This window comes from Spinacia oleracea, chromosome 3 (assembly GCF_020520425.1).
Source record: "Spinacia oleracea cultivar Varoflay chromosome 3, BTI_SOV_V1, whole genome shotgun sequence".
NCBI classification, from domain to species: domain Eukaryota; kingdom Viridiplantae; phylum Streptophyta; class Magnoliopsida; order Caryophyllales; family Amaranthaceae; genus Spinacia; species Spinacia oleracea.
Window position 1 is genome coordinate 64,584,689 of NC_079489.1, and position 72,089 is coordinate 64,656,777.

Sequence of the window (72,089 nt, forward strand, 5' to 3'; positions counted from 1 at the left end):
AATTATTTTGGACGGGCTTGATCCTCCCTTGAATTTCTAGATAGGCAAGTGTGATAGCATTTCCACACTCTAAATGACCATCGACCGACGGAACAAACTCAACAAGACTCATAGAAAGATGGGTGGTCATGCCCCCTAGCAAGATGGGGTGGTCGGAAGATTGCTTCCTGACAGCCTGGAAGTGTAGTTCCATGTGGTGTGCCACATTGATCTTATAAGAATTCATTCCACGGTATACCAAACTACCTATGATCATGATCTCGGTACTACGGACATTAGTGGGCTCAAATCTCACTTCTTGATGCAAAATGGGAATGAAAATATGGTGTTGAGTACCAATTCATGTACTATAATATAAAATGGTATTAACAATTTATAGTGCAGTACCAAATTCATTTACTATCTTGTAAAATGGTATTGGAAATTTAACGTAAAGTACTATCTTGTAAAATGGTATTGGAAATAGCTTATGACTTATGATAGTCAATTATCTCGTGTAAAAAAACATAAAAATAATCACATTTGTTAATTCAAATGTCATATATTTACCATTCATATTCCAATTTTAGATTGTTTGATTGGTTTATGTTTAATTTTTAATGAATAATTTCATACTCTTCTTTGTTAATTTGATTGAACAATGTAAGTTGTTTATTTGTAAAATTTGTTAAGTATTTAGCAACAAATTGTTAATTAATTAGCGCCAAGTTGTTCATACTCTTCAACTCGTTTATGTTTCAAATCGCAGAGGATGAATTTTGAAATTTGAATTAAGATCAAAGTCGATCGTTGATTATTGTGAATGATCGATTTAAGGCGAGAAATGATTGAGCTAAAAGGGGAGAATGGTATTGAAAATTTGGAGTTGACTACCAAATTCATTTAAGTATCTGTAAAATAGTTTTGAGTACTTGGAGTTGAGTACCAAATGTATTTGGTAACTCATAAAATGGTATTTGAAACTTCCTACAATTTTCCAAATTTATTTCGGTAACAAACATCACATTTTGGTACTCCCAAGTCAACGTGGTTGCATTTTCTCTCGAGTACCAAATATTGTAATTTGGTACTCACAAGTCAACGTGGGGAAATTAGAAATTTGGATTCGAGTACCAAATTCATTTACTATCATGTAAAAAGGTACTGTGAATTTGGAATTGAGTACCAAATAACTTAGGACTATGATATCCAATGAGTTTGTGTCAAAAATATAAATGCTAAATTATGGTCTTATAAGATATGAATTCAAAACACAAGCTTAGTATCTAATTATAGACACCACATTTATGCCTTCCCAAAAGGCTTACGACGATAATGCCAATAGATTTGAGAGAATGATCTCTAAGTGCAACCCACTGATTTCAAAGAACATAATTCAATTTATTTTCAAACTTTTGTTCAAACTCGAGCATAAATTGCAAGTCAAACACAATTCCAATTTCAAAACATTCCATATTTAAATTTCCAATTCCAGTTCCTAATTCAAACCAATATTTGAGTCCAATATCCAATCCAAACTTCCAATTCATAGTTATGATATTCCAATCCTCGAGTCCAAATCCTGTTTTCAGACCCCAATTCAAGTTCAAATATATTTCCAAACCTCAGTTACAAAATTCGATACCAAAATTGAAATCCGAATAATGTTTCCAGTCAAAATCATGCATTAACTTGCAAATACGAACACCGACCCCAAATCTACCCCTAGTTTGGAAACCCGAGCAAAAAGAAATCCCAAGAAGGATTGTTGATCATTGAAATGAATGATTGAGCCAAAACGGAGGAGCAAGGGAGATGGATTGTTGATCATTGCAAGGAACAATTGAGCCAAAAGGGGGTGGGGAATGGTATTGGAAATTTGGATTTGAGTACCAAATTCATTTACTATCTTGTAAAAACGGTATTGAAAATTTGGAGACCAGTACCAAATTTATGTACTATCTTATAAAATGGTATTCAAAATTTATAGTTGAGTACCAAATTCATCTACTAACTTGTAAAATGGTATTGAAATTTTGGAGTTGAGTACCAAATCATTTGTCACTTATGATAGTCAATTATCTTGTGTCAAAAACATAATAGATAATCATATGACTCATAAAAGTCACAATGAGTAAATATGATGTTCTAAAAATCTAAATTAATTATTTATAAGCAAACAAATTGTGATATTACTCCAATAAATATGATCTTAAAATATTATTGTAAGGAAAATTTCAATTCATTTGAACGAGCCAATTGGGGTGAGCAACGACTGAGCCAAAAGGAAGAATGATATTGAAAATTTTGAGTTGATACCTATAGACACCTACTTTTGTCCCCATTCCCGAAAGGGAAGGTTCGATGATGAGAACATAAATCTCCACTTGGCAACGCATCTCCTATAAAATAACGAATCTCAATCACCCTTTCATTTCAGCCAAAGCAACTATTTATATAAACCTGCTAAGAATAGTAACTACCGTAAAAGGTAGTTGTTAAAAGTGGCAAAGTCATAAAAGATAGAAACCTGTCAGAATTAGGTGTTGCACTCCAACATAAATCCTAAAAAAGATAGAATTTTCATTCCTGGTATTATTCGAAAATAAGAGTTACGTATTAATTAAATTCCTAACGAACCTAGAGTTCGTAACGGGTCCAGACGCATTCCGTCATAAGTTAATACGCACTAAAAGACTCGGATAAATCTCAAATGCTCCGCATTCTAAGAGTCCAAATCTGACAAAGAGCTCGGCCCAGATCCCATTTTCAACGCTTGGATCTGGGCGCCGAAATCTTCGGCGCCCAGCCCTGGGCGCTGAAAATGCCTGGGGCCGTTTTATCTCCGGATTCTTTTTGGATTCGTATCTTAAAATCTATCTTTCCACACACCCTTTTCCTATAAATACAGCCTAAAATCGACGTGAAAAGAGACACAATTCCATAACCTGAGTATTGACTCTAGCCTTAAGCCTAAGCCTCACGCTGCGAAATTGATCCGGCGTTCTGTCGCAATTGACCCAAAAGTCGAACAGAACGCGTCCTGCCCCTTGTAGCTTGATGAATTAAGCCTAAATACTGGAACATTGCTTAGAAACCCTAGATTCGTTAAATAAAAGGAGAAATAGCAAAGCCAAGTGGTTAGTTTTCTGAGAACCACAACGCACCTCTCAAGGGTGCGTTGTAATGTGTCCCTCGTATGATTTAATCGCTTTCATCACCCTTTTATAAAATTGTCAAACTATTAATTTGATTGATCTATCACGCCTAATAAGATAATACCTTGGACAATTTAATTATCATGCTAGGTACCTTAAATCAATCTAAATAAGATAATCACGGGCGATTTAGTGTTATGTGTTGCATATTGCTAAAATCAATTCAGAATAGTTTAATAGTTTAACGCATGTCCCTTCAATTATTTATGCTGAGCTAGTAAGGATAACCTGCCTCTGGAGTATTATCGATGAGCACTCCTCTCGGTAGCTACAGTCCCCCGAATTCTCAATCTCTGCCCTGCGGGTGTACGTTGAGCGATCCCCACACCAGGGATCACAAGGGAACCTATGGCCGTCGTGGTCGATCATAATTGCACTCCATTTATGTCACGATAACCGGGTTTTGTCAGTTTTTCTCATTGCCGTTAAAAACTGAATGACGACTCCTATATTACTAGTCGATTGGGTGTAAACTCACAGGAAATCCAATTACACTTGATCTGACAACGTCACCCCCACGAGGGACGAGGTCACGCATTATCCTCGTGCTTTTTCGACCCCCCTCACAGTGGCGACTCCGCTGGGGATGTTAATGAAATACTCGTGCTCGTAGGTATTCAAAATAGCCGAAGGGTGAAACGATCCTACCCCGCGTTTATTTCCTTATCAAGTTGGGACGACCTGAAAATCAGCATATTAATGTGAACGGACAGAACCACATAACGAATCATGGCTCCCTTGGCATGTTTCATCTCGGGAGTTGGAAATAAGGATACCCATCGCCACCCGGGGGGTGCATACGCTTCGAATGTTGTCCACTCGGCACTTTCGCTAGTAGTACACCTATCCCAAACCCAATCGCTCGCCCACTGGGTCCCTCTCATTGGTGCATGCCCCCTTGGCTTACATGTGATTGGCCTCTTGGGACGAAATTCGCTCGTGAATGCACTACCTCGATCGGGGCATGTGTTGGATCGACGATAGAAGAGGTACCAAGCCGGCGCAAATATTACCCATAGAAGCCTATCATAAACTACGTGACATATTATTTTGCTTCATGTTGAAATGTCAGTTACGTGTAGCGAATTATGTGATTGTGTGTGACAAATAATACTAGAAAACCAACGACCCTAAAAATTGCCCAAACATTCATAAACACCCATTGGCTGAAGAGTTATACCAAAATACGTGTTCCGCAGCCCCGGGCGATCGCCACAAAAATAAGCGACGCCCACGACAGCCGGTGACGGATTCCACAACGCTGCACGACGCGTAAAGGACGTCATTAGGCAAACACGCAAAATTAAATCGTATGTACGAAAAAAGTATAGACGAACAGAATACGAGTACCAGTCAGGGACGCATTTTCAGCGCCCCTGGCTGGGCGCCAATCATTTTCAACGCCCCTGCTGGGCGCTGAAGTTGCTGCCTGGGCTTTTGGTCAGGCACAGCAGCCTCGGTACCCGCGCATAAAGTATACGTAGCAATAAAAAAAAATCGTAACAAATTTGCTACGAGGACGTATGAAAAAAGGCACTCGATTTTAAGAACGACTTATAAAATAAATAACTCTTTGTGTCGTTGTTAGGCTTCCTATAACGACTATGTTCGGCACTAAAACCGAGTATGCCGATTAAAATAACCTTGAATGTCACACAGGCAAAAAAAATTCGAAAATATAAAAGAGTTCAAAGTGAACACACAATAGTCCAAATACACTAGTCCGACTTAAGGGTAGTCATAAAGTGTCTAAAAGGCCAGCTCATGAAATAAACTATTGTGTCTCCTACTCCATAATGTTGATACAGGGACCCTGAATACCTACCCGTGATAGCCATCAAGGATCGCAATGGAAGTAGCATATCCTGAACATCTACTCCTAGAGGTCGCACAAACCCAAGAGATGCATGCTCTGGGACACGACCCTCTACGTTCTAAAAGGCCACTCGCCTCAAAGAACTGCACAATGCCAAAAGCCTCCCCCAACGCACATGCTTTCGGGCTGTTGTTTGGGTTAGAAAAGAAAAGAACAAGGAACAAAACGGAAATCATGGCATTGGCCCTTCAAGATGAATTATTTGATCCCACTAAACCGATCGCTCCATCACCCCTAAAGGTCGACCAAACCCAACAAGGGTGGCGCAAGACCTTCACATGGACTAATGCTCGTGGAATGAAGTTCAAGATATCTGCGGGAGAGGGCCCAATGTGTGAAGAATTCGAGTCTGAATCCGAGTCCGAATCCGAGTCTGAACCTAATAAAATTGTAATCCCTCCCAAAACTAGTTTAGACCCGGAAATATCCACGCCGGGAGATCTTTTTGATGTAATGCTTCACGACTTTAATAAGATAAACAAAACTTTTGAGTATATGCCGCTTAAAAATCCGAGTAGTAATGCAGAATGCCTTGCCACTAATGAGCACGAAAAAGAGCCAGAAGATGAATATACCGAATTAATAAAAGCTGTAAATGAACAAGAACTCAAAACCCCTATAATCGAGGACACGGAATCGGTAAATATTGGAATAGAAGAAAATCCTAAATTCATTAAAATTGGCCTCACCTTAACTCCCACTGAAAAAACCGATCTAATCTCCACTTTACGGGAATTCGAGGGTGTCTTTTCTTGGTCCTACAAAGACATGCCCGGAATAGATCGAGAAATCGCTGAGCATAGGATTCCGCTGGATCCCAAAATGATGCCAGTAAAACAAAAGCTACGACGGCTTAAGCCGGAGATAACCTTGAAAATAAAAGAAGAAGTCACTAAACAATTAGACGCGGGCTTCATAAAGGTCTCCAACTACCCAGAATGGGTGGCCAATATTGTCCCCGTAGCTAAAAAAGATGGACGAGTGCGAATGTGCGTAGATTTTCGAGATCTCAACAAAGCCAGTCCCAAGGATGACTTCCCTCTACCTCACATTGACATATTGGTAGACAACACAACGGAACATGCGCTTCTCTCCTTTATGGATGGGTACGCAGGATATAACCAAATACTTATGGCAGAAGAAGACATGGAAAAAACAACCTTCATTACCCCTTGGGGTACATATTGCTACACTGTTAATCCTTTTGGTTTGAAAAACGCGGGGGCCACCTATCAAAGAACAGCCACCACGTTACTTCATGACATGATGCACAAAGAAATCAAGGTCTAGGTAGACGACATGATCGTCAAATCTAAAGACCGGCACGGTCACCTCCCGGCACTTAGGAAATTCTTCACCCGAATCCTAAAATATAACATGAGACTAAATCCACAAAAATTTGTGTTCGGGGTAACCTCCGGAAAATTACTAGGATATGTGGTTAGTACACGGGGGATCGAGATTGACCCATCCAAGATTAAAGCCATTACCGAAATGCCCCCACCAAAAACTGAAAAACAGGTAAGGGGCTTCCTAGGAAAGCTGCAATACATTAGTAGGTTCATTTCCAAGCTTACTATGACTTGCGAGCCAATATTTAAAAAATTAAGAAAAGAAGAAAAAGCCGAATGGGATGAACAATGCCAAACTGCCTTCGATAAAATCAAAGAATACCTAAGCAAACCACCCGTCCTTTCCCCTCCTTTGCCCGGAATTCCTTTACGTCTATACCTAACCGTCACGGATACTGCAGCGGGAGCTATGCTCTTACAGTGTGTACATGGATCCGAGCGAGCCATCTACTACTTGAGCAAGAAGTTCATACAGTACAAGACGAGATAACATAACTTGAGAAAACTTGCCTCACCCTCGTTTGGGCGTCCAAAAAACTCAGACATTACCTATTAGCCCACACCGTTCATATAGTGTCACAACTAGACCCCTTAAAATACATGTTCGAAAAGCCCGCGCTAAACGGTCGCTTATCCAGATGGCTAGTCATGCTCTCAGAATTCGATCTAAAATTCATGCCAGAAAAAACAATCAAAGGAAGAGCGGTAGCCGAATTTCTGGCCGAACATGCTACGAATGAGGAAACCACGGAAGCTTACCTCCTCCCTGACGAGGAACTTCTGATGATACGAGACGACTATTGGACACTATACTTCGACGGTGCATCCAATCAAAAGGGATGCGGTGTCGGAGTTCTCCTAGTCAGTTTCGAAGGGGCCCATATACCCATTTCCGTCAAACTTGACTTCGAGGCCACAAACAACGCCGCCGAGTACGAAGCCTGCATAGTCGGGCTAGAGGCCGCGGTTAGCCTCGGAGTCAAAGATTTACAATTCTTCGGGGATTCTTCCCTAATAATCAACCACATATCCAAAAGATGGAAAGTCCGAAGCACTAGTCTCTCAAAATATCAAGCCCACTTAGACCAAATAGTTGAGCAATTCGAAAAAATCGAGTATACATACTTACCAAGAGACGACAACCAATTCGCGGATGCACTAGAAAAATTAGCTTCGATGCTCAACATCCCGAGTGAGTGGGACGGAATGACCCTTCGGGTCGAACGAAGAAAAGAACCGGCTTATTGTTGTGCCATAGACTCCGAACCTGAAAATACTGAAGAAGAACCATGGTATACGGACATCTTTCGTTATAAAACAAGTGGGGAATTCCCCCCAAACACCTCCCCGCGAGCACAAAAGGCCCTACGCCTCCTCGCGTCACAATATAGCATAATCTTGGGAGAATTGTACAAATACACGCCGAATAAAACCAAGTTACTTTGTGTTCACCAAAACCAAGCCCAAAGACTAATGGAAGAATACCATTATGGTGTGTGTGGACCTCATATGAACGGCAAAATGCTATCCCGAAAAATATCCCGCTCAGGATACTATTGGACCACCATGGAAACCGATTGCCATCACTTTGTGAAAACCTGCCCAAAACGCCAAATTTTCGGTAACCTTAACCACTTACCTCCCTCAGAACTATACACATTCACTTCCCCATGGCCCTTTTCTACCTGGGGTACAGACATAATTGGCAAAGTTACACCCACAGGTGTAGGGGGACACGAGTACGTTTTAGTCGCAATTGATTACTTCACTAAATGGGTAGAGGCAGTCTCCTACGCGAAATTAACGGCCAAGCATGTAGCTCGCTTTCTCGGTAAACATATTCTGTCGATATAGGGTTCCACATGAAATCATAAGCGACCAAGGTTCCCACTTTAGGGCCGAAGTCCAAAACCTACTCGAAAAATATCATGTCAAACATCATAAATCCTCTCCCTACAGGCCGCAAATGAACGGCGCGGTAGAGGCGGCCAATAAAAACATTAAAGTCATAATTGAAAAAATGGCCGAAAATTATAGAGACTGGCCCAACAAATTACACTTTGCATTTTGGGGTTATCGAACCTCAATCTGCACCTCCATTGGGGTAACACCTTACTCCTTGGTATACGGAATGGAAGCAGTCCAACCAATCGAGTTGGAAATTCCCTCCCTCCGGATCGTCCTAGAAAGCAAGCTACCCGAGGCCGATTGGGTTCAAGCTAGGTACGACGAGCTCGTCCTTTTAGACGAACAGAGGTTGAGAGCTTTACATCACGTGCAAGTGTATCAAAAGCGTATCGCAAGGCAATTCAATAAAAGAGTCAAACCTCGAAATATCAAAGAAGGTGATTTCGTGTTAAAAGAGGTCCGTGCACCTACCACGGACCCCCGAGGAAAATTCAGGCCTAATTGGACCGGACCATACTTTGTAAAAACCATCCTACCAGGCGGTGCAGTCCAACTGGCTGACATAGATGGAGCGGAATTCGCTAACCTCGCGAATTTAGACCAATTGAAAAAGTATTACATTTAATAAAGTTCAGTCTGGAGTTAAGGCATTTAATAATACACATTAAACTCATAAGCAAGCATTCTGCACACTACTCTAACAAAACGGCATAAGACTCACTAAAATAAAAAAAAACGAAAAAGCTCGCAAGAATTTAGTTTCAACGCCCAAGGCTGGGCGCTGTTATTTTTCACGCCCAGACCTGGGCGCCGTTCTTTCCAACGCCCATGCCTGGGCGTCATTCTCTTCTGCCACCAGTCCTCCCGCTTCTGCAAGTGTTCGTACTTCTTTCTCGAATTATCAAAAGAATTATGAACACTTAGGGGGGTAGCAGACGTGTAATAAACACCCTTTTCAAAAAAAATATATATAATTAGAACTACGCACGACCTGATTCTGACGAAGATACGTAGGCAATCCTTATTAAGGATTCGGTCCGATCAAAAAAGAATAATAAAGTCATGGAACACATCGAGAAGAAAGACACTACAAGGGCACTACACCCCGACCCATGCACGAGTAAGGCTAAAAGTCCAAATAGAACAAAAAAAAGGTAGCCACAGGAGTCTATGAAGGTGCAAGCCCAACAAAGGAGTATGGCACGAGTTGACAAGGACGAAAATCCAAAATGTAGACATGAGAAAATATACATATGTAATACCCCCCAAGTAGTCGGCTAGTCTAGTACATGTGCACTCTTGTAAGAACTCACTCTTTTTAATACAATATATGGAATCCTTTCTTTTTCAAAAATTGTCGTTGGTTTGAAAGTTTAGTACCGTCATAATGCTACGTGTTGAGACCTCATTTGATAAAGGCAACCTAGCAAGCCCAATGAAGGCGCAAACATTCTTGCACCAAAGATTCGCAAAAAATATAATAAATCAATGTACATGCGAAATACAAGAATGAATAAAATACAAAGGTGGAGGCAAGCCTAAGACTCGTCCTCGACTTCACCCCTCCAAGCCTCATCGGTCCATCCCGTCCACCCCCCATGGTGCGAGGATCCCCAGGCTGAAACTCCCCAATGCTGAGGCTGCGGCTGCAACTCGGGGCTAGACTCACGAGCCACTGACATGGAACGCCGCCCACGCTCCCGCTCAGGTCGTTCCCCAGAAGTACTCGTCCCCACGTCAGAACGGCGATGCCGTAGGGGCGAGTACCGTTTCCGTTCCCTCTCCTCAGGGCCGCGTCCCCCGAACCCCGACGGCCCCGCGTCATCGGCCCCGGCTCGCCCTGTCTCCCTCTGTAGAAACAAAAAGAAAAGTAAGTGACAGAAATGTGACAACCAAAGGAAATATACATCTCAAAAAGCAGGTGCATTACCTGAGTAGAGTGGGGGCTCCTGCAAGAAAGTACGGACCGGGCCCGAACCAACGCGGACTTCAGCCGGTTGATCACCCCCACCATCGCATTGGTCGTACGGGCTGGGACCTGAAATGGGAATGTCAGTAAACAAAAGAAAACAAAAAGGGAATAAGAAAGATGCATAAATGAAAGGTTCATACCGCCTGTACTCCCTCAGGAGCGGAGCATGGAAAACCCGGCCCTCCGGGATAATCTCCACAAACTCGGATCCACCCTCCCCAATATATGAGATCCGAGCATCGGGAGGCACCCACCCCCCTAACGCAGGATCAGGATGCTCCTGCACGAAACACGATAACATGAATATATGGGTACGAGCATGGGAATGCAGCAAGAAATAAAAATAAAAAGAGCGACTTACAGCGCCAGGCTCCGGGAGACGAAGAGAATCCAGGATGAACTGATGATAGCTAGCTCCCGCTATCACTAACTCAATCGTCGGGACGCCCTCCCTTAAATGAACCCTCTAGGCCTCGCCTATCGAACGGGTGGCCAACATGGTCGCAGGCGGAGGATGAGGCACTGAGAAGACTCCAACGGTCTGCATGCATACCCGCTCCCCCAGATACCAGACGGGGTCACGGCGACCAATGAATAAAACCCGCATCTGGCTCAGGGCATAACTATCCCTGACCGAAGCGTAGGCACCCCTGAAAGAGATCCATGGGGTCCAGAACACCTATTTAGGAATACAAACAAAAACAAATCTCGCACACAAAAAAAACAAATATATATAATAAGAAACGAGATAAGGAAAAGGTGCTTTACATGCTCGGGGTTCCAGTCCCGAATGAGATCCCACACGGTATCAGGCGGCGGACGCGCCGTCAGCTTCTTCTTCCAGCCCCAACGACGACCAGCAGAGCCAGCCAAGGTAAGTGCTCAAAGGCCCAAAGCTATAAAAAAAAAAGAGAATGGGCAGTAAAGCAAAATGTACATTAAAAAGCCCAATAAGGCAAGAAAGCAAAAGAAGGAGCGAGGCACATACCTCAATCAAGCGCGGCACCCCCGCCAAGGCAATGACGAAATGATGTCTATGGGGATCCGAGTCTCGCACCTCCAAGCTCATCTGGCCTACGAGCATCGCATAGCCCAAGTCGCCCCAGCGGTATGCGCCTAGCGAAGACACGTGCTCCACCAGGTCTATCCACCTCGGGTCAAAGGTGTCAGTAGGACCCGACAGAAAAGTAGAAGTGATGAAGTGGAGGTAAAACAACCGGGCCTGTCTCAAAGGCGACTCCTCCACCCCATGCTCCAGGCCCCACATCAAATCAGCATAGGGTATCCCACGGGCCTGGTACGAAGGCAATCTCTGACCCAGCCACGAGCCCATGAGCCTGGTACCCTCAACAACGGTCGGCAGCGGGCCACCAGACCTCAGTCGAACGGGAATCCCCGTAAAGGTCAAGCCCGTCAAAGCGGTGTAGTCCTTGGGAGTAATCGTCATCTCGTCCCAAGGAAAATGGAAGGTATTGGTAGTGTCCCACCACCACCTCATAAATGACCGTAAGAAAGATAGGGAGATGTTGAGTCACAGTATCTCCCAAAAAGTCTCAACTACCGGGAACAGCGAACTCCCCCTCACCAAAGCCTGGGCGTCCGAACTCAGATAGCCAAAAACGGTCTCGCTCATCGCCGCACCGTAACCATGGACTGAAGTATCCCTCCTCGCGTGAAGACGGGTAGTCACGTGGTGCTCGTAATGTAAGTCCCGACCGTCGTAATACACAGGACCCACCCATAGGGGTCCCGCACCGGTAGACTGACGTGTCATACCGCGCTCCGCGTGGTCGCCAGAGGACGACGACGACTCGCAAGACATGCTGGTCAACGACACAACAATAAGGCATTATACCTTTAACAAGATGGCCCTCACCATCTCCAAAAGAGTGCATTCCGCTCATAAAATGGAGTCATACAATTTTGTTCCCTAAAAACATGGTACTAAGTTCAAATTGAGCAAATACCTCCCTAAACAAAATTAACTCCAACAAAATCAAAATTCTTTCATAATTTGTCGCTCATGAATTATGAAGAACGCAAGCAGTATACCAAGAACACCTACATTGCAAGAAAACACTAGAATCGTAGGTGCACTTGGGGGCTAGTATAAATATGTCCAAATTCAACAAAAACCAACATACTTGCGAAAATTGACATGCACAAACTAATTAACATGCCATATAGAACATTTTCAACTATCTAATTGAAAGAAAGGGGCACGAAATCAAAAACCCGCAAATCAATTTCAAGTTCAAGAACACTCAGCAAAAAAATACTCAAATTTGACAAAAAGCTTAAAAATACTGAAAATTACTTACATTGGGAGGATTAGGAAGTGATTTGGAGTAGAATTCATGAAGAAAAATGAAGGAAACGAGTGAGAAATGAGTAAGTTGAGAAGGAAGTTCGAACGAAAATGGCGAAAGAATGGGGGAAGAAGGAGACGGGTCGCGTCTTTTAAAGACCAGCCTCCCCTTGCATTTTCAACGCCCAACTCTGGGCGTTAGAAATTCTCGCGCCCAGTGTTGGGCGCTGAAAATGCTTCCCCAGACAACGAATGTTCGCTGTCGGGCATGCGCGAGTTTCCTTTTGTGAGATTATTCGTTGTCTTAATATTCCTTTCCCGCGGAAAAACAACGGTATTGCAAAAATCTCATTATTTATTAACGAGAGACATACACAGTGTGGACCCACTTATAGGACACAATCAATTGGGAAATATTGCGACCCACCAACAGGTTGTAATCATAAAAGCCTTTTATTAAAAAACATACATAGGCAAAATGAAAAGAAAATAAAATCTTCAAAATAAAAACAGGCTCGCCATCTTCAGCCGGCGGGGTCTACGTCACAAACCGCGTAGGTCCTTATTTTCAAAAAAAACATCAAAACAGATTCGTCCACTTCTATCGGACGGGGAGTCCACCCCCAGCGGACAGGCTCGCCCACCTTCAGCGGGCGGGGTCTGCGCCGCTAAGCGCGCAGGTCCTTAGTCGCTGCAGCGATAACTTTTCCTGGTTTCCCTTTTCCAAAAATCAAAGGATGGTTTCCCTTTTCCAAAAATCAAAGGATGGTTTCCCTTTTCCAAAAATCAAAGGATGGTTTCCCTTTACAAAAATCAAAGGATCGGTTTTCCGTTTTTTCCAAAAAAGCGATGTGCTGGATTTTTCTTCGTTTTACGTCCTATAAAAACAAGGGGGTTTTCTCGTTCAGCTAACCCAGAAAATGAGAATCTTTAAAACATTTTACCTCGTGATTGGGCTTGGCCAGGCCTAGTTACGCTTTATAGCTTTGATTTCGAAAACATCTTTAGACACTTCCAATGACAAAGTGAGGAAGTTTCTATACTATTAGTTAACAAATTCCAATGACGCGTGAGGAATGTGTTAACACTTCAAGTGATGACCCTTAAGTCAAATTTTATCACTCGGGGGCTTGTGAGACCCTCGCAAAACAGGTCACCCACACCATGGCTTGTATGACGCACTCCGTCTAGTACTTTGACCATCGTCTCATCTCGAGACTCAGTCAAAGTGGGGGCTAACTGTAGACACCTACTTTTGTCCCCATTCCCGAAAGGGAAGGTTCGATGATGAGAACATAAATCTCCACTTGGCAATGCATCTCCTATAAAATAACGAATCTTAATCACCCTTTCATTTCAGCCAAATCTACTATTTATAGAAACCTGCTAAGAATAGTAACTACCGTAAAAGGTAGTTGTTAAAAGTGGCAAAGTCATAAAAGATAGAAACCTGTCATAATTAGGTGTTGCACTCCAACATATATCCTAAAAGAGATAGAATTTGCATTCCTGGTATTATTCGAAAATAAGAGTTACGTATTAATTAAATTCCTATCGAACCTAGAGTTCGTAACGGGCCCAGACGCATTCCGTCATAACTTAATACGCACTAAAAGACTCGGATAAATCTCAAAAGCTCCGTATTCTAAGAGTCCAAATATGACAAAGAGCTCGGCCCAGATCCCATTTTCAACGCTTGGATCTGGGCGCCGAAATCTTCGGCGCCCAGCCTTGGGCGCTGAAAATGCCTGGGGCCGTTTTATCTCCGGATTCTTTTTGGATTCGTATCTTAAAATCTATCTTTCCACACACCCTTTTCCTATAAATACAGCCTAAAATCGACGTGAAAAGAGACACAATTCCATAACCTGAGTATTGACTCTAGCCTTAAGCCTAAGCCTCACGCTGCGAAATTGATCCGGCGTTCTGTCGCAATCGACCCAAAAGTCGAACAGAACGCGTCCTACCCCTTGTAGCTTGATGAATTAAGCCTAAATACTGGAACATTGCTTAGAAACCCGAGATTCGTTAAATAAAAGGATAAATAGCAAAGCCAAGTGGTTAGTTTTCTGAGAACCACAACGCACCTCTCAAGGGTGCGTTGTAATGTGTCCCTCATATGATTTAATCGCTTTCATCACCCTTTTATAAAATCGTCAAACTATTAATTTGATTGATCTATCACGCCTAATAAGATAATACCTTGGACAATTGAATTATCATGCTAGGTACCTTAAATCAATCTAAATAAGATAATCACGGTCGATTTAGTGTTATGTGTTGCATATTGCTAAAATCAATTCAGAATAGTTTAATAGTTTAACGCATGTCCCTTCAATTATTTATGCTGAGCTAGTAAGGATAACCTGCCTCCGGAGTATTATCGATGACCACTCCTCTCGGTAGCTACAGTCCCCCGAACTCTCAATCTCTGCCCTGTGGGTGTACGTTGAGCGATCCCCACACCAGGGATCACAAGGGAACCTATGGCCGTCGGGTCAAACATAATTGCACTCCCTTTATGTCACGATAACCGGGTTTTGTCAGTTTTTCTCATTGTCGTTAAAAACTGAATGGCGACTCCTATATTACTAGTCGATTGGGTGTAAACTCACAGGAAATCCAATTACACTTGATCTGACAACGTCACGCCCACGAGGGACGAGGTCACGCATTAGCATCGTGCTTTTTCGACCCCCTCACAATACCAAATTTATTTGGTATCTTGTAAAATGGTATTGGAAATTTGGTACCAAACCTATTAGTTTGGTACTCACAAGTCAGTGAGTTTGTTTTTAATTTGGTACCAAACAATATAGTTTGGTACTCACAAGTCAACATGCAGGAACTTCTCGTCTTATTTAATGAGGGATTTAATTCAACTCTAGTTGTACATGCAAAGCAAGTCATACTGGATATTCGAACCCAAATAGAGCTGATTTTCTGGTGTTAAACTGGTGTTAAATTTCAAGTTACCTGTCTTTGTAATCAACATCTTAGGATATGCTTTTTTCGAAGCAACTACGTTTTATTTAATGAAATAAAAATTAAATATAAATCATTCACTTAAAACAAATGGAAATTTCAATTCATTACTAAAAGAATTTTGACATCATTTATACAATTTCAAGTCATATGTAACCAACAATCCCATCCCCTTTATCTCTAAATTCTAAAAATTATAGATAAGCAAATGTTGTTGGATCTAAATGGAAAAATAAATAAAATCCACATCAAATATTAGCGTGAAGTGTCCTCTTGAAACATCAACACGTATCTAAATTGAATTCAAGTTTCTAAGCAAGCCAAAGTGCCCAATATCAAAAAAATTCTCGATAATTCTCCTCATGATGGTGCAAGGTACGTTAATTTTCCCCTGAAAAGATTGAAAATAACATATACATAAGATCAGGTATGCACTATTTAAAAAAAACACTCATCAAATTACACTAGTACAAAAGTGACCTTACGTAACACCAAATGGTAACACTTTTTAAGTTGTAAAAAAAGTTCATGTTTAAGTAACACTTTGATATTAGGTAACACTAATTCGTAACACTTTGATATTAGGTAATACTAATTTGTAACACTTTGATATTAGGTAACACTTATTTATAACATTTTAATTTTAGGTATCACTTTTGTAACACTTTAAAATTCGGGTTTATTTTATACGAAGTATTTTTTACCAACTTTTTATGGTTATTTATCATTGAAAAGAAAAGAGAAAATAATAATAATAAATCTTCGTCGTTGTTCCCACATTGGCACATTCTACATAGTACATAGAGGCTGCTTCTAATTTCTGGCTTCAAATTCCACTCACCTTCTTCTTTGATTTACTCTCTCTCATTTCGCCGTGAACCTTTGAAGTTGGAATCAGCCGCAAATCCTGCACCAGAGAAGAGAGAAGAGGAGAGTGAAATTACAACAATGGCGGAAAAGGCAGTAACAATCCGAACTCGCAAGTTCATGACCAATCGTCTTCTCTCAAGGAAGCAATTCGTTAGTTCTTCTCCCTCTTTTCTCGATTGATTTTTTTTCTCAAATTGTTATTCTATAACTTCTCAAACCCTAATTTATTTTTGTTGATTCGTTTGTTGCATTTCAGGTCATCGATGTTCTTCACCCTGGTGGCGCCAACGTATCAAAGGTATCATCTTCTTTTCTGCGATCCTTTACCGCATTGTATTTTATGCTTTAATTGATTATTTTATTTAAAAATAAATATTGTGATTCCTTGTGATTTACTGTAATTTTCTGAAATCATTAGTTGATGATTATACTTGGTTATCTGTTGAGGAAGCTTACTCATTGATTTTGTTGTTGAATGATGCTTCATTGATGATATTGTAATGTATTCTGGTGCTCGTCTTGTCATGTTGTAGTGTATGTATCGGTGCCAAGGCCAGAAACATGTATAAGTTTGTAAATTGTAAAGGGAGTTAATCTTGGTAATAATCCTCTGATATGATGGTAGCTTAATACATTATGCAAACATAATGCTTTTAGTTAAATTGTAAAGGGGGTTAATCTTGGTAATAATCCTCTGATATGATGGTAGCTTAATACATTATGCAAACATAATGCTTTTAGTTAGTCCCTTGCGCCAAACCTGACGCTATTAGTTACAGTATGGAGGGCAGTTATTGTCATCTTGTACATTGTACCCTAATTCATATCCTAATTACACTGCTACTAGTTTACTATTTGCATTGGAAACTAATTGATCATTTTGTGTTTAATACTGACCTTTCTATTAAAGGGTTTTATTTGTCATTTTTGCTTGTTGATTGTTGCATTGTCATATTGTAGTGTATGTATCGGTGCTAAGGCTAGAAACATGTACAAGTTTGTAAATTGTAAAGGGAGTTAATCTTGATAATAATCCTCTGATATGATGCTTAATACGTTATGCAAACATAATGTGTTTAGTTAGTCCCTTGCTCCAAACCTGATACTATTAGTTACCGTATGGAGTGCAGTTATTGTCATCTTTTGCATTGTATCCTAAATCATATCCTAATTACACTGCTACTTATTTACTCTTTACATTGGAAACTAATCACTAATTTTGTGATTAATACTCACCTTTCTATTAGGGGGTTTTATTTGTCATTTTTGCTTGTTGATTGTTGCATTTTCAATGATTTGCCCTCAGTCTGTGTCTTTGCATCTTCAAAGAACAATGTACTGCCAAATTTCTTTATGTTGTTATAATTAATAATGATTCTACTCTACATTTATGTATTCCAAGATTGTGGAGAAAGGTGGGGAGTTTTATTTTTGCTTTTATACCTTTAGTGTGCATAACTGCAAACATTGATGTCTTTTGTCTCTGTTTGTCAAATGTCTTACCACATTCTTTTCTTTTCTGAAAGGCTGAGTTGAAGGAAAAAATGGCTAGGATCTATGATGTGAATGATTTGAACTCCATCTTCGTGTTTAAGTTCCGTACTCACTTCGGAGGTGGTAAATCAACTGGATTTGGTTTGATTTATGATTCAGCTGATAGCGCCAAGAAGTTCGAGCCCAAGTACAAGCTGATCAGGGTAATTATCTTTACCCCTTTCTCTTGTACTCTATCCATTGATGTGGGTCGCAAATTTTCATGCTTCTCTCATTTAGTAATGCTTAATATACTCTTCTGATTGCCCCTCTTCCTCTTCTTTTTCTTTGGTGCAGAACGGATTGGCCACCAAGATCGAGAAGTCTAGGAAACAAATGAAGGAGCGAAAGAACAGAGCAAAGAAGATCTGTGGTGTGAAGAAGGTATGACATTCACCTATGTTGGCTTATTGTCTACTTTGTTTCATGTCACAATGAAACTGTCCTCCCATATAAATTTAAAACCTTTTTCTTCAATTCACACTTTGGCTCCGTTTGGTAGGGTGTAAAACGTTTTAATGTAAAATTATTTTCCCCTTTTTAATCATTTTACCTTGATTATTTTGACAAGAGATGAAAAACAATTTTCCATAACTCCCTCAATCCCTCAAAGGTGGAAAACCCTTTTCCATTTGAAAGGAAGGGAAATTACTTTTCCACCTTTCCTCCTTATCTCCCTCTCCCTTCTTCCTCTCAATTTTCACCATCTTCTCCAATTTTCTTCTTTTAAAGAAAACATTTTGCACTGAAAACGGTTTAACACCAAACCAAACAGACATTAGTGTAATTGATGTACCCAATGTTTTTAACCTTGTTATTCTTGTTCCTTTTTGCAAACTATAGCCGCAGAAGCTAAGAAGAAGTAAGGAATTAGTGATGTTGAGGTGCTTGACTGGTTGTGTACACCGGTGTGGCAGCTTTCTTTTTTTGGTGCATCTTCCTTGGCAATTGTCGACAATTTTCCTTTGCTGATATGTTGCTTGTGTACCCCCAATTACTGATAGTGGCATTAGTGAAAGATTACTAGACTTACAGCAGAGAGTCACGCGAATGTTCTTACTTTAAACTATGTCAAGAGTTCTATGAATTTTTTTTTTGGTAATGGATGAATTGTGATTAATTTGGCCTTTACTCTTATTTTGCTTTTTGATGTGTGCTTTTGTGTCATCGTCTTTGTTTTGGTGGCTATGTGTTGGAACTTCTGAAAAGTGAGGTGAAGCTATAGCTTAAACGGAGTAGTGTCTTGTTTAAAATGGTTAAATATATTATATCATACGAACCAGTGGGAAAAGTTCTCTATTTTTTTTATAAGGAAATAAAAATTATAGAACAAATTTTACAAGGATTAAATCAATAAAGCGTGGAAGGGTATTTATGACCGTTTTAGCCATAGAATTCGAATCCTGATTTGTCTACTGGAAAATATAGTAAAAAAGATCGTCCAAGGAACATTTTCCATTGCTGCTTAATAGGTTGATGACGCTAAGATTGGCGCCTTCAACTACAAGGTGTTTGATCCCGAGGAAGAGTATACATTTGATGCCTTTACGAAGTGTTAAAGCATCCGTTAATAGAATTACCGATTTAGAACCAATGAATTTGGTCCCGCTAGATCAAGGGTACCAAGATGGTTTCTAATAACGAAACTTAAAGCCATATTCACATTTGAAGGGAGGGGACATTAAAGTTTAATTTGAATTGACTAGGAGATGAAGGGGCTTACCAAAAGATTTTTTTTTTCGAGACACTTTTGTCTTTTAAATTAGCCTTTGAAGGAGGGATGACTAGCCTGGAATTATCCGGATTCACAATTTTTTGCGAATGACCAATCTTTGTATAGTTTTCTAATTAGTTCAGCCCCTTGACTAAGGGTGAAACTTTCATTTCTGAAAGTTAGTTCATTCCACCATACAAAGGATATTCTTGCAAGGGAATTTAGTCCCAATGTATATTTACACTGCTCTAGGTTTGCAACCAAGTCTAAATAAGGTACACCGGGTAATGGCTTTGGCCATTTCTCTTCTCTCTCCAAAAAGTAAAAGAGGTTCATAGTAAATGGGCAAGAGAACAATACATGTAAGGTATCTTCTCGATGATGGTTACAAAGAGTCCATTCAAAAGGGACAAAAACATGGATTATATTCAAACTTTCTTTAGAGGGAAGACGGTCGTTACAAATTTTTCAAAGAATTTTTTTTTTTTTGGAGGAAGGTCAAGATCCCAAATCCATCTATAACTTACTTTCGGAGGTGTAGAAGGTCCAAAATCTTGTGCTAACCAGGCTCCTGATTTTCTTTAAAAGTCAGTGCTTAGGGGTAAGACCCCAAACCCGTTTATCTTCTATGTCATTACTAGGAATGGGAATTGAAGTGTGGACTACAAAAAATGGTGAGGGATTATTTCTTTGAGTTTGGAAATATCTCATTGCTTTTCTAAGGTGATAAAATCTAAAACTTTAACTTGATCCGCATTAGAAGGAGGAGGAATTAGATTTGAGAGCGGAAAAGGGCAAGCCTATTGTCAAGCCAAAATGAATTTTTTGCTTCATTCCCCACTTGTTATCTAAGACCTTTTCAAATCAAAGGACGAATTTTTATTATTCGCCTACGATTTTCTAAAATCAAAACCTCCATAATATTTTGGTTTACAAATGCGATCCCAACCTATCAAGTTGAGAGTTTTACTAGGTGAATCTTTATCCCAAAAGAATTTTCTATAGGATCTATCAAGGGATTTATTTATTTGATTAGGACGAGTAAGACTTTGCATTTGAAAATTAGCCTTAGTAGCTAAGCTTGGTTGGATTAGCACCAATCACCTTGTTTGTGATAATGAATTAGTTTTCCAATTAAAAAGTTGAGAATCTATTTTTTGAGGGATGTCAACAAAGATCTTTTTGGTGACGATTTTGTTAGTGATTTTACATCCTAGATAGTTTCTTAACCGATTTGAATGATTCGTCTTGAGAATGAATGAATTTAAATTATAGGATTTGAATATCCGTAGTATTTTGGGTGTAGTGGAATGCTGACTTACGATAGTTAACCAGTTGACCACAGATTAAAAAATACTTATCAAGAATTTGTCTAATAAGAACGCAACTTTCTGGCAAATCCTTTGCAATATCATTGTGTCATCCGCAAACGTTACAAATGGGATTCTCATTCTAGAATTACCAGGAGAAACTCTAAGTAACTTGGAGCGATCAAAGCAACTTTCATTGAGTGATCGAGCTAACAATTCTGCATAAAGAATGAAAAGATATGGAGAAAGGGAATCTCCTTGTCTAATTCCCCGAGTTGGAAACAATTGTTCTCCCGGAACCAATTAGCAAGTACTGAAAAAGAGACTGTTGTGGTTAGGACCTTCTTATATAAGTATAAATAGCATATACAATAATTCTCCGTATGATTTATGAGGCTTTCGGTGAGTAGAAGAGGTTTCAGGGATATGGGATTTCAATTAACGATGATGATCGACCCATTGTTTGGGAGAGAGGTGAGTATTTGGGTGCTCCTCATTACCTTTTTTTTTTTTTTTCCGTATAAGTGTGTTTCGTATGTGAGAATGCGAATTTTTTATACTATTAGGGATTGTTAATTGGGAATTAAAAAAGAAAATATTAACACTTTCCTTGTTTGTTTAATAGGGGGGAAATGAGAATTGATTATGATTAAATGACAAGATTACTAAAACACCCTTTATAATTTTCTTCCCTTTTGGTGTTATTTATGAGAAATTGGTTAGTTCAGATTTGATCTGGATTCACACTTCAATTCTCTTCTCCCTGGAGAAAAAAAAATCAAGGAAATACACCACCCTTTTCCCAATTTGCCATTTCAATTCCACCTTTATTTTTCATTCACCCAAAACGAACATGATAATTTCAATTTCCACATTCGTATTTCCTATTCCCAGGAATATACTCATCCCACAATCCCCACAAAATATGTAACCCATAATTTTCGGTTTCACAATCAGTTTCCGGTTTTTGATTTAATAAGTCATATGATTAAATCATGAACTAAAAATAATCGTATTTATAGTAGGATAAATTGTCTTAAATAATCCAACCTTTTGACGATTTTCCATTAATAATCCAACCTTTGGATTATTATCTAATAATCCAACCTTTGTACCCCATTTACTTTTATTACACATAACCGGTTACCAACCCAATATAGCAGGTAACCTATACACGTGTCATGCAATAATTGGTTATTTTTTTTTAAAAAAAAAATAATGAAAAAATACATCCCTTTTTTTTTCTTCCTTAGTTCTTCCTTCCTTTTTGTCCTCCTTCCTCCACTGTCATTCTTACTCACCATTATCAACATTTTCCTCATTAGTTCACCGCCACACATCCCCTCACTGCCCTCCTTCCTCATCTGCCTCCTTACACTCTCCGCCACCAATATTGTCATCATCATAAATGGATCATCAAAATCAATAAATTTATCAATTGATTATCAAAATGAACCATAAAAAAATTATTTGTATGCACTATTCAATCTCTCATATTTTCACTCTTCTTTTCTCACCCATGTCCACATAATCATACAGGCGGAATATTATATACTGACAACAGAAATCCACAAGAAAACTAAAAAAAACAAAAGCTGATTGTTAGCCATCTCTGCCATTACCGGAACAACCACCAGCGAAAACACCTTCAACACCACCACATATGCTGACCAGTCCCTCCAACCCACCCAAAACACATACGAAGTACAATATATATATATTTTCAATTTAATTTTCTTGAATGTGAATTTTGATTTCTTATCCAAATTGTAAAATATGATTAATTTGACAGAAAGTAAACAACAAATACTCGAACTCATGCCTAAATGAGAACATAAATTATTCAAAAATTTCCCCAAATTGGTTGAACATGAACCCTAGATTTTCCCCAATTCTATTTTCTTGGTGCTTGTGCGAATCTGGATTTAAGTTTTTGTTGGCTTGTACGAATCTGAGCGTAATTGACAACGCGACAACGATAGTTCAAAAAGTAGTGGTGGTGGCTGTCGTTGGTAACTGAGGGAGGTGGTGATCTGGTGAAATTGATCATGTGAGAGGAAGAGAGAGTTGATAGGGGAGAAGCGTATTTTTATATACTTCGTATATTTTTTTTAAAAACCATTATACAATAGTTTAAAAAAGGAGTTTGTTAGTTTTTTTTTAAAAAATATATAAAACTAAGTGAGTGACCTTCATATAACAAGTAAACGGTCATTTGGGTACAATAAAAGTAAATGGGGTATAAAGGTTGGATTATTAGATAATAATCCAAAGGTTGGATTATTAATGGAAAATCGTCAAAATGTTGGATTATTTAAGACAATTTTCCAATCACCTTGTTTGTGATAATGAATTAGTTTTCCAATTAAAAAGTTGAGAATCTATTTTTTGAGGGATGTCAACAAAGATCTTTTTGGTGACGATTTTGTTAGTGATTGTACATCCTAGATAGTTTCTTAACCGATTTGAATGATTCGTCTTGAGAATGAATGAATTTAAATTATAGGATTTGAATATCCGTAGTATTTTGGGTGTAGTGGAATGCTGACTTAAGATAGTTAACCAGTTGACCACAGATTAAAAAATACTTATCAAGAATTTGTCTAATAAGAACGCAACTTTCTGGCAAATCCTTTGCAATATCATTGTGTCATCCGCAAACGTTACAAATGGGATTCTCATTCTAGAATTACCAGGAGAAACACTAAGTAACTTGGAGCGATCAAAGCAACTTTCATTGAGTGATCGAGCTAACAATTCTGCATAAAGAATGAAAAGATATGGAGAAAGGGAATCTCCTTGTCTAATTCCCCGAGTTGGAAACAATTGTTCTCCCAAAACCAATTAGCAAGTACTGAAAAAGAGACTGTTGTGGTTAGGACCTTCTTATATAAGTATAAATAGCATATACAATAATTCTTCGTATGATTTATGAGGCTTTCGGTGAGTAGAAGAGGTTTCAGGGATATGGGATTTCAATTAACGATGATGATCGACCCATTGTTTGGGAGAGAGGTGAGTATTTGGGTGCTCCTCATTACCTTTTTTTCTTTTTTTTTTCCGTATAAGTGTGTTTCGTATGTGAGAATGCGAATTTTTTATACTATTAGGGATTGTTAATTGGGAATTAAAAAAGAAAATATTAACACTTTCCTTGTTTGTTTAATAGGGGGGAAATGAGAATTGATTATGATTAAATGACAAGATTACTAAAACACCCTTTATAATTTTCTTCCCTTTTGGTGTTATTTATGAGAAATTGGTTAGTTCAGATTTGATCTGAATTCACACTTCAATTCTCTTCTCCCTGGAGAAAAAAAAATCAAGGAAATACACCACCCTTTTCCCAATTTGCCATTTCAATTCCACCTTTATTTTTCATTCACCCAAAACGAACATGATAATTTCAATTTCCACATTCGTATTTCCTATTCCCAGGAATATACTCATCCCACAATCCCCAAAAAATATGTAACCCATAATTTTCGGTTTCACAATCAGTTTCCGGTTTTTGATTTAATAAGTCATATGATTAAATCATGAACTAAAAATAATCGTATTTATAGTAGGATAAATTGTCTTAAATAATCCAACATTTTGACGATTTTCCATTAATAATCCAACCTTTGGATTATTATCTAATAATCCAACCTTTGTACCCCATTTACTTTTATTACACATAACCGGTTACCAACCCAATATAGCAGGTAACCTATACACGTGTCATGCAATAATTGGTTATTTTTTTAAAAAAAAAAAATAATGAAAAAATACATCCCTTTTTTTTTCCTTCTTTAGTTCTTCCTTCCTTTTTGTCCTCCTTCCTCCACTGTCATTCTTACTCACCATTATCAACATTTTCCTCATTAGTCCACCGCCACACATCCCCTCACTGCCCTCCTTCCTCATCTGCCTCCTTACACTCTCCGCCACCAATATTGTCATCATCATAAATGGATCATCAAAATCAATAAATTTATCAATTGATTATCAAAATGAACCATAAAAAAATTATTTGTATGCACTATTCAATCTCTCATATTTTCACTCTTCTTTTCTCACCCATGTCCACATAATCATAGAGGCGGAATATTATATACTGACAACATAAATCCACAAGAAAACTAAAAAAACAAAAGCTGATTGTTAGCCGTCTCTGCCATTACCGGAACAACCACCAGCGAAAACACCTTCAACACCACCACATATGCTGACCAGTCCCTCCAACCCACCCAAAACACATACGAAGTACAATATATATATTTTCAATTTAATTTTCTTGAATGTGAATTTTGATTTCTTATCCAAATTGTAAAATATGATTAATTTGACAGAAAGTAAACAACAAATACTCGAACTCATGCCTAAATGAGAACATAAATTATTCAAAAATTTCCCCAAATTGGTTGAACATGAACCCTAGATTTTCCCCAATTCGATTTTCTTGGTGCTTGTGCGAATCTGGATTTAAGTTTTTGTTGGCTTGTACGAATCTGAGCGTAATTGACAACGCGACAACGATAGTTCAAAAAGTAGTGGTGGTGGCTGTCGTTGGTAACTGAGGGAGGTGGTGATCTGGTGAAATTGATCATGTGAGAGGAAGAGAGAGTTGATAGGGGAGAAGCGTATTTTTATATACTTCGTATATTTTTTTAAAAAACCATTATACAATAGTTTAAAAAAGGAGTTTGTTAGTTTTTTTTAAAAAAATATATAAAACTAAGTGAGTGACCTTCATATAACAAGTAAACGGTCATTTGGGTACAATAAAAGTAAATGGGGTATAAAGGTTGGATTATTAGATAATAATCCAAAGGTTGGATTATTAATGGAAAATCGTCAAAATGTTGGATTATTTAAGACAATTTTTCCTTTATAGTAATCATGTTAATTTTGAAGACAACAAAAAACTGAAACTACTTTTTGTTATTTACTACTCCGTACTACGTACTTTGTAGAAATAAAAAAAGATATTGACCGAACTATTAGTTATAGTAACTATCTATAATATATATTAAAAATCGTTTCTACAAACGTTTATATGCCACGTGACGCTCTCCCGCAATCCACAAATCCATGCTATAAAAAGAAATACTTCCTCCATTTTTTTTAATTGCACCATCTGTGATTTCACGCTTGCCAATGCATTATTTTAACCACTAATATCTCTCATTATACATTTTAAAAAGTTATAAAAATTTGATAATTTGAAAGTATATTTCGAGACGAATCTAACAAGATCCCACATGAATATATTTTTCCTTACATATAAATCACAAAAAATAACTATATAAGAATATGTGAATAGTGCTAAAACCAAGATGGTGCAATTATTAAAAAATGGAGGAAGTATATGGTTTGCATAATATTCAAACCCACAACCTCCACTTACAACATTAGACTACTATCCAATTAAGCTATAATCTTTTACTTTTTTTTTTTTTTTTGAAGGCTATAATCTTTTACTTGTTATTTATGAAAAATTAATATTAATATAATATAAAAAACTCAAAATAAAATTTCATTTAAAAAATATGATAAATATGTTTATTCACGAAATTATCCGGGCCTATTAGTTTTAGTTTATAAAATCTCGTAAAATTTGTAACAGGGCTAAACTATTGGGCCCAAACGAAAAAGTTTTCGGAAAAAGCCCGAATACTAAACCCTAGTTAAGTGCTTCCTTTCTATTTTCTTTGCTTTCTCTCTTTCGCCGTGAACCCTTTGGAGTTGGAATCAGCCACAAATCCCTGCATCAGAGGAGAGAGAAAGAGAGTGAAAATACGAAAATGGCGGAAAAGGCAGTCACAATCCGAACTCGCAAGTTCATGACCAATCGTCTTCTCTCAAGGAAGCAATTCGTGAGTTCTTATCCCTCTTCTTCGTTAATTTCCTTCTCCAATTACTATTCCATACTTTCTCGAACCCTAACTTACTTCATTGTTTTGTTTGTTGCATTTTAGGTCATCGATGTTCTTCACCCTGGTCGCGCCAACGTTTCCAAGGTCTGACCTTCGTTTCTCGATCTTTTATCGCATTGTATTTTTTGCTAGAATTGATTTTAAAATAAAATAAGTGCTGCTTAAATTAGCATTGTATTTATTACTCGCGCACATGTATAATTTATCGTTTATTTGATTGTTTCTTGTGACTTTTCCGCATTGATTGGTTGATAATTATACTGGATTAGCTGTTGATCAAGCGCACTTATTGATTTGTTGTTGATTGATTTGTCATTGATGATATGGGCGTATGATAGTTTGTAATTTTGATTTCTGTAATCGTCTTGGTCATGTTGTAACATGTACTAGTTTGCTAAAAAGAAAGTTATTGTATTGTATGTATGGGTTTTAAGTGTAGAAACATATACTACTTTTTCTGAGGGAAAGTTCTTCCTGGTTATAATGTGATCTATTGCATTACTGTTGTCCATTACATAACTCGAAGTGCTTCCCTTATGCTACTGGCGTATCGTAGTTTGTATTCCGGTACTCCTTTTGGTCATTTTGTGTTGTATGTTTGGTTTCTAAGGGTAGAAACATATACTAGGTTGCTAATAAGAAAGTTTGTCATTGTTATAATGTGATCTATTGCATTACTGTTGTCCATTACCGGACTTGAAGTGTTTCCTGTATATTTAAATTTAGCTGGATCAAACCTCTGAAATACCGGTAGCTTACTGCTTTATGCAAACATAATGCTTTTAGTTTTGTCCCATTCGCCAAATCTGATGCTGTTAGTTTATCACAGTATGCAATGCAGTTATCGTTTTGCATTGTGCACTAATACATATTATTACCCTGCTTCTAATATCCTCTTGGCATGGAAACTAATTATCATCTTAAGCTTAATATTCACCTTTCTGTTAGAGGATTTTATTTGTCATTTGTGCTTGCGGATTGTTGCATTTTCAGTGATTGTGTCTTCAGTCTGTTTTTACTTCTCCAAAGATCATTGTTACGTCGAATTTCTTTATGTTTTTATAGTTAATAATGATTTTACTCTGCATTTATGTATTCCAAGATTGCTTTGAGAAAGGTGGAGAGTTTTATTGTTGCTTGTATATCTTTAGTGTGCAAAACATCTAACTTTGATGTCTTTTATCTCTGTTTGCTAAATGTCTTACCGCATTCTTTTCTTTTCTTAAAGGCTGAGTTGAAGGAAAAATTGGCTAGGATCTACGATGTGAATGATTTGAACTCCATCTTTGTGTTCAAGTTCCGTACTCACTTTGGAGGGGGTAAATCAACTGGATTTGGTTTGATTTATGATTCCGTTGACAGTGCAAAGAAGTTCGAGCCCAAGTACAGGCTGATCAGGGTAATTATCTTTACCCCATTGTTCTTGTATTCTATCCATGAATGTGGGTTGCAAGTTTACAGTGCCCCTCTGCCTCTTCTTTTTCTTTGGTACAGAATGGATTGGCCACCAAGATCGAGAAGTCTAGGAAACAAATGAAGGAGCGAAAGAACAGAGCAAAGAAGATTCGTGGTGTTAAGAAGGTATGATATTCACCTATATTGACTATTGACAGATTTTGTTTACAATAGACCTTATCAACATGAGCCCATCCTGCTGGACCGGCCTGGCCGGATCAGAAATCTTTGAGTCTGGGCAGCATTTTAAATGGGCCTGGCCTCGCCCGGACCAAAAATTTAAACTTTTTATCGGTTTTGGACACTGTAAAACTACACTTCTAGTTATAAATTTGTCCGACTGAATATGGCCCGAAAGCCTGGTAGTTTAGGCCTGAAATGACTTTTGGGCACAAAAAACGAGCCAAATCTTGGCCCAAAACCATGCGCTGTTTTTTATGTCTTAGCCCGGCCCGCGTTTTGATCAGTTTACACTAAGTTAAATTTAAAACCTTTCCCTTCAATTCACAGTGTTAAAACTCTATTAGGCTCAGATTGCTGTACCCAGTGTTTTTAACCCTGTTATTCTTGATTTTTTTTTTTGGCAGACTAAAGCCGCAGAAGCTAAGAAGAAGTAAGGAACTAGTGATGATGTACACACTGGTGTGGCAGTTTTCTTTTTGGCGCGTCTTCAATGGCAATTGTCGACAATCCCTTACTGTTTTGTTGCTTGTTTACCCCAATTAGTGGTAGTGGCATTAGTTAAAGATTTACTAGACTAATAGCAGCGATTCAAGAGTTTTACTTTAAACTATGTCGAGAGTTCTATGAAATTTTTGTCTGGTAATATATGGATTGTGATTAAATTACCCTTTTTTCTTGTTCTTTCTTCTTGATGTATGTTGTGTCTCAACTCGTATATTGAGTTTACTGCTATAGCATTCAATCAGTGGGGAAAAGTTCTCTCAGTTATTTTGTGGTTTGATTTTCATCTACTTGGTATTTATGATGGGTTAACATAAGTAGATTGCGGGCTTTGGTTAGTCAGGGCTGTTGGCGATTCTTAGGTCTAAACAAAGAATTGAGATCCAATCCTGTGATCCATCTCCCTCCCTCTCTTCATATTTTACCGAAAGACGTGCGCAATTGAATTTGGATAGACGGGATATTATTAAACTTGAATTCGTCTTCTTATTGAAAGCTTAAATCACCAATTAATTGGTACAATTCCTTAATCTCTTCCTTCCTATTTATATTTCGATTTTTTTCCTTCGAAATTTGATTTATAATACTCCCTTCGTTCCTAAATATATGTCCACTTTGGACATTTGCACGGTAATTAATAAAATTGAATGTTGTGTAAGAGGTAATGATTGGGAATGTGTTTTTTGGGGAGAGGAAAAAGTAGATAATTGTTTATTGTATAAAGTACAAAAAGGAATCATAAAAAAGAGGAGAGAAAATCAGAAAAGTGCAAAGGTGCCAAGTCAGCAATCCACTAACTCAAAAACCAACCAATAGAATTCTGATTCCAAAAATCCAACAGCCAATAGGAAAACAACAATAAGATTACACGGATCAACCAACAAAAGTGGGGACTTCTCACTTTTGGGGGGAAATTTTTGGCAGAAAAGGGACTTTTCCTTCCAAAATTTTTATATACATCAGGAGAGAGAATTTTTTGTCCAAAAACAAACCAAAAAATACACAAACACAGAGCATTTCTTCAAAACAGGGGCTGGTAGCTTAGCTTCATTGCATTTGGCTTCTTCTGCTCAGACAAAATGGAGGAAGATGCTGAATGGGAAGATGCTGCTTGGAACATTAATGATGCGTGGATACCAGAATCAGATGATGATGGTGACCACATTGACGAGGAGGGGACTTTTTTCGACTTGAATGAAGCAGCAGAAGAAACAGGGGACATGGAACACATAGTTTTTCCATTTGATCTCAATGAGACACCAGAGCAGCATTAACACAATTTTCAGCAACATGTAGGAATACGGGGTCATCAACGCAAGAAGAAGCCAAGGCTCAGCTGTGACACAAGGGTGCAAATTCTGATGTGTTTGTTGAACAACCATCGCAAAAGGGACAAAGACAAACCATATTATGGAGCATATAAACATATTGCTCAAATGTACAATGTGCATCCAAAAACAGTCAGAAGAATTTGGAAGCAAGCAAGGGCACAAAAAGTGGCATTCCAAAGATACAACATGGCAACAAAGGCAAAAAATGCTGGCAGGAAACGCATTCAAGTTGAACAAGACACAATCACAAGCCTAACCATGGGGGACATAACATGCATTAGGGATTTGGCAGAGATGCTAGATATTGGACCAACAACACTTTGGAGAATGATAAAAAGGGGTGATGTTAGGGCACACACAAATCCCCTACATCCGGGGTTGCAAAACCCCAACATGCTACAAAGGGTCAAATGGGTCATAGATTTACTAGAAGGGGACAATCCACAAACAAAGAGGCAATACCAACCAATGTTTGATTTTGTGGATATTGATGAAAAGTGGTTCTACTTGAGCAAAAAAACACAAAGGGTGTATTTGGGGAAGCATGAAAGGGGCAAATACAGATCGGGAAGGTCAAGCAAATTCATACCAAAGGTAATGTTCACAGCAGCAGTTGCAAGGCCTAGATTCAATGCTCAAAATGAATGCACATTTGATGGAAAATTGGGGATCTTTCCATTCACTTATCAAGAAGCAGCAAAGAGGAATTCAAAAAACAGAGACAAGGGGACAATGGTGACTAAAGTAGTTGAATCAGTCAGAAAAGAAGAGACAAGGGACATGCTCATCAATCAAATTGTTCCAGCAATCATGCAAAAATGGCCTCCAAGTGAAGGGCCAAAAACAATATTTATACAACAAGACAATGCAAGACTCAATCTGATGCAATATGGCAACAAGCACATCAACAAGGTGACTTCACTTTCATTCTAGTCCAACAACCACCAAACAGTCCGGACTTGAACATATTAGACTTGGGTTTTTTCAGAAGTATTCAAAGTTTAATGCACAAGAAAATGCCAAAGGATGTTGATGACATGTTGGATGCAGTTAACCAAGCTTATTATGAGTTAGAGGCAAGAACACTTGGAAATGTTTGGTTATCATACCAATATGTGATGAATGAAATACTAAAAGCCAAGGGTTCAAATGATTATGATCTACCACATGTGAACAAAAAAAGACTTTTTGCTCAAGGAAGGTTACCAATTCAAGTTATTGCACCAATGTGGGCAGTACATGATGGGTGGGATTTCTTGTATGGAACACAAAATGGGCAACACACTGAAAATGCACAAGATATGCAAGAGGACAACAATGCACAGAGAATTACAAGTGAGGCAGCAATGACAGACATTCCAGAGAGCTCAAATGTACAACAAAACAGAGGCAATCAAGCATGGGAAGACATTCCAGAGAGCTCAAATGCACAAGCAAACAAATCAAGTCAAGAATGGGAAGTTTGGGAAGACATGCCAGAAACAAACAGAGAATCAAGGGGACTAAGGATCATGGGTTGATCAAAGGATACAACACTTTTGTGTTTTGGGAACATGTATTTTTGGGGGACAAGTAGTCACTTTTGGAAGCTTGAATGTAAGGAATACATGTATGCAAAACATTTTGTAAGCAAAGTACGGAGTAACATTTTGAAATGAAATGAATGAATAGTTTGTTAAATTGGTTCGGTTCAAGTAATATCATTGCATTAAAAAACACATTAACATGCACATTCACATATCAACCAGAAGACATGAATGATAACAAATGAAAGAATCATCATAGATCAAACAACATAAGATCTCAGATTGTCCCCAAGCATCATTGACCGAACCCTTTCCCATAATACTTAGCTCCTGAAAAGCATCATTGATGCTAATGGTGCACGAGTATTATTGAAAAATAACAGGGTTTCAGCCTCAGCAAAAGAAGTCTCATCATAGATCACACATAAAACCAATAAAGGTAGTAATATCAAACAAACATAAATTTTTTTAGGTGCCAACATGGCAATTTCATTTAGTCAAATGTTGTGGACATATACACAAAAGGATCTCAAAATGTCCCAAAGCATCACAATCACAAATCCAAGAAACAAACACTTAGTGCCGGAGAAGCATCGTAATTGATATTAATGGCAGCAAATGAAAGACTCATCATTGATCACACACAAAGACAAATAAAGGGGACACAATCGGGAATCAACATAGAAATGAATAGGTTTCCCGGTCTAATGCCAGTTTATATGTGTTACGAAACTATCCGTTTCCTAAGACATGAAAACTGGCAAAAGATCGGAAACCTAAACAAATCAGTTAAACATGGTCAAACATATTCAATCACAGTTTGTAACACAAAAGGATCTCAGAATGTCCCCAAGCATCACAGTCACAAATCCAAACTACAAACACTTAGCGCCGGAAAAGCATCATAATTGATACTAATGGCAGCACGAGTGTTTGAAGTTAATTGGATTTATTTCTCAGCAATTGAAAGACTCATCATTGATCACACACAAGGACAAATTAAGGGCACACAATTAGGAATCAGCATAGAAATGAATAGGTTTTCTGGTCTAATGCTAGTCTATATGTGTTACGAAACTATTCGTTTCCTAAGACATAAAGACTGGCAAAAGATCAAAAACCTAAACAAATCAGTTAAACATGGTCAAACATATTCAATCACAGTTTGTGACACAAAAGGATCTCAGAATGTCCCCAAGCATCACAGTCACAAATCCAAACTACAAACACTTAGCGCCGGAGAAGCATCGTAATTGATACTAATGGCAGCACGAGTGTTTGAAGTTAATTGGATTTATTTCTCAACAATTGAAAGACTCATCATTGATCACACACAACGACAAATTAAGGGGACACAATTAGGAATCAGTTTAAGGATCTCAGGTGTCCCCAAGCCTCATTGAAGCACATTATCTTGGCTTCTCAGCAAATTGAAAGACTCGTCATCGATCAACACAACAGGGTCAAACAGGGTCAAACAGGGGACATTTCTTCATGGTTAACACAACAAACCAAACACATCAGGGAAATTTCTTCATGGTTAACACAACAGAGGTTAACACAACAGACCAAACACATCAGGGACAAATTCATCAAGAAAATCTCAAAAAAGGACAAATTCATCAAGTAAATCTCAAACAGGGACATTTTTACAAGCTAAAACAGGGACAAATTCATCAACTCATTTCATCATTTCATATCATCATTTCATTTCATCAATTCATCTCATCATTTCACCATTTATCATGTCATCATCATTTTTTCATTTCATCAAGTTCATTTCATCAAGATCAAATAGGGACCCATTTAACATTTGTCATCATTTGTTCATTTCATCAAGATCAAATAGGGACAAATTCATCAAGTAAACATCATGTAAACATCATGTAAACATCAAGTAAACATCATTTCTCATGCATCAAACAAACAGGGGCGAAAAAAAATGATTGAAAATCAATAAAACCCTCCAAACTCCACATGCATCAACACATTCTCCTTCAACAACAACAAATCCAACCCTTGCCAGCAAGAGATCACACTTGCTGGCCTACAATCATCAACAGCTAAACATGCATTCTAAAAGGAAAGCCATAAATAGAGAGAGAGGGAAGAAGAGAAAACTGCCCCTTGTAGACATGCAACACCAACAAAGCTAGGACCTCGAACATGCACCATCAGATTTTGAGCCACTGTTATCGGGATCGCATTTCCCTTTGTCAGCAATTAGGGTTTCAGACCCCCCCAACATCGACACCATTAGGGGACTTAGGTGGAGGTTGATCAACTTCATCATCAGGAATTAGGGTTTTAGATCCGCCAGGGGACGGTGGCGGTGGCGGTTTACCCTCCACCGTTTTTTCAGATCCGGTGGAAGGAGAAGCACAGAAAGAATCATATCTTTGGCGTAAATAATTGAGATATTCACCACTATAGCTGTGATCGCCTTCATAATACTCACCAAGATCGCAGTGCTCATCGGTGCAATGATACTCAAATGACTCCGTCTTGCCGACTTTATCATTGGCAGAAGAAAACCCATGAAAACTCTCCGTTTTTTTGGAACCCATCAACCCAAAAACTCAACCCAGAAACTCAATAAAATAATCAGAAAACCCAGAAACGCAACCAAAAAACCCAGAAACTCAACCCAGAAACTCAACCAAGATCAATCCAAACCCAGAAACTCAACCAAGATCAATCAAAACCAAGAAAAACGCAAAAACTCAAAGATCGAATCAAGATCTTCAACCCAAAAACCCAGAAACTCAACAAGATTCGAAAAAAACCCAGAAAAACCCAGAAACTCAACCAAAGAATCAAGATCTTCAACCCAGAAAAACGAGAAACTCAATGAAAACCCAAAAAAACGCACATGCAAACACTTTTTTGAAAACTCAGATCACAAAAGTAACCTAGAAACCCTAGATCTTCCAGATCTTCAACCAACTAAACCCAGAAAACAAAGAAACTCAACCAAACTCAATCAAAAGCCAGAAAACACGGTAGTATACATTTTCATTTGAGGCTTGCTGTTATAGTGGTAGTGTTTACTTTTGTGCAGTTTCGAGGTGTGTGGTATCCAGGTGCTCGGGCAGCAGGGCAAGTTGCGGCGGCATCACTGAGGTAAATTTCTCCTACTGACATAATTTGTGAAAATAGCTCTTGTAAAATCTGCAATATTCTTTTGGTTAGTTGTTTTCCTTACTGTTGAATTTAAGCAATCTGGATGTTCAAGATTTGTTTGGATTTGTCCAATGAAACCTGGCTGGAAATTTAATCTGACTGATTAAATGCTTTACCTGATTTAGGTTTGTGAGCTCTTAGGTCCGTTAGCAATAAGGTACTTTATCTTGCAAGATATCTTCATTTACTCTCTCCATCCAAATCAGGTGTGCACTTAACCAGCTAATCTTATCCTCTTATCCAAACTAAGTTGATTACTCTGTTGAAAAAAGTTTATGTTGCAAATTTTAGCTGAAAGTTGCTTTCGGCTTTGGATCATTCTAACAATTCTATCTCTGGTAACAAGCTTTTAAAGCCCTTGATGTTAACAAGGTAAGTTTATTTATTTATTTATTGCTTCATTCTGAATGCTGGTGTAATACAGTAATTTCCAACTATCTTTGCTGGTCACATGAATATGTATATATGACTGTTAGTGTACTTAGTGATATTTCTTTGTTAATGGTCTAAAACGATCATATATGAAACAGATGAAGTAAAAACAACAGAATTATACGAGGGAAACAGATCAGGTGGAGCAGCAAAGGATGTAATCAGCAAACAGATCAGGTGGAGCAGCAAACAACAAACAGCAAACAACAAACAGATCAGGTGGAGCAGCTGGGAGATGTAATCAGATCCCCATAAACGTTAATAGAAGTATTATTATCTTCTAATTTTGAATTATAAGTAGCAGAATATGGATGTTAACTTCAGTTCTTGTAATGCAATGTCTTGGTTGTGCTTTACATGATTATGGATGTTGGATCTTACTAATTTTATACTTCTTATAGGATCAAGATGATGGATTGGATCGGATAGCAAATGAAGATTAAAGTTGACATTGAGAATCATGCAGACGTAAGGGAAACCAGTTGAAGATGAAAAGATAGAAGACATTTAGTTTTGGATTATACATTTTAGTTTTGGATATGATCATTTGATTTTATTTTGAACATAATAATGTAATTTTCATAGATCGTACATCAAATACTATTATTCTAATTTGTTAATTTGTTAGGGAGCGGGTGTGCTCCCTTCCTTTAGTTGTTTCCTAGCTTGTTTGGAACTTATTTTGTGTACGTACTATCTTTTGGTAATAAAATTGTTATTTTACAAAATTATAAATTTTATTATTATTATTATTATAATAATAATAATAATAATTATTATTATTATTATTATTAGTATTATTTATGAACCAATTTTGTAATATTTGTTAAATTATTATATTTAATGAAAAGCATTACTTTGCAAGTGTTACAATAGATATTAAAAAGTGTTAAATATGTAATGTTACCTAAGAATAGAAAAGTGTTCCTAAATAATGAACGAGGTGTTACGTTATATGGTGAAAAGTGATACCTACGATTCAATAAAGTGTTACTGTAAATCAAAAGATGATATAAAAAGTGATACTAATGGTTAAAAAGTGTTACCTAAGATATTACGAGTAACACTTTTAAAGTGCTACAATAGGAATGGAAAAGTGTTACATAAAATTATTTTTGGTAACACTAGTAAAAGTGTTATCATATGTAATTAAAAGTGTTACCTAATAGAATAGGTAGCACGAGCAGATGTATCACCCATAAAGTGTTACCTATTATCTATGGGAACACTTTACCCCCTTTATGTAACAGTTTTTCAGTGTTACCTAAAGTTAATTATATACTAGTGAAAAGAACCAACCTTTCAACATCAATAACATTAATAAACCCACCAACATCGGTGCAGCAGGCACTGCACCAATCGGCACAGCTGAATGTGGTGCTTGCGGTCCGACACAAATACGGTAAACAGACAAGTCATTGAAATTAGCAATGTTGGAATGAGGTGAGAGATCATTTTCCAAGCCATTGAAATATTCCCGAAGTAAGTATCATCTAGGTTGCACAAAAACGGATACGGACACGGACACGGACACAATACGGGTACGGGGATACGCCATCTTAAAAATGATGGACACGGGGACGCGGGAAATAATAATATTAAAATAATATAATATATCAAAAAAAAGATAAAATTAGAATCATTAATAAAATAATATGCAAAAAGTAATTAAATTTATTAATGACATTCAAATAAGAAAATAGAACTATTCTACACAAAATGATACGATAATGTCACAATAATCATCTCCTCCTACATCCCACACTCCTCCTAGAAAGTAGACGGAGATTGTTGTGAATGAACATCAAGCCTTTATAAATATAAGATCAGATTCACATGATGGATGGAGAAACCCGCAAAGGAGACCTTAATTAATGTCATGGTGGCTTGTGAATCTGGTCCTATGTTTATGAAGGTTGTTGATTGCTCATGACGCATTAATAGTAATATGAAATATTGCTCCGTAATTAATAATGAAATATGTGTTCAAGAAGTGTCCATCGTGTATCCAGCAATGTGTCTCGTGTCCTAATTTTTCGAAAAAACCTGGATACGTGATTTCGTGTGTCGGACACATATTTTCGCGTGTCCAAGGCGTGTTGGTGTCCAATACGTGTCGAACACGGGACACGGCAGCCCAATGGTGTGTCCGTGCTTCCCAGAGTATCATCATCAGTAAGAATTACACGACTAAGTAAAAGTAGAAGGTATTCGCTATTTCAACTTAGCAGACTACATACTGGAAATATGATTCCCTACTTTTGATCTTTTCAAGGATAATTGACGTTCCAATGTTCAGCCCTGAAATAAGTGTTGAAGAAATGTACCTGTTCCGATATGATATGGGAACGGTTGGAGAGGTCTTGCTGGTCGAGTAGTGCTGTTATCCTGATGATGTCCTGCGCAGATAACAAAGATGAACTAGCCTCGAGGGTGATTTGAGGATCCCCCCTCCGATGCTAAAGTCAGGTATGATAAGTAATAAGTATTTTAGGTTTGGTGAAAATGATTGTGATTGCGTACCTTTTGTAATAAATGAAGCTCATATATATAGGCGCGGGTCGGGCGTACGGAAAAATGGGTCCTACCCGATTGATAACGACCCGTTGATTTCTTGATTGATCACGTGCCGCCTCCCTACCGGCTTTTAGGAGATGCTGGTAGGGAATAATAGCTGCCGTTAAGGATTATTGGCTATTATCCTTAACTGGTTGGGGATGCTACCAGCCAGCTGGTAGCACACCCGTACAACTAGCCCCCTCAGAGTGAGCATATCTGTCTTGATTGATGTGCTTGCTCTGAAAATAGTGCTCTCCCTACAACTAGCCCCCAAGACTGCGCGTTTTTCGCGAAATGTGTTGGTGCGTTTGATTATGTGTTAAGTGCTGACTAGCCTCCTCATAATGAATACCACCCGCATTTTTCGCAAAAACTAAGCAGATATAAAGAAGATGGGGTACCCTGCTCCTTCTTACCGATATGATCCTTTGGGGCTTTGGATGCTGACTAGCCCCCTTGAGACTTTGGATGCTGACTAGCCCCCTTGAGACTTTGGATGCTGACTAGTCCCCTTGAGACTTTGGATTTTTAGAATTTGGGAAGTATTTTGAATTTGTACCGCTTAAATTCATTCCACGTGTGATGCATCTGCACGTCTTGCGACGCGTGTCGCTTTATCATTTTTTTTCAACGGCTGAGATTTGCCCTGTCTTTTCAACTTCCTTTAACTGTCAAATCGCCCGTTTTTTTGACTTTTGACTATTTAACTATCTTTTCTTAAAACGTCAAACATTTTCACTCTTCTCTTCACACTTTTCTCTCTCCTTCTCAAATCCTCTCCTTTGCTCTTGCGAGTTATTTTTTCGCTGCTGTTTCGGTTGCTGACTGTGGTGTTTGTGGAAGTGCTCTTTCTCGATTCTGGGCTGCTAATTTTCCATTGTGCGAGAAGGTATAGTCTTATATCTTTTTTGTTTCCTCCCTTCGCATAAGTTTATATTTAGGTATAATGTCGAGTGAGCGAGATAGTGAGAATGTGTTGAGTGGGGCTGGGTATGACGATGCTGACCTTGCGTCCGTTTCCGAGGACGTCAATTTTGAGGATGATGATAATGAAGGAAATAATGCCCTTGGTCCAAGTATGCATTCTATGTTAAGTCTAATAAATGCGGTTCAGTATTAATTAACAAGTTAATAATTCAGTGAGATCAAGTGAGCTGAATGCCTAGCTAGAGGCCGCTTCAGTTCAAGTGGAATTAATAATATTAATCCACAGCTTACTCTTGACTGAACCCGTAGGGTCACACAAATAGTACGTAAACGGATCAAGTATTTAATGGCATTAGATACTCCATCTATGGATATTCGGAATCGACAGATCTTGGTTTCAGTGGGAGCTGAGATCGTCACAGGCAAGAAATGAATACTCCTGAAACGATGATATTGCCGGAAACGGAAATATGGATCGTATCGGAAATATAAATATTTTCCAAGTCGTAGATGTTGCCGGAAACGGAAACATGGTACGTATCGGAAAATATTATCGGAAATGGAAATATTACCAGAATCGGAAATATTGCCGGAAACGGAAATATTGTCAGAATCGGAAATATTATCGGAATCGGAAAATAATTCCGGAAACGGAAATATTAAATATTTGTTCGAAACGGAAATTGATTCCGGAATCGGAAATATTAAATATTGTTCGTATCGGAAATGAATTCCGGAACCGGGAATTTAATCGGAAGCGTATCGTACGAATTAGCATCGGACGAGGCCTGCCGGACGAAGGCCCAACACGAAGTCGGGCCATCGCCCAGCAAGCCAAACGCGCGCCCAGCCAAGGCAGCGCCCAGGCCCACCGCAAGGCAGGCCCAGCGCGCGCCAAGGCCATGGCCTCGCTGCGTGGGCTGCTGCTCGCACGCACACGCATGGGCGGCCCTCGTGGCTGCCGTGTGTGTGTGAGTTTGTGTTCATGCATGATTCCTAAAACTATTAGAGTTAGTATATGATTAAATTCCTATTCCTAAAAGGATAAATTAATTAATTAGAGTTCTTGTAGGATTCTAAGTTTAATTAATTCGTATCCTACTAGGATTCCAATTCCCTTTCCATAACTCTATAAATACGTGCCTAGGGTCACATATTTTCAGAGATTAATTCAAGTATTCAAAGTGAGTTTTGAGAGAAAAATTCAGCCATATTTCTTACCTAAGAGTGCCGAAAATTCTAGTACCTTAAGGGCGATTCTAGTTGGTCAATCTTAAGGCGGATCCGGACGTGCTGTGGACTATCTACGGAGGGACGACACTTGGAGTCCTAAAGACTTGTTCTTGTTCGGTTCGGGCGCAGCTAGGGAAGGCACGCAACAAAGAGTATGCATCTAAATTATGCTATATGATTATGTGTAAATAATATGTATTCCTGGCTAAATGGTTGTTTCCGCATGATTTATGAATTGTCATATGTATCATAACCTAACAGTGGTATCACGAGCCCCTTATTATTTTCATAATCTAAATTGCATGAACATGGTTAAATATTACAAATTTGCAAGAATTAAAAGGGGTGATTAATTTTCGTAATTGTTAATTAATTGCAAATTGCGTTTATTTAATTATACGTACGCAGTTTTTCGGCAGTTTCTTCGTTACTCATCCAAATCGAGTGATTTTTGTGTCAATTCCGCCGAACCCAGAATTCTCAAATTCGAAGCCTAACTATGACTTTTCGAAGGTTTTAGTTTTTCGAATGAAAAATTTCGTAAATTTAAGATGTTAAATTAAATATTTGCGATTCTTGTTGATAAATCTTGAATTTTTGATTGACCTAATGTATATATTTAACAAGTTTGAATGCCTAGCCTTGTTAATTATGCAATCTAATTTGTAATTATGATTAATTTGTTGAAAATTAGAATAATTTAGAATTAATTTGATTTTCATAATTAATTATAATTTAATTAGAAACCTATGATTAAAAACCACCATAAAAATTGTAAATTTATGATAAATTTTAAATTTTTTTATGACCTAGACTTGAATCCATAATAATCAGAAATCAATTGGATAATAAATTTTCGATTTTTCGCCCTAAAATTATGAAATTAATATTATTTATTAATTTGTCATTAATTTTAAATATAAATTTTAATTTTTATGCGATTCGTTCATATAACTTGCACGCACAAAGCAATGGACGCTTCGTGTTACCCTTAAGGGGTGTTGTATAGTGCGGGCATGCGACGACGAGCAAGGGAGCTCGTCGCCCGTGCGGCACGAATGCAATGAGCAAGGGCATGGTGCACGAGCACAAGGCAGCAGCCCTGCCTTGTGTCGTGGGCCACGAGCTATGAACAAATGGGCATGGGCGAAAGGCAAGCCAAGGCAGTCGCGTGTGGGCAGCAAGCGAGCTGCGCCACGACGCGCACTGCCTCGCGCGCAGCGAGCGCAAGCTCGCGTGCCACGAGCGCTGCGCCCAGCGTTTGATCGCGCGCAATTTCTCGCGCGCAATTGCTCGCGCGCAATTGCTCGCGCGCACAGCGAGCGATGGCTCGCGCGCACAGCGAGCGATGGCTCGCGCGCACAGCGAGCGATGGCTCGCGCGCACAGCGAGCAATGGCTCGCGCGCACGAGCCACAGCGAGCGCTGGCGAGCGCGCACAGCGAGCGATGGCTCGCGTGCGTCGAGCGCTGGCGCGCGCGCAGCGAGCACCATAGCGTGCGATGGCTTGCGATGGAAGATGCAGCAGCTATGCGACGAGCGCATGGGCTGCACGCACATGGCGAGCGATGGCTGTGTGCGTGCGGCCCATGGGCGTGCGATGCGTAGGGTGTTTGCGTTGCGATTAGATCGTTTTGAATGTTTAATTTGAAATTTTTCAGTTTACGTAATTTTAATTAATTTTAAAATTAATAATTTAAATTATTTTCTTGGATTTTAATTTTGAATATTGTAATTATAATAAATTTTATTTATTCTAATTATTTTACTAAAATTAAAATCATGAATTAATTTAAATACGACTGAAATTAAATTAAACTTTTGGATTCAATTATAAATTTATATGAGCTGTAAATTTTAATTAAATTTGTATGTTTCCGGTTAGACTTGAAATACATTTTTATGTTTAAAATTAGTAAAGCATATGAATTTATTGGTTTAAGTGGGAGCCCTTTTAGTCATAAACTCTTTATTAGGTCTACGAAACCTTAAGGTTAAAACAACTTGATTAGAATTAATAAGGACTGAATAATTGGTAGATTATTGGTGCCCTTGATTAATTGCTGCAAATGTTTACGTGATGCATAATGTGTTTTACTAACCAGCTATGTGGGCCATTCATGATAATGAATGGATGAATGGTATATATTGTATATGTACTGTTTTGCAGGTTATGAAGTGACTAGTATGGCCCAAATAGGATAGAAAATATGGTCTGCGTACCATTAATTTGAATGTAATTGGTCTAAAGTACCAAAGTTATTTTTCAATTCAAATATGGTCTGCGTACCATCAAATAGTTGTAATTAGTTATAGCTTATCCTATTTGAAGAAAATGGTGCCTCCCACGGAGATTTTCAAGACGGACTTTGAAGTCAAAGCTTCAAGATGAAGTCGGGCCATACTAGATCACATTTATCTTATGCATGTTTTAAGTTATTTATTGCTTTTAAATATGTCTTAAAATGCATGAGATCAAAAGCTTGATTATGTTGCATGATTAAGGATTTTAGTTCACTTAAAATCTAACCAACATAGTAAGAGCCTTAAGTTCCAAACTTAAAAATTGAGTTAAAAGGTGCCATGCCAAAATATACACTTGCTTGGATATCCTTTACATCAATCTAGTAATAGTTTTCGCTCAGCGAGGTGTTACTTATTGGTCCTAAAGGGGCAAGGTACACAAATAATTGTGAGTACATGTTAGTTTTGGTGAAACTCAACGATATAAGTAAGGAGTCCTTTTATGTCGTGGCAAAATCGATAGGTTTACCTAATAAGTTCTTAGACGTACCTATCAACCAAGAATAGTTTCTAGACTATTAGCAAAAGGCTTTTGCTTACCTAAGATGTTCTAGGATTAAGTCGACAAACTGTGCTTAGTTCTTCAATGATTTTAGGATCTTGGAATCATTTTATTCACACCTGCCGGAACACATAACTTGAATAAAATGCTTAATAAACATTGAATTATGCATGTATGCTAGAATTTAAGTTTATTAAGAGAAACTGTGAATGGTTATTTATTTGTTTATTCTTTTCAATTGTAGTTTTTTAATATGGCAAACAACAATTCATTCAACATTCGTTCAATTCTCGAAAAGGAGAAGTTGAACGGGAAAAACTTCCTTGACTGGCAAAGGAACTTGCAAATAGTTCTTATGCAGGAAGAAAAGGAGTATGTCCTAGATGAGGCGATGCCCGAAGCCGCAGGCGACGGGGTCACTCAGGCAGCCCTCAATCGTTGGATTGATGCCAACAAGGATGTGAAATGTCTAATGCTCGCCACCATGAGTGCGGATCTGCAGAAAACGTTCATCAACTCAGATGCTTTCACAATCATCAGTGAGTTGAAGAACATGTTCCAAGATCTGGCTCGAGTCGAAAGATTCGAGACTCATAGGCAAATTCTTGAGACCAAGCTTAAGAAAGGCGAGCCCGTAAGTCCACATGTTCTCAAAATGATTGGACTCATTGAGAATATGAGTCGGCTGGATCAGCAATTTTCTCAGGAAATGGCTATAGACACCATCCTCCATTCTCTTCATAGCGGGTATGATCAGTTCAAACTGAACTACAGTATGAATAGTCTGGACAAAACGCTCACTGAGCTTCATGGTATGCTGAAGACCGCTGAAAAGACGGTCAAAAGTGATAAGCAGGATGTGCTTATGGTGCGTGGGGGCAAGTTCAAGAAATCTGGAAAGAAGAGGAATGCTAAGAAAGGTGGCAACAAGGCCAGCCCAATTAAGCAAACTGGCGCCAAATCTATAAAGAGGAAGGTCAGTCAACCCACTTCTGAATCCGAATGCTTCTACTGCAAGAAGAAGGGGCATTGGAAGAGAGATTGCTTGAAGCTAAAGGAAGATCAGAAGAACGGAACAGTCGTTCCATCTTCAGGTATTTTCGTTATAGACTGTATACTTGCTAATTCAACTTCTTGGGTATTAGATACAGGTTGTGGCTCACACTTATGTTCCAATCCACAGGGACTAAGAAGAAGTAGAAAGTTAAGCAAGGGTGAAGTCGACCTACGAGTGGGAAATGGAGCACGGATTGCTGCATTAGCTGTAGGAACTTACTATTTGTCGTTGCCCTCCGGGCTAGTTTTGGAACTGGAAGATTGTTTCCATGTTCCAAGTCTTACTAAAAACATCATTTCAGTTTCTTGCTTAGATGCTAAGGGATTTTCCTTTTTAATAAAAGACAATAGTTGTTCGTTTTATTTTAAAGAGATGTTTTATGGATCTGCTAGATTAGTCAATGGACTTTATTTATTAGATCACGACAAACAAGTATATAACATAAATACCAAAAGGGCCAAAAAGGATGATTCAGATCTCACCTATCTGTGGCATTGTCGATTAGGCCATATAAACTTGAAACGCTTAGAAAGACTTCAAAAGGAAGGAATAGTAGAACCATTTGACTTAGAGGATTATGGTAAATGCGAATCATGTTTACTTGGCAAAATGACAAAGCAACCTTTCTCTAAAGTTGGAGAAAGAGCAAATGAACTATTGGGTTTAATCCATACATATGTATGTGGACCAATGAGTACAAATGCTAGAGGTGGTTTCAGCTACTTTATCACTTTCACTGATGACTTCAGTAGGTATGGTTATGTCTACCTAATGAAGCATAAGCCTGAATCCTTTGACAAATTCAAGGAATTTCAGAGTGAAGTAGAGAATCAATTAGGCAAGAAGATTAAAGCACTGCGGTCTGATAGAGGCGGTGAATATATGAGCTATGAATTTGATGACCATCTGAAAGAATGTGGAATTCTATCAGAATTGACTCCTCCTGGAACACCACAATGGAACGGTGTGTCGGAACGGAGGAACAAAACCTTGCTAGACATGGTCAGGTCAATGATGGGTCAGGCCGAACTTCCATTAGAATTTTGGGGACATGCACTAAATACAGCTGCACTCACTATAAATAGAGCTCCGTCTAAAGCTGTCGAAAAGACTCCATACAAATTATGGTTTGGAAAGCCTCCAAATGTGTCTTTTCTTAAGATTTGGGGATGTGAAGTATACGTCAAACGATTAATTTCAGACAAACTTCATCCAAAATCTGACAAATGTATCCTTGTGGGCTATCCAAAGGAAACAAAGGGGTATTACTTCTACAATACATCTGAGAACAAAGTGTTTGTTGCTCGAGATGGTGTCTTTTTGGAGAAAGATCACATTTCCAAAATGACAAGTGGGAGAAAAGTAGACCTCGAAGAAATTCGAGTCGAACAACAAACTCTAGAGAATGCTCAAAATGACATTCAGGATGAAACTCAGAGATCTTTAGAAGAATCTGGTGAGAATCATGGTCAATCTAGAAATGTTACCCCGCGTAGATCGCAAAGATATAGATCTCAACCGGAAAGGTACTTAGGTATTTTGACGAACGAGAGCTATGACGTTCTATTACTTGAAAGTGATGAACCTGCGACTTACAAACAAGCTATGACGAGCCCTAGCTCCAAGCAATGGCAAGAAGCCATGCAATCTGAATTGGACTCCATGTCTGAAAACCAAGTATGGGATTTGGTCGATTTTCCAGATGGCTACCAAGCCATTGGAAGCAAATGGGTTTTCAAACTGAAAAAGGACAAGGATGGGAAACTTGAAGTTTTCAAAGCTAGATTGGTTGCAAAAGGTTACAGGCAAGTCCACGGTGTGGATTACGATGAAACCTTTTCACCAGTTGCAATGCTAAAGTCTATTCGGATAATGTTAGCAATCGCTGCATATTACGATTACGAAATATGGCAGATGGATGTCAAAACTGCTTTCTTAAACGGCGTTTTAACAGAAACTGTGTTTATGACACAGCCTGAAAGTTTTGAGGATCCAAAGAATGCTAAAAAGGTATGCAAGCTAAAGAAGTCAATCTACGGATTGAAGCAGGCATCCAGGAGCTGGAATATACGTTTTGATGAAGCAGTCAAGGACTTTGGTTTCATCAAGAACGCAGACGAATCTTGTGTATACAAGAAGGTCAGTGGGAGCAAAATTGCTTTCCTAGTATTATATGTCGACGACATATTGCTTATCGGAAATGACATTCCTATGTTGAACTCTGTCAAGATTTGGCTTGGGAAATGTTTTTCGATGAAGGATCTAGGAGAAGCAGGGTACATATTGGGCATCAAGATTTACAGAGATAGATCTAAAAGGATGATTGGACTTAGTCAAAGCACTTATATCAATAAGGTGCTTGATAGGTTCAAGATGGCGGACTCCAAGCGAGGCTACCTACCCATGTCTCATGGAATAACTCTAAGCAAGACTCAGTGCCCAAAAACACTTGATGAGCGTAGACGAATGAATGGGATTCCATATGCATCATTGATTGGTTCAATAATGTATGCTATGATATGTACACGCCCGGATGTTGCGTACGCACTCAGTGCTACGAGCAGATACCAGTCAGACCCAGGAGAGGCGCATTGGACTGCTGCCAAGAACATTCTGAAGTACCTGAAAAGGCACAAAGATGACTTCCTGGTCTATGGTGGAGATGATGAATTAATTGTTAAAGGCTATACGGACGCAAGTTTCCAAACCGACAAAGATGATTTCAGATCCTAGTCTGGGTTTGTCTTCTGCCTCAACGGAGGAGCAGTAAGCTGGAAAAGTGCTAAGCAAAGCACCATTGCGGATTCTACAACTGAAGCGGAGTACATTGCTGCACATGAAGCAGCAAAGGAAGCTATATGGCTAAGGAAGTTCATAGGTGAACTTGGTGTAGTCCCCTCCAATAAAGGACCAATAGCCCTGTATTGTGACAATAACGGAGCTATTGCACAGGCAAAAGAGCCTAGACACCACCAGAGAGTCAAGCATGTACTTCGTAGATTTCACCTTCTACGAGAGTTCGTTGAAAGAAAAGAAGTCGAGATAAGCAAAATTGGAACTGATGACAACATATCAGATCCATTGACTAAACCTCTGCCGCAGGCGAAGCACAACTCGCACACTGCAGCTATGGGAATCAAGCATATTGGAGAATGGCTTTGATGTCTCTGTTTAATGTTTTAAAGTTTTAGAGTTTAAATCTTTGTAAAACATTATTGGTTAATCATTCACAATAAATGAAAAGAATTCATTTTTCCATTTAATTTGTGGTTTATTAAATGATGAGTCCCTTCAATTTGACGATATATTCAAGATAGACTGTCAGGACCAGTCCTGTGACTAAGAAATGTCTATCAAGTGAACTTGAATGTCAAAGGTTGAAAATGGTCCCTAGTCGGAGTTTTCTATAAAATTGGACGCATAGAAAACGTTAGACGATTAGAATGCAAGATGACTAGTAGTTCTGTTTCTTGAACTATGTGGACATGGCAATGTCATAATCATTTGCATAGATACTTACTTTGGGAAGACTAGTATCGGACAAGACCTATGAAACTTTACTGTAAGAGATGAAAGTCTGTCATAAGTAAATTTCATTAAATTATTAGACACTAAATCCTCAATACCTGAGTGATTTGAGATTACTTGTTTGAGAACTGGTTGCTTTGACGTTGACCAACCGTCGCACCGTAAAAGGAGGCTATAAAGGCAACGCTCAGGTAATCACCTATCAAACGAAGTCTAATCTCAAGATCGCAAGATTGGGATTGTCCTCCCATAAATCGGGATGAGATGCTTAAAAGTTGTACAAGGCCACTCGGAGAGCTAAAAACTGTGAAATGCATGGCCGTGCTCGGATGAATCATAGGCTATGATTATCTGTTTATTTGATCAGTTGAACTCTGAAACCGAGGAACACCTCTGGACATAATAAGGATGACGACTCTTACCTTATGTTCAAGAGCAAGCATCGAGCGACAAAGGAATTAGTAAATGCACACTTGTCCCTAAGGACAAGTGGGAGACTGAAGGAAATAATGCCCTTGGTCCAAGTATGCATTCTATGTTAAGTCTAATAAATGCGATTCAGTATTAATTAACAAGTTAATAATTCAGTGAGATCAAGTGAGCTGAATGCCTAGCTAGAGGCCGCTTCAGTTCAAGTGGAATTAATAATATTAATCCACAGCTTACTCTTGACTGAACCCGTAGGGTCACACAAATAGTACGTAAACGGATCAAGTATTTAATGGCATTAGATACTCCATCTATGGATATTCGGAATCGACAGATCTTGGTTTCAGTGGGAGCTGAGATCGTCACAGGCAAGAAATGAATACTCCGGAAACGATGATATTGCCGGAAACGGAAATATGGATCGTATCGGAAATATAAATATTATCCAAGTCGTAGATGTTGCCGGAAACGGAAACATGGTACGTATCGGAAAATATTAACGGAAATGGAAATATTACCAGAATCGGAAATATTGCCGGAAACGGAAATATTGTCAGAATCGGAAATATTATCGGAATCGGAAAATAATTCCGGAAACGGAAATATTAAATATTTGTTCGAAACGGAAATTGATTCCGGAATCGGAAATATTAAATATTGTTCGTATCGGAAATGAATTCCGGAACCGGGAATTTAATCGGAAGCGTATCGTACGAATTAGCATCGGACGAGGCCTGCCGGACGAAGGCCCAGCACGAAGTCGGGCCATCGCCCAGCAAGCCAAACGCGCGCCCAGCCAAGGCAGCGCCCAGGCCCACCGCAAGGCAGGCCCAGCGCGCGCCAAGGCCATGGCCTCGCTGCGTGGGCTGCTGCTCGCACGCACACGCATGGGCGGCCCTCGTGGCTGCCGTGTGTGTGTGAGTTTGTGTTCATGCATGATTCCTAAAACTATTAGAGTTAGTATATGATTAAATTCCTATTCCTAAAAGGATAAATTAATTAATTAGAGTTCTTGTAGGATTCTAATTTTAATTAATTCGTATCCTACTAGGATTCCAATTCCCTTTCCATAACTCTATAAATACGTGCCTAGGGTCACATATTTTCAGAGATTAATTCAAGTATTCAAAGTGAGTTTTGAGAGAAAAATTCAGCCATATTTCTTACCTAAGAGTGCCGAAAATTCTAGTACCTTAAGGGCGATTCTAGTTAGTCAATCTTAAGGCGGATCCGGACGTGCTGTGGACTATCTACGGAGGGACGACACTTGGAGTCCTAAAGACTTGTTCTTGTTCGGTTCGGGCGCAGCTAGGGAAGGCACGCAACAAAGAGTATGCATCTAAATTATGCTATATGATTATGTGTAAATAATATGTATTCCTGGCTAAATGGTTGTTTCCGCATGATTTATGAATTGTCATATGTATCATAACCTAACATTGAATGCATACTTGGACCAAGGGCATTATTTCCTTCAGTCTCCCACTTGTCCTTAGGGACAAGTGTGCATTTCCTAATTCCTTTGTCGCTCGATGCTTGCTCTTGAACATAAGGTAAGAGTTGTCATCCTTATTATGTCCAGAGGTGTTTCTCGGTTTCAGAGTTCAACTGATCAAATAAACAGATAATCATAGCCTATGATTCATCCGAGCACGGCCATGCATTTCACAGTTTCCAGCTCTCCGAGTGGCCTTGTACAACTTTTAAGCATCTCATCCCGATTTATGGGAGGACAATCCCAATCTTGCGATCTTGAGATTAGACTTCGTTTGATAGGTGATTACCTGAGCGTTGCCTTTATAGCCTCCTTTTACGGTGCGACGGTTGGTCAACGCCAAAGCAACCAGTTCTCAAACAAGTAATCTCAAATCACTCAGGTATTGAGGATTTAGGGTCTAATAATTTTAATGAAATTTACTTATGACAGATTTTCATCTCTTATAGTAAAGTTTCATAGGTCTTGTCCGATACTAGTCTTCCCAAAGTAAGTATCTATGCAAATGATTATGACATTGCCATGTCCACATAGTTCAAGAAACAGAACTACTAGTCATCTTGCATTCTAATCGTCTAACGTTTTCTATGCGTCCAATTTTATAGAAAACTCCGACTAGGGACCATTTTCAACTTTTGACATTCAAGTTCACTTGATAGACATTTCTTAGTCACAGGACTGGTCCTGACAGTCTATCTTGAATATATCGTCAAATTGAAGGGACTCATCATTTAATACTAAACCAAGATTAAATGGAATATGAAAAATACATTTCATATATGATAAATGTTTAACCCCAACGTTTTAAAACCATGGGCCTCCAACCCATCTTTAAAAACATTTCATGGAATTCAAAGCTATGCTTGATTTCCAGTGCTACAATGTGAGTGTTGCTTCTCACTTGTTGCATAGGTTTAGTTATCATGCTTTGCCAATCTTAATATCCTTTTCATCGAATGTTCTATGAGATAGGATGATAAGATCTTCTGAGTATGTGTATTTTGTGATCTAGTCTGCCTAGCTACAAGAGTGGTTCTACGCATTTTTCAATGAAGAATCATCAAGTCAGCAGACATGTGATCTACCTAAGTTCAATCAAGAACTCATTAATACAAACAACTCTCTTTTATTGCTTCTTAGGCAATAAGTACTTCTACTTCAACTGTTTAGGTTGCTAGTGATGCTTTGTTTGGATTTACTTATCCAAGCAGTTCACAGATATGTGGAAGACTTTCCAGCTGTATCTTTGAACATTGAAATTAATATTTTAATATCCCACGCAACAACTCATGGTCTCCAATCCATGTTGCCATTTCAAAACACGATGTTCTATAGCTCGTCCTTATCAATGGATAACTCCAAAGTGTCTTGCTTGATCCTTTGCCAGTGTTTATGCGTGTAGCATCAATATTTAGCATATCTTTATTTCCTTGAATCAAGAACTATTCCTATGTACCTTTTCAAGTACCATAAGTATTCTTGATCTCAATCTAGTTGATCTTCACTTAGATCAATAGAGATTGGTATATGTTCGTCATGCCTAAAGTCATACGATACGTTTTTGGCGATCCTCATATTATATCATACATGATAAATTCTTTTGCAGAATAATTCCCAATTGAATTCTATTCATGTAACTTTAGCTCATTCAATTTCAGTAGATATTGAATCCAGCTAAATTCTTTGACATATAATATAGGTTAAGAATCTCACTTAGATCCTTTGATGTTTAACTTAAAAACATTCTTTACTTAGATTATTCACATGGGTCGAATATCTCCAATGGAGTCTTTCGTGTTTGATTTAGTAAATGCCATTACTTAATCCAAAACAATAATATAAGATCTTTGTAAATAGATCTTAATACCCAGAATTTACTAAGTTCCGCCATGGTCCATTATTGATGAATAATCTCAAATCTAAGTCATTAGCATTTGAATGTTATTTCTCAATAGAGAGATATGTGTGTGATACACATAGGACCAATTAAGTTTTATGTACTCCCACTAAACTTCTTATATATCTATAAGAATCATGTACATTTTATGAAACTAAAATACTTATTAGCTTCACTAAAATACAGTTCCAACTCCCAATTGCTTGCTTAAATCTGTACTTAGATTTCGTAAGCTAGCTTTCTTTTCAAGCATTTATTTGGATCCACAAATCCTATGACATTCCATGTACATAGTTTCTTCCATCATTTGATTGAGGAATACTTTTTGTCATCCAATCGTCATATGTACCAATATGCAATCATTGCTTGAATTATAGACTTGAGCATTATGATTATGCATGAGGTTTCAACACAATCCATGCCATGAATTTGCTTGTAACCTTTAGCAACTAATCTAGCTTTGTGTGTGAACACAATTTCATGTTTGATGGTTTTTATCCTTAAAACAAACTTGCAACCAATAGGTGTGAAACTATTCTTGCAAATCAACAAAATTTCAATTTTGTCATCAAAACATTGAGTATGTTTTATGGACTCTAACCATTTAAAACATTTGGGGTCTATATATGGCCTCTAACCATTTTAGGGAATCTGGGTTTCGTCATAGCTTTCTTACAGGTCACAAACTCATTAATAGTTTGACTGCAAGTTGTAGGTTTCTTCACTATTAATAGAAGAATCTCATAGTTTCATTGACCTGATCTCTATGTTTCTTCACTATCTAATAGAAGAATCTCATAGTTTCAGTGACTTGAATTCTATGCCTACTTGGGTATAGAACATCAAACAATAGAATATCAATAGCCACTTGAAAGTCCTTTGAATATTCTGTTCTCCTTGAAGCACTTGTAAAGTCTTCTAAGAGATGTCTATTCTTTAAAGCCACTTCTAAAGTTTTTAAAGAATACGTGTTCGGATTTTCTAAAGAACTTCGAAAAGCTTCCGGAATGTCCGTTTATGTTTGTTGTTTGCCTCGAATACTTTCGAGGTCTATTTTCTCCCACTTGTCATTTTGGAAACGAATCTCCAAAAGGACATTATTTCGAGCAAACAAACATTATGTTCTCAAAAAATCCGTGGTAGAAACAATACCCTTGTGTCTCATTTGAATAAATCACAATGAAACATATATCTATACTTGGGCCTTAGTTTGTCGAATGACAAACACTAAGCTCCCACTGAGTTTTGCAACTCTCTAGATATATTTTATGAAAAGTTATTCTGAAAATTACTTTTCAATAGCTTTGACGAATCTGGTTTAGTTTGGTGGTAGTTGAGCATTTTGTTTTAGAAATTATAGGAAAAGTCTTTATGATTCATCATTAATCGAATCAAGTACTAATTGACTTCGATTATTCCAACTAAGATATGCCATATCTTATGGACCTAGATTGTGAAATTACAACACACAATCATTGATGATCATATTTTGGTCTCAAGTAATCATCAACATGATCTAACCTAGATTTTTATGATTTCTTGCCAAGTGGATTTTATACTTCTGAATCTTTGAACTAGCCAAACAGATTCAAACTTATATCACATTGAGTAAATAAACCAATATGCACTCAAAACCATGTGAAATAATAAAGTCATAAAATCTTTCTTTAGCTTTGAACTCTATTGTCTAGGCGTTCTAACAATAGTTCATATCTTTTGTTACTTTCAACAAGTAAGACTAGCTTGTCTTGAATTGATCTAGAAATCAATCAACTTTCAAAAGTCCATCAAAATAGAGCTTATGAATGTTAACTTGTTGATATGGTCTAAGCAACAATGCCAAAGATTAGTGGAACTCAAATCAGGTTGTGAGGAATGTGGTTGCTTTTACCTGGTTGCTGTCTTTCAAGCAATGGCCTCAAAGCGTCAATTTATTCCGGAGGCTGATTTGGCTTAAGAAATACAAAAAGAAATCTGGCTGGTGGTCTTTTTACACCAAGGGAAGTAAGATGACTGTTAACCCCAAACTGTCTAGCTGCAAAGATTGGGAGAAGGAGTTCTACTGGTTAAGAGTGTCGTCTGACTTTCCGATCCGGACCCGCTTTCACTTGCCCCGTCCTCATATGAATCACTATCCTGACCGGGAGCTGGGTTTTAGAGAAAAAAGGGCATATCCGTTTGTGTCCTGTTTGCATGTTGACACCGGTTTGCAGAAGTCTGTGACCGTTCCTAGATATTGGTTGCCTCCTGCCAAGTATATTTTGGCAAATGGGCCGTTGTCTGCAGTCGGCTTGTGCCACACCCATACTCTTGGTATGGTCGTGGGGCTGATAGCTTATCCCCCTTCTATTTTGTTTAAGTATGCGTTCGTTGTTTTGTATGTATTTCTGCTTTCTGTGTTTGAATATTTGTGTGTTTTTCTTACCAGGTCTGCACACTCTTGATTTTGGTGTTCTGGGTTTGGGAAAAGACGGTCGTCCTACCACCAATAATCCTCCAAATCCGAAGGGCGTGTTTTCCACCTTATCAACCTACGCAACCAGGGCCAACAAGAAACGAGGTTTATCGCGGGAGGAACCTGTTAGTGAATCTCCTGCCAAGAAAACCAAAAAACTGAGTTCCTTGCCAGCCCCCAAGCCCCTTACTATTCGTGATCCATCTGCTCGTTCTATCGGCGGTTGGTCTGTTGACACTGTTCCTCAACGACTTTTTGTTACAACTCATACTGCCGGTTCGTCTGAAATGGCTGGTGGTTTTAAAAGTTTGGATTGCGGTCGTGGTGCAGCCCTTACTGGCAGGCGTCCTCGTGATCGTAACCAGCCCTTCACTCGAGTGAATCAGTCTCGAGTGAACGATTCTGCGCAGCCTGCCCCTGAAAAGTCTCAAGAGAAATCTCCTGAGAAGGAGTTTGAATCGGCTGCGGATGTGAACATCGCAGGCCAGGGGAATGATGCTGCCGCGAATGTTGAGTCGATAGTCCAACCAGACTTGATGGTTGTGGATCTTATGACTCCAACCCGCCAGAATCAGGAGCAGGAGGTGAATGATACTGATGCTGCTGGCATGGGCCAAAAAATTCCTCCCAACTTGCCCCCTCTAACTCTTCATACCTCCTCTGGATACGGTCGCCCAAGCCAGAGTGTTGGTACCAGCTCTGGTTTGAATATGGGGGTGTTTGTTCGCCCTGGGGAGTGGATTGAGAAAACTCCGATACGCCTAACTCCCAGGAAGATGAAGTATTTTGAGGTTCCTGCTGGTGAACCTGATGAACCTTGGAATCCTAAGGTCGACCTTCTTCGTGGGGAGTCGGTTCTTACTGATGACTGTAAGGGGGGCGGTTGTATGGGCTGGAGAGCTTTGAAGGATTTGGCTACTCCACGTGACAATCCTGCAGTCGAGATTGATGCGCCTGCTGCTCAGCACATGAATGATTTATACAAGGTACCTTATCTGGCATATATATTTTAATACATAGCTAGCTTTTGTTTTCGGTGTTCATTGGTTATGCTTATTTGTAGGCTGCTACTTCTGGGGTAGAACTGGTGAAGCTATACCTTTGCTACCAGGAGGAGAATGAGCAGCTCAAGCAGGCTCAGGCTGACAAGGATAAAGAGCTAGCTGATGCCAAACATGAGTTGCAGCAGAAACTAACTGAGCTTGAGAGTTTGAAGACGCGCAACCAGGAGTTGGAAGATGTTGCTCAAAAGCTGGCTGCTGAAGAGGTCAAAACTAGAGAGCTGACTGAGCAGTTGCGTGAAGCTGATGAGAAAGCCAAGACTTCTTACAGGACTGGAGCTCGAGATGGTGCCTTGCGTTTTACCCGTTCTCAAACTTACAGCAAGCGTATTACTGACAGCCATAACGGTGGTTGGTTCGCCGCCCATCGCTGTGGTGTGCATGGTATAGGCCTCACCAAGGAGGATTGTGAGGATATCGAGTACGCCTTTCTTGCGGAAAAGAAACACAAGGAAGCCACTGGTTGGGAGACGCAAATTATTCCTGAAGAGATTATCCAGAATGCGGATCCCTTGACTCTTCCTCCGATTGAGCTGAAAGAGGAGGACTATTTGGATCCTGCTTTTCTCTCTTCCAGTACTAACCAAGCGGGTCCTAATCAGGAATGAGGGTGCGGGCAGTCATCACCTAGGTCATCTTGTGGCTCCTCTAGCTTTTTTTAATGATTATTTTGTAACGCTCTATTGGTATCGGCTGTTTGTGGCACCTTTTGCCTTGGAATATTTATAAGTTTGTTTGTAAGAAACTTTTATTAGGTAAAGAGCAGTTTGCATAATGCTCGTTTATCTAGTGCCGTTTTAACAGCTACCGAACGTTGGTTTGGTGTTGGGTGTCGATTTTATGCTATCTGATTGTGTTTATATGTTTATATTGCTGTGCTGTTTCAGTGTTGCTCCTTTGTTCTTGTTTTTATTTTGCGATTCGTATTACCCCGAGTCAGCAAGCTGGTAATAGCAAGCTGGTAATATCCTTGCTGGTATTACCCCGATTCAGATAACAAAGATGAACTAGCCTCGAGGGTGATTCGAGGATCCCCCCTCCGATGCTAAAGTCAGGTATGATAAGTAATAAGTATTTTAGGTTTGGTGAAAATGATTGTGATTGCGTACCTTTTGTAATAAATGAAGTGTTAGGTTATGATACATATGACAATAGATAAATCATGCGGAAAAACCATAAAGCCATGAAAGCATATTATTTACACATAATCATTTAGCATAGTATAGATGCATACACTTTGTAGCGTGCCTTCCCTAGCTGCGCCCGAACCGAACAAGAACAAGTCTTTAGGACTCCAAGTGTCGTCCCTCCGTAGATAGTCCACAGTACGTCCGGATCCGCCTCAAGATTGACCAACTAGAATCGCCCTTAAGGTGCTTAGGAATTTTCGGCTATTATTGTGCAAGAGAGTGGCTGAATTTTCTTTCAAAAACTTACCCTTTGAATACTTCAATCGTGCGTATAAATTATGACCCTAGGCCCTTATTTATAGAGGTTTGGAAAGGGAATTGGAATCCTAGTAGGATACGATTTAATTAAACTTAGAATCCTACAAGGACTCTAATTAATTAAATAATCCTAATAGGAATAGGAATTTTAATCACACACCAAAACCTAATAGATTTAGGAATTGTGCATGGACACAAACACACACGCACGGAGCCACGAGGGCGCCCGCACGCGTGCGCTCGGCCCACGCAGCCCATGCAGGGCAGCATTGCCTTGGTGCGCTGGGCCTGCCTTGCGGTGGGCCTGGCGCTGCCTTGGGCTGGGCGTGCGCGCGTCCTTGCTTGCTGGGCGATGGCCTGGCTTCGTGCTGGGCCTTCGTCCGGCAGGCCTCGTCCGATGCTTATTCGTACGATACTCTTCCGATTAAATTTCCGGTTCCGGAATTCATTTCCGATACGAATAATATTTAATATTTCCGATTCCGGAATTAATTTCCGTTTCGAACAAATATTTAATATTTCCGTTTCCGGTATTATTTTCCGATTCCGATAATATTTCCGATTCTGACAATATTTCCGTTTCCGGCAATATTTCCGATTCCGGCAATATTTCCATTTCCGATAATATTTTCCGATACGTACCATGTTTCCGTTTCCGGCAACATCTACGACTTGGATAATATTTATATTTCCGATACGATCCATATTTCCGTTTCCGGCAATATCATCGTTTCCGGAGTATTCATTTCTTGCTTGTGACGATCTCAGCTCCCACTGAAACCAAGATCCGTCGATTCCGAATATCCATAGATAGAGTATTTAATGCCATTAAATACTTGATCCGTTTACGTACTATTTGTGTGACCCTACGGGTTCAGTCAAAAGTAAGCTGTGGATTAATATCATTAATTCCACTTGAACTGAAGCGGCCTCTAGCTAGGCATTCAGCTCACTTGATCTCACTGAATTATTAACTTGTTAATTAATACTGAACCGCATTTATTAGACTTTAACATTGAATGCATACTTGGACCAAGGGCATTATTTCCTTCATGAAGCTCATATATATAGGCGCGGGTCGGGCGTACGGAAAAATGGGTCGTACCCGATTGATAGCGACCCGTTGATTTCTTTATTGATCACGTGCCGCCTCCCTACCGGCTTTTAGGAGATGCTGGTAGGGAATAATAGCTGCCGTTAAGGATTATTGGCTATTATCCTTAACTGGTTGGGGATGCTACCAGCCTGCTGGTAGCACACCCGTACAGTACCAAATATAAACTATCCCTGATAATTGATCATCTCACAGAGCTAAGTTATATGTAGAAAACATGATTTAGATCTATCATGGGTTTCTAGACTCCAAAATCATAAAAAAATAAAAAAAAATAAAAATAAAATTCACATATAAGGAAGTACCTATGATCTAATTATTTATCATTAGTATACGATAAGCCAATATCACCCACAACTAACCACTAAAATGAGCAAAGTGAGTATTTAAAACCTTAACTGATAAACAAAACAAGCAAATAATTGTAAACAATGCATGAGAAAATAGATGTATCAATGTCAACTGAAAATAATGCTGAAAATAAAGCTAAATTAAACAAAACAGATAAGTAATTCGAGTTCTAACCTGAAGGTGTGAGTTCTATGGGGACGAAAATCAAATGGTTCAAATAGTGATAATATGACAGTGAATACAACCAGCCAGGCACCCACGGCTAACAACGAAAGGCGACATAGGTGTAACATTATTGTATTATCTTGATGCACGTTGATTTGTACGGCTGCAATCCAGTCAATTGTTGGCACATTCATCTTCGAGATCTTAAGCTGCAATCCAATCAATTGTTCGCTTCTTGGCACAAGTAATGTAGGCATGTGTTAGGTTATAAACAATATAATTCATGCGAAAAACCGTAAAGCCAGAATCCAAATTAATTGCCACATAATCAATTAGCATAATTTAGTATACATATTATGTAATGTGTGCCTTCCCTAGATACTCCCGAACCGAACAAGAAAAATTTTAGAGCTCCAGTGCTATAATGTGAGTGTTGTTTCTCACTTGTTGCATAGGTTTAGTTATCATGCTTTGCCAATCTTAATATCCTTTTCATCGAATGTTCTTCGAGATAGATGATAAGATCTTTTAAGTATGTTTACTTTGTGATCTTGTCTTTTCTTGCTTCAAGAGTGGTTCTTACGCATTTTTCAATGAAGAACCATCAAGCCAGCAGACATGTGATCTACCCAAGTTCAGTGAAGAACTCTTTAACATAAACAACCCTGTTTTATTGCTTCTTAGGCAATAAGTACTTTAACTTCAACTTTATAGGTTGCTAGTGATGCTTTGTTTGGAATTACTTATCCAAGCAGTTCACAGATATGTGGAATACTTTCCAACTGTATCTTAGAACATTAATAATTTAATATCCCACGCAACATCTCATGGTCTCCAATCCATGTTGCCATTTAAAAACACGATGCTCTATAGCTCGTCCTTATCAATGGTTAACTCCAAAGGGTCTTGCTTGATCCTTTGCCAGTGTTTATGCGTGTAGCATCAATATTTAGCATATCTTTATTTCCTTGAATCAAGAACTATTCCTATGTACTTTTTCAAGTGCCATAAGTATTCTTGATCTCAATCTAGGTGATCTTCACTTAGATCAATTGAGATTGGTATATGTTCGTCATGCCTAAAGCCATATGATACGTTTTGGCGATCCTCAGATTATATCATACATGATAAATTCTTTTGTAGAATAATTCCCAATTGAATTCTATTCATGTAACTTTAGCTCATCTAGTTTCAGTAGATACTAAATCGAGCTAAATTCTTTGACATATAATATAGGTTAAGAATCTTAGATTCTTTGATGTTTGACTTAATAAATGCTTATACATAGTTCAAACATCCTTTACTTAGATTTATTCATATGGGTCGAATATCTCCAATGGAGTCTTTCGTGTTTGATTTAGTAAATGCCATTACTTAATCCAAAACAATATCATAAGATCTTTGTAAATAGATCTTAATACCCAGTATGTACTAAGTTTCTCCATGGTCCATCATTGATGAATAATTTCAAATCTAAGTCATTAGCATTTGAATGTTATTTCACAATAGAGAGATATGTGTGATACACATAGGACCAATTAAGTTTTTATGTACTCCCACTAAACTTCTTATATATCTATAAGAATCATGTACATTTTATGAAACTAAAATTCTTATTAGCTTCACTAAAATACAGTTCCAATTCCCAATTGCTTGCTTAAATATGTACTTAGATTTCATAAGTTAGCATTCCTTTTTAAGCATTTATTTGGATCCACAAATCCTATGACATGCCATGTACATAGTTTTCTTCCAACATTTGATTGAGGAATACGTTTTGTCATCCAATTGCCATATGTACCAATATGCAATTATTGCTTGAATTATAGACTTAAGCATTACGATTAATCATGAGGTTTCAACACAATCCACGCCGTGAATTTGCTTGTAACCTTTAGCAACTAAGCTAGCTTTGTGTGTGAACACAATTCCATGTTTGATAGTTTTTATCCTTAAAACCAATTTGCAACCAATAGGTCTTAACTTATTCTTGCAAATCAACAAAATTCAATTTTGTCATCAAAAACATTGAGTATGTTTTATGGCCTCTAACCATTTAAAACATTGAGTCTATATATAGCCTCTAACCATTTTAGGGAATCTGGGTTTCGTCATAGCTTTCTTACAAGTCACAAACTCATTAATCTACATGATAATAGTTTGACTGCAAGTTGTAGGTTTCTTCACTATCTAATAGAAGAATCACATAGCTTCAGTGACCTGAACTCCATGATTCTTCACTATTTAATAGAAGAATCTCATAGTTTCAGTGACTTGAACTCTATGCCTACTTGGGTATAGAACATCAAACAATAGAATATCAATAGCCACTTGAAAGTCCTTTGAATATTCCGTTCTCCTTGAAGCACTTGTAAAGTCTTCTAAGAGATGTCTATTCTTTAAAGCCACTTCTAAAGTCCTTAAAGAATAAGTTCGGATTTTCTGAAGCACTTCGAAAAGCCTCCGGAATGTCCGTTTATGTTTGTTGTTCGCCTTGAAAACTTTTGAGGTCTATTTTCTCCCACTTGTCATTTTGGAAACGAATCTCCAAAAGGACATTATTTCGAGCAAACAAACATTATGTTCTCAAAAATTCGTGGTAGAAACAATACCCTTGTGTCTTATTTGAATAAATCACAATGAAACATATATCTATACTTGGGCCTTAGTTTGTCGAATGACAAACACTAAGCTCCCACGGAGTTTTGCAACTCTCTAGATATATTTTATGAAAAGTTATTCTGAAATTGCTTTTCAATAGCTTTGACGAATTTGGTTTAGTTTGGTGGTAGTTGAGCATTTTGTTTTAGAAATTATAGGAAAAGTCTTTGATTCATCATTAATCGAATCAAGTACTAATTATCTTCGATTATTCCAACTAAGATATGCCATATCTTATGGACCTAGATTGTGAAATTACAACACACAATCATTGATGATCATATTTGGTCTCAAGTAATCATCAACATGATCTAACCTAGATCTTTATGATTTCTTGCCAAGTGGATTTTATACTTCTGAATCTTTGAACTAGCCAAACAGATTCAACTTATATCACAATTGAGTAAATAAACCTATATTCACTCAAATCCATGTGAAATAATAAAGTCATAAAATCTTTCTTTAGCTTTGAACTCTATTGTCTAGGCGTTCTAACAATAGTTCATATCTTTTGTTACTTTCAACAAGTAAGACTAGTCGTCTTAAATTGATCTAAAAATTAATGAACTTTCAAAAGTCCATCAAAATAGAGCTTTTGAAGTTTAACTTGTTGATATGGTCTAAGCAACAATGCCAAAGATTAGTGGAACTCAAATCAAGGGGTTGATTTGAACCTAGTAAAGTTCTTTAAAGAGTTGTTTGTTTTAATCAAGCATATTGACTCAACCTGTAATTGACCATTTCATTCAAAATAAACAAACAAACATTGTTTTTGTTTTTCTTGAATGTGAGTCTTTCTGTGTTTGAAAACAGAAATTTAGGTATGTTGATTATGGAACAAAATAGCCATTAAGTTTCAGCCTTTGAAAGGACTTAAAACAAACTAGATGCCCCTACAACTAATGTAGCATTGCCATGCTTCATTTCCCACTTGTAGGTCATTAGTGTATGCTAGCTTCCATTGTTTGAGTTATTACCGAAGTAAGAACCTCAAGCGATATATGATACCAAGGAAGTTTGATTGATAGGTCACTTCTCTTTAAACATAAACTTATAAGTAGAAACGGAATCGTAAATTCCTTTCATTTGTTCCTCGTTTTCCTATTTCTTGTACCATTTCTTATAGTCTTAAGAATTGATTTCTTTAGTGTTGACTTTTATACTTTGTTAGACATGTCCAATGTCACTCCAACAAGGTTCATACCATTTAATTTATGTTGAATATTCTGTTTCAACTAGATGATCTTACCAGAAGCTTCTAAAGTTCTCTAAGCATCGATCTATTCGAATGTCTAGGGACTAGACTCATTCGAGAATTAAATGGACAAAGATATTAGGTTGTTAACCATTGGTAAAGCTGAGTGTTTAAACTCAATGCTTTATGATCTCAAAACTACATTGTATTTTGATTTCACAAGCACCAATTGGTTTGCCATTCGATTTTGATGTTCGAAAACAACCATAAAAGTCGCTATAAAAAACGTACATTTTAAATTGCTCACTTTCTCTCATTTCCGTGAATCGTTCTTGGATTCACTACCAATCGAGGAAATTTACTGTTACCTTTCTAAAAGGATTTATTGCAGTGCAAGATATTTAATTATAAACAATAATTAAAACATACATTGAAGCATGCAAAGTCTAAACATTTATCATGAGTAATAACTTGAAAATTAAAGCAATCATGCAATTTCAACAAGTAATTAGCATTTTATTCGAATTTATTGTTCCGGCAGGTGTGAATAAAATGATTCCAAGATCCTAAAATCATTAAAGAACTAAGCACAGTTTTTCGACTTAATCCTAAAACATCTTAGGTAAGCAAAAGCCTTTTGCTAATAGTCTAGAAACTGTTCTTGGTTGATAGGTACGTCTAAGAACTTATTAGGTAAACCTATCGATTTTGCCACGACATAAAAGGACTCCTTACTTATATCGTTGAGTTTCACCAAAACTAACATGTACTCACAATTATTTGTGTACCTTGCCCCTTTAGGACCAATAAGTAACACCTCGCTGAGCGAAAACTATTACTAGATTGATGTAAAGGATATCCAAACAAGTGTATATTTTGGCATGGCACCTTTTAACTCAATTTTTAAGTTTGGAACTTAAGGCTCTTACTATGTTGGTTAGATTTTAAGTGAACTAAAATCCTTAATCATGCAACATAATCAAGCCACAATCTCATGCATAATTAAGACATATTTAAAGCAATAAATAACTTAAAGCATGCATAAGATAAATGTGATCTAGTATGGCCCGAATTCATCTTGAAGCTTCAACTTCAAAGTCCGTCTCGAAAATCTCCGTGGGAGGCACCATTTTCTTCAAATAGGATAAGCTATAATTAAACTAATTACAACTATTTGATGGTACGCAGACCATATTTGAATTGAAAAACAATTTTGGTACTTTAGACCAATTACATTCAAATTAATGGTACGCAGACCATATTTTCTATCCTATTTGGGCCATACTAGTCACTTCATAACCTGCAAAACAGTACATATACAATATATACCATTCACCCATTCATTATCATGAATGGCCCACATAGCTGGTTAGTAAAACACGTTATGCATCACATAAATATTTGCAGCAATTAATCAAGGGCACCAATAATCTACAAATTATTCAGTCCTTATTAATTCTAATCAAGTTGTTTTAACCTTAAGGATTTGTAGACCTAATCAAGAGTTTATGACTAAAAGGGCTCCCACTTAAACCAATAAATTCATATGCTTTACTAATTTTAAACATAAAAATGTATTTCTAGTTTAACCGGAAACATACAAGTTTAATTAAAATTTAAAGCTCATATAAATTTATAATTGAATCCACATATTTAATTTATTTTCAGTCGTAATTAAATTAATTCATGATTTGAATTTTAGTAAAATAATTAGAATAAATGAAATTTATTATAATTATAATATTCAAAATTAAAATCCAAGAAAATAATTTAAATTATTAATTTTAAAATTAATTAAAATTACGTAAACTGAAAATTTCAAATCAAAATTTTAAAACGATATAATCATAACACAAAGTACGCAACATCACCATGTAACGCACAGCCATAGGCCACACGCACGCAGCCATCGCTGGCCATGTGCGCGCAGCCCATGTGCTGCGTCGCATCTGCTGCTGCTCACCATAGCAAGGCGCGCGCCAGCGCTCGTCGCAACAAGCTCGCTGCTCACCATCGCTGGGCGCAGCGCTCGTCGCACGCGCTCGCTGCTCGCGAGGCTTCGCACGTTTCGCGCGGCAGTTGCGTCGTGGCGCAGCTCGCCTGCTGCCCACACGCGACTGTCGCTGCCTTGCTCTCGCCTTTTCCCATTCGCTCGTCGCACACAGCACACGACACAAGGCAGGGCTGCTGCCTTGTGCTCGTGCACCATGGCCTTGCTCGCTGCATTCGTACCGCATGGGCGACGAGCTCCCTTGCTCGTCTTCGCATGCCCGCACTATACAACACCCCTTAAGGGTAACACGTAGCGTCCATTGCTTTGTGTGTGCAAGTTATATGAGCGAATCGCATAAAAATTAAAAATTTTATTTTCAAAATTAATGACAAATTAATAAATCATATTAATTTCATAATTTTAGGGCGAAAAATCGAAAATTTATTAATTAATTGATTTTCGATTAACATGGATTCAAGTCTAGGTCATAAAAATTTAAAATTTAACACAAATTTACAATTTTTATGGTGGTTTTTAATAATAGGTATCCAATTAAATTATTAACTAATTATGAAAATCAAATTAATTCTAAATTATTCAAATTTTCAACAAATTAATCATAATTACAAATTAGATTGCATAATTAACAAGGCTAGGCATTCAAACTTGTTAAACATATACAGTAGGTCAATCAAAAATTCAAGATTTATCAACAAGAATCGCAAATATTTAATTTAACATCTTAAATTTACAAAATTTTGCGTTCGAAAAACTAAAACCTCCGAAAAGTCATAGTTAGGCTTCGAATTTGAGAATTCTGGGTTCGGCCGAAAAATATATTATTTTTGTCAAAATTTTAGAATGCCTTTTACACGCGGAATTGACACAAAAATCACTCGATTTGGATGAGTAACCCAGGGGGGAATGCTTATCTGTGACTTGAGTACTTTTGGGGGAGGATTGGTAAGTGGTGTGACTTGGCTGGTTGAGACAGGTAAGAGAGAAGGTTTGACTATCGTGGCTTGTGCTATTGGTGTTGGTGTGATTACTGCTGATTGTGGAAGATTGTTGTTTTTTCTAGATTTTTTGTTGTTGGTATCCATGGTGGCTGATTAGCTTGACAAGATTGGGAAGTCCCCTCCTTCTAGCGCCAATTGTTCCGGTATGATATGGGAACGGTTGGAGGGGTCTTGCTGGTCGAGTAGTGCTGTTATCCTGATGATATCCTGCGCAGATAACAAAGATGAACTAGCCTCGAGGGTGATTCGAGGATCCCCCCTCCGATGCTAAAGTCAGGTATGATAAGTAATAAGTATTTTAGGTTTGGTGAAAATGATTGTGATTGCGTACCTTTTGTAATAAATGAAGTGTTAGGTTATGATACATATGACAATACATAAATCATGCGGAAAAACCATAAAGCTATGAAAGCATATTATTTACACATAATCATTTAGCATAGTATAGATGCATACACTTTGTAGCGTGCCTTCCCTAGCTGCGCCCGAACCGAACAAGAACAAGTCTTTAGGACTCCAAGTGTCGTCCCTCCGTAGATAGTCCACAGTACGTCCGGATCCGCCTCAAGATTGACCAACTAGAATCGCCCTTAAGGTGCTTAGGAATTTTCGGCTATTATTGTGCAAGAGAGTGGCTGAATTTTCTTTCAAAAACTTACCCTTTGAATACTTCAATCGTGCGTATAAATTATGAACCTAGGCCCTTATTTATAGAGGTTTGGAAAGGGAATTGGAATCCTAGTAGGATACGATTTAATTAAACTTAGAATCCTACAAGGACTCTAATTAATTAAATAATCCTAATAGGAATAGGAATTTTAATCACACACCAAAACCTAATAGATTTAGGAATTGTGCATGGACACAAACACACACGCACGGAGCCACGAGGGTGCCCGCACGCGTGCGCTCGGCCCACGCAGCCCACGCTGGGCAGCATTGCCTTGGTGCGCTGGGCCTACCTTGCGGTGGGCCTGGCGCTATCTTGGGCTGGGCGTGCGCGCGTCCTTGCTTGCTGGGCGATGGCCTGGCTTCGTGCTGGGCCTTCGTCCGGCAGGCCTCGTCCGATGCTTATTCGTACGATACGCTTTCGATTAAATTTCCGGTTCCGGAATTCATTTCCAATACGAATAATATTTAATATTTCCGATTCCAGAATTAATTTCCGTTTCGAACAAATATTTAATATTTCCGTTTCCGGTATTATTTGCCGGAATCGGAAATATTTCTGATTCTGACAATATTTCCGTTTCCGGCAATATTTCCATTTCCGATAATATTTTCCGATACGTACCATGTTTCCGTTTCCGGCAACATCTACGACTTGGATAATATTTATATTTCCGATACGATCCATATTTCCGTTTCCGGCAATATCATCGTTTCCGGAGTATTCATTTCTTGCTTGTGACGATCTCAGCTCCCACTGAAACCAAGATCCGTCGATTCCGAATATCCATAGATAGAGTATTTAATGCCATTAAATACTTGATCCGTTTACGTACTATTTGTGTGACCCTACGGGTTCAGTCAAGAGTAAGCTGTGGATTAATATCATTAATTCCACTTGAACTGAAGCGGCCTCTAGCTAGGCATTCAGCTCACTTGATCTCACTGAATTATTAACTTGTTAATTAATACTGAACCGCATTTATTAGACTTTAACATTGAATGCATACTTGGACCAAGGGCATTATTTCCTTCATGAAGCTCATATATATAGGCGCGGGTCGGGCGTACGGACAAATGGGTCCTACCCGATTGATAGCGACCCGTTGATTTCTTTATTGATCACGTGCCGCCTCCCTACCGGCTTTTAGGAGATGCTGGTACGGAATAATAGCTGCCATTAAGGATTATTGGCTATTATCCTTAACTGGTTGGGGATGCTACCAGCTAGCTGGTAGCACACCCGTACAGTACCAAATATAAACTATCCCTGATAATTGATCATCTCACAGAGCTAAGTTATATGTAGAAAACATGATTTAGATCTATCATGGGTTTCTAGACTCCAAAATCATAAAAAAATAAAAAAAATAAAAATAAAATTCACATATAAGGAAGTACCTATGATCTAATTATTTATCATTAGTATACGATAAGCCAATATCACCCACAACTAACCACTAAAATGAGCGAAGTGAGTATTTAAAACCTTAACTGATAAACAAAACAAGCAAACAATTGTAAACAAGGCATGAGAAAATAGATGTATCAATGTCAACTGAAAATAATGCTGAAAATAAAGCTAAATTAAACAAAACAGATAAGTAATTCGAGTTCTAACCTGAAGGTGTGAGTTCTATAGGGACGAAAATCAAATGGTTCAAATAGTGATAATATGACAGTGAATACAACCAGCCAGGCACCCACGGCTAACAACGAAAGGCGACATAGGTGTAACATTATTGTATTATCTTGATGCACGTTGATTTGTACGGCTGCAATCCAGTCAATTGTTGGCACATTCATCTTCGAGATCTTAAGCTGCAATCCAATCAATTGTTCGCTTCTTGGCACAAGTAATGTAGGCATGTGTTAGGTTATAAACAATATAATTCATGCGAAAAACCGTAAAGCCAGAATCCAAATTAATTGCCACATAATCAATTAGCATAATTTAGTATACATATTATGTAATGTGTGCCTTCCCTAGATACTCCCGAACCGAACAAGAAAAATTATAGAGCTCCAAATGTCGCCACTCCGTAGATAGCCCACAACACGTTCAGATCCGCCTTAGGTTCAACCAACTAGGATATAATTTAAGGTTTTTATGCACTCGGGAATTCACAATAAGTGATAGGCTAAAGTATTGAATTTATTGAATTCAACTTGTGATGTATCATATAAATTTATGATCATGGATCATCTATTTATAGGGGAATAGAGTAGTCATATCCTACTAGGATTAGATTTACTAAAACCCTTAGAATTAGGATTTAAGTTAATCTTAAATACTTAGTCTTTTAGAATCATCCAAATACTTAAGTATTAGGATTATCATAAAGTTCTAAACAAAGTGGGATAGGGAAACCGGTTAGCTTGTGGCCCAAACTACTTGTCGCGCAAGTAGACTTCGCGCCCAACCCATGAGCCATGCGGGCAGCAGCTTTGGTGCGCACGGCATGCCTTACAGCCTTGGCGCTTGCCTCAAGCCCACACGCGCAGGCCTCGCTGGGCGCTGGGCCTGACGCTGGCACTGGGATTTGCGCTCGGTGCTGGCGCTGGGACATGTTCCTGGCGCTGGCCTATCGAGCCTTGCGGCCTTTCTTGTCGAGCGATGGGCTGGCTCGCTTGGTGGCCTGTCACTCGTCGTGCTTCCGATTCGTTTTCCAATTTCGGAATTTATTTCCGATTCGAACAATATTAACGTTTTCGAAAATATTTTCGATTCCTAAAATATTTTCCGTTCCCAACAATATTTTTGATTTCGGTAATCTTTCCGTTTTCGGCAATATTTCTGATTCCGGCAATATTACTATTTCCGATAATATTTTTCTGAAACGAACCATATTTTCCTTTCTGGTAATATCTTCTACTTCGATAATATTTATATATCCGCCATGAACCATATTTCCGTTTTCAGCCATATCTTCATTTCCGGCAAATATTCTTTCTTTGCCTTTTGATGATTTTAGCTCCCACTGGAACCAACATCCATAATTTCTTAATGTCCATAATTAGAGTATTTATTGAATATTATATTCACCTAAATACTTGATCCTTTCTCATACTATTTGTGTGACCCTACATGTTCAGTCAAGAATAAGTTGTGGCATTAATATTATTAATTCCACTTGAACTGAAGCGGCCTCTAGCTAGGCAATCGGATCACTTGATCTCACTGAATAATTAACTTGTTTAATTAATAATGAACAACATTTATTAGACTTAGCATAAATGCATTAAATGCAAACTTGGATCAAGGGAATTAAATCCTTTAGTCTTCCACTTGTCCTTGGGGACAAATGTGCATTTCCTAATTCATTTGTCTCTTGATTCCTGCTCATGAACATAAGGTAAGAGTAGTCATCCTTATTATGTCTAGAGGTATTTCTCGGTGTCAGAGTTCAACTGATCAAATAGACAGATAATCGTAGCCTATGATTCATCTAAGCACGACCATGCATTTTACAGTTTCTAGCTCTCCGAGTGGCCTTGTACAACTTTCGGCATCTCATCCTGATTTATGGGAGGACAATCCCAATCTTGCGACCTGAGGTTAGACTTTGTTTGGTAGGTGATTACCTGAGTGTTGCCGTTATAGTCTCCTTTTACAGTGCGATGGTTAACAACGTCAAAGTAACCAGTTCTCAAACAAGTAATCTCAAATCACTCAGGTATTGAGGATTAGTGTCTAATAATATAATGAAATTTAGTTATGACAGATTTTCATCTCATATAGTAAAGTTCCATAGGTTTTTCTAATACTAATCTTATCAAGTAAGTACCTATTAAAATGATTGCGAGATTTCCATGTCCACATAGTTTAAGAAACAGAACTACTAGCCATCTTGCATTTCAGTCGCATAGTGTTTTCTATGTGTCCACATTTATAGAAAACTTCCGACTAGGGACCTTTCAACTTTTGACATTCAAGTTCATTTATAGACGTTTCTTAGTCACATGACTGGTCCTGAGAGTCTATCTTGAATATATTTTCAAATTGAAAGGACTCATCATTTAATACCAAACTAAGATTAAATGGAATATGAAAATACATTTCATATATGATAAATGTTCAACCCCAATGTTTTACAACCATGGGTCTTTAACCCATCGTTAAAACATTCAATGGAATTTAAAACTAAGTTTGATTTCCAGTGCCACGATGTGAGTGTTGCATATCACTTGTTGCATAAGTTTAGTTATCATGCTTTGCCAATCTCAATATCCTTATTTATCGAATGCTTTTCGAGATAGAATGATAAGATCTTTTGAGTATGTTTATTTTGTGATCTAGTCTTTCTTGCTTCAATAAAGGTTCTATGCATTTTGCAATAAAGGACCATTAAGTCAACATACATGTGATCCACCCAAGTTCGTTGAAAAACTTTTTAATGTAAACAACTCACTTTATTGCTTCTTAGGCAATAAGCACTTTACTTCAACTATGTAGGTTGCTAGTGATGCTTTGTTTGGATTTTGCTTATCCAAGAAGTTCACAGATATGTGGAATACTATCCAGCTGCATCTTAGAACGTATTAATTAATATTTAATTTCCCACGCAACAACTCATGGTTTTCAATCCATGTTGCCATTTCAAACCACGATGCATATAGCTCGATCATGTCAATGATTAACTCCAAAGGGATCTTTCTTTATCCTTTGCTAGTGTTTATGCGTGTAGCATCAATATTAGCATATCTTTAGTTCCTTGAATCAAGAACTATTCCTATATACATTTTCAAGTACCATAAGTTTTTCTTGATCTCAATCTAGTTGATCTTTACTTAGACCAATAGAGATTGGTATATGTTTGTCATGCCTAAATCCATACGATACATTTTTGGCGATCCTCATATTATATCATACATGATAAACTCTTTTGCAGAATAATTCCCAATTAAATTTTACCCATGTGACTTTAGCTCATCCAGTTTAAGTAGATATTGAATCTAGCTAAATTCTTTGACATATAATATAGGTAGAATATCATTTTGACTCTTAGATGTCTAACTTAGTAAATTATTATACATATTTCAAACATTCATTACTCCCTCCGTCCCAGATTAGTTGTTACACTTACCTTTGCACAAAATTTTAGGTGATAAGTGGTTGTTTGGTTATCAATTGTTATTTTATTGAAAAAGTAGGTGTGATAGGAATTAGTGGGGTATTTTTTTAATTGAATTAGAGAGGGTGTGGGGACAAAAAACAATTTAGTGGGAAGAGAGAGACAATATAATAATTGTGGGGTCATTCCTATTTTAGAAGTGTAACAATTAATCTGGGACGGACGAAAAAGGAAAGTGTAACAACTAATCTGGGACGGAGGGAGTACTTAGATTTATTCACATGGGTCGAATATCTCCAACGGAGTATTTCACGTTTGATTTAGTAATTCCATTACTTAATTTACAACAATATTCTAAGATCTTTGTAAATAGATCTTGTTACCCAGTATGTACTAAGTTTCGCCTTGGTCCATCGTTGGTTAATAATTTCAAATCTAAGTCATTAGCATTTGAATGTTATTTCACAATAGAGAGATATGTTTGATACACATATGACCAATTGAGTTTTTCTCCCACTAAACTTCTTATATATCTATAAGAATCATGTAAATTTTATGAAACTAAAATACTTATTAGCTTCACTAAAATCAGTTCCAATTCCCAATTGCTTGCTTAGATTTTATAAGCTAGCTTTTCTTATCAAGCATTATTTGAATCCACAAATCCTATGACAAGTCATGTACATAGTTTCTTCAAACATTTGATTGAGGAAGATGTTTTGTCATCCAATTTCCATATGTACCAATATCCAATCATTTCTTGAGTTATAGACTTGAGCATTATGATTATGTATGAGGTTTCAACAAAATTCACGTCGTGAATTCTCTTGTAACCTTTAGCAACTAATCTAGCTTTGCGTGAAGACACACTTCCATGTTTGCTAGTTTTCATCCTTTAAATCAATTTGCAACCAATAGGTGTTAAACTATTTTTGCAAATCAACAAATTTTCAATTTTGTTATCAAAACATTGAGTTTGTTTTATGTCCTCTAACCATTTAAAATATTGAGTCTATTTATGGCCTCTAACCATTTTAGGGAATCTGGGTTTCGTCATAGCTTTATTATAAGTCACAAACTCATTAATCTTCATGATGATAGTTTGACTGCAAGTTGTAGGTTTCTTCACTATTTAATAGAAGAATCTCATAGCTTTAGTGACCTGAACTCTAGGCCTACATGGGTATAGTACATCAAACAATAGAATATCAATAGCCACGTTGAAAGTCCTTTGAATATCTATTCTCCTTGAAGCACTTGTAAAGTCTTCTTGAGATATCTATTCTTTAAAGCCACTTCTTAAGTCCTTAAAGAATAAGTGTTTGGATTTTTTGAAGAACTTCTAAAAGCCTCCAGAATGTCCGTTTATATTTGTTGTCCGCCTCGAAGACTTTCG

At 38.0% G+C, this 72,089-nt stretch overlaps 3 protein-coding genes and 1 long non-coding RNA gene across 5 annotated transcripts; all 4 read left to right on the plus strand.

Moving 5' to 3' along the window:
* Window positions 1–16,520: 16,520 nt before the first annotated feature.
* LOC110783533 (40S ribosomal protein S24-1-like) lies at window positions 16,521–19,066 on the plus strand. Its single transcript, XM_021987880.2, has 6 exons — window positions 16,521–16,618; window positions 16,725–16,766; window positions 17,995–18,165; window positions 18,299–18,385; window positions 18,845–18,909; window positions 19,006–19,066. The coding sequence occupies exons 1-6, from the start codon at window positions 16,547–16,549 to the stop codon at window positions 19,064–19,066; spliced, it is 498 nt and encodes a 165-aa protein (XP_021843572.2). The 5' UTR covers window positions 16,521–16,546.
* Window positions 19,067–26,726: 7,660 nt separating this feature from the next.
* LOC110783553 (40S ribosomal protein S24-1) lies at window positions 26,727–29,249 on the plus strand. Its single transcript, XM_021987900.2, has 5 exons — window positions 26,727–26,886; window positions 26,989–27,030; window positions 28,175–28,345; window positions 28,441–28,527; window positions 28,989–29,249. Exons 1-5 carry the CDS (start codon window positions 26,815–26,817, stop codon window positions 29,016–29,018), a joined length of 402 nt encoding a protein of 133 aa, XP_021843592.1. The 5' UTR covers window positions 26,727–26,814; the 3' UTR covers window positions 29,019–29,249.
* Window positions 29,250–30,521: 1,272 nt separating this feature from the next.
* Window positions 30,522–31,349, plus strand: LOC110783534 (uncharacterized). The gene has a single exon (XM_021987881.1). It carries the CDS (start codon window positions 30,522–30,524, stop codon window positions 31,347–31,349), a length of 828 nt encoding a protein of 275 aa, XP_021843573.1.
* Window positions 31,350–34,254: 2,905 nt separating this feature from the next.
* On the plus strand, window positions 34,255–36,210 carry LOC130469079 (uncharacterized). Of its 2 annotated transcripts, XR_008929458.1 has the most exons (5): window positions 34,255–35,065; window positions 35,251–35,331; window positions 35,417–35,497; window positions 35,656–35,776; window positions 35,959–36,210. It is a non-coding gene; the product is annotated as an uncharacterized lncRNA (long non-coding RNA). The 2 variants fall into 2 exon arrangements; XR_008929457.1 differs by having other exon boundaries at window positions 35,251–35,497.
* Window positions 36,211–72,089: the final 35,879 nt, after the last annotated feature.

What these genes read in the sequence shown, in the direction of transcription:
- LOC110783533 (XM_021987880.2), top strand. Translation starts at nt 16,547, where the DNA reads ATGGCGGAAAAGGCAGTAACAATCCGAACTCGCAAGTTCATGACCAAT. An exon ending in TTCTCTCAAGGAAGCAATTC is followed by an intron (nt 16,619 to 16,724) that starts GTTAGTTCTTCT and finishes GTTGCATTTCAG; the next exon opens with GTCATCGATGTTCTTCACCC. An exon ending in CCAAGTACAAGCTGATCAGG is followed by an intron (nt 18,166 to 18,298) that starts GTAATTATCTTT and finishes TCTTTGGTGCAG; the next exon opens with AACGGATTGGCCACCAAGAT.
- LOC110783553 (XM_021987900.2), top strand. Translation starts at nt 26,815, where the DNA reads ATGGCGGAAAAGGCAGTCACAATCCGAACTCGCAAGTTCATGACCAAT. An exon ending in GTCGCGCCAACGTTTCCAAG is followed by an intron (nt 27,031 to 28,174) that starts GTCTGACCTTCG and finishes CTTTTCTTAAAG; the next exon opens with GCTGAGTTGAAGGAAAAATT. An exon ending in CCAAGTACAGGCTGATCAGG is followed by an intron (nt 28,346 to 28,440) that starts GTAATTATCTTT and finishes TCTTTGGTACAG; the next exon opens with AATGGATTGGCCACCAAGAT.
- LOC110783534 (XM_021987881.1), top strand. Translation starts at nt 30,522, where the DNA reads ATGTACAATGTGCATCCAAAAACAGTCAGAAGAATTTGGAAGCAAGCA.